Below are 70,445 nucleotides of genomic sequence, written 5' to 3'. Positions count from 1 at the left end.
TTATTGCTAAATACAAGGAGCAAGGATGAAGGTACAAGTTTTAGAGTTAAAGGAGAAAAGTATCAAGGACTCCTGGGCATGCTGGTGTTGCACAGAGAGCTGACTTGGTAAGGAAAAATTACCAATAATATGATGAAGGAATTACTGGAGAATGAAGAGGAAGACTGAGGTAAAGGGGAAACTGTAAGACCTACTAAAGCAGGACAACATTTCAGAGTGGCTGTCAAAATTCTCATTTACTTTTAATTTTGGCACTCTCCTATTTTCTTTTTTAAATTTAGTTACTGTAGCACAATACAGAAATTCTTCGTGATTAAGAAAACTGTTTAAGTATGCATAATTGTTTTGAAGATAATCTACTCAAATTACTTTCTTTTAATTAAATGTAGTAGTTACAGAGAAATCAAGTGGCCCTGCCCATGGTCACATGCATAGTGCCAGCCAGCTTGGATAGTGGTGATCAAGAGTGAACTTTTGATGCCAATCACACAGGGCTCTGTGGAGGTTTGAATCAACGCTTTTCTGCCATGTGAGAGATTGGTTTGATTACATCAGCTTACATTCTGCTGTTTTTAGGCTCCTAAATTTGTCTTTTGATGCGAGAAGTAAATTTGCAGTATATATGTCTTGTTAATGTGAGACAACCAGTGGAAATTGTTTCTCCAGGATTTTTTCATTCCCTTCACTGTCTCGTCTAACATTTATAACAAAAGTGTGTGCTCAGAGGTTTAAAAATGAGCATTCTTGTTAATTTAGAGTATCACATAGATGAATCTATTTGTACTGGCTTTGGCAGCATGAGATTAAACAAAAACTATGTCTCCTGAGGTGTTTTACATGGAGCTGTGTAAATCAAACTTCAGTGTAATTGTGAAGAAGATATGTTCCTGTAGATTAGATATATAGATGTGTGCAACGTGCCTGTAAAGCTAGCAGAACCTCTCTGCTCCTTTCAGTACTACAGACTGTGGCATGCTCTTTTGCAATTGCTCTGCAGCCACTATTCAGATCAGGTTGCTTCTCTCCCTGGCATGTTTTGGGCAAAAGTTCTTCCTTTACTGACTTTTCCTTTGATGCTTTGTCAGGTCTAATAGGGATTTTGTAAATGGAGATTCCTGGTACTGACACTAGAGGGAGAAAAGGAACAGAAATGACAGGACATGACTAGTGGGCCCTGCAGGATGTTGAAGGATGTACAGTGCTTTATTTCTTAAAATGTAAACTCACTTATATTAGAGGAAATTATTAATAGTTTGTAGAAAGGAAATAATGATCAAATGACAAATGTTAGCGTGTCAGGGATATTCCTCTTCTCATTTTCTTTCGCTGAGTTGCTTTATCTCTTTTTGTTGCAAAAGCCAAAGTTTGTAAAGCAATCCTCGTTTTTTGATTTCTAGGCCTGAGTGTGGATCGTCCTTGTGCCCGAGCAGTAAAGGTTGACTGCCCTTATCCACTGTCACAGGTTACATCCAGAAATAATGTAGTGTGGGCCCTGAGTGAGCAGCGGGCCCTGCTGTACCGGGAGGGAGTGCGCAGCTTCTGTCCTGAGGGAGAGCAGTGGAAGAGTGATATTGTCAGGTAATGGCACTGTGGTGGGACATTTCTGCTTTTATTAAGTACTGCTTCATGCCATAATGACTTTGAGCTCACCAGTTATTTGAGGGTTTGTTGTTTTTTTTTTTTTTCCCCTGAGGTTAAATCTCAGAATTTTCTTGGTCATCCAGTCACAGATTTTTATAAATACTTTGTGTGGTTGATATTTAGCTTTGTAGTTGATCCTGTGCTCGCAGTAGTTGTTTTGTGCTCAAGTTAAAAGCCCTGAGTCTCTAATGCTGGCTTTGAGAATCTAGAATGTAGTCTCTCTTGTGACATCAGCCTGAAGCAAGTATAGGAGGAAATTCCAGTTCTTGTCGTCATATGATTTTATCTACTGGATATTCTATTGTGAAGCTTTAACTTGTCTTACCTCACAGCCTGGTATTTTGGCCCTTGAAAAGTCTAAGAAACTACTCAGTATCTTGTTCAAACCTGAAATTCGCATGCACTTTAATTGGTTTATTTAATGACAAAGCTGCTTGACCTACACCTTAGCTACATTTAGTGTTCTTGGGGTTTGTATTAAAATTGCAGAAAGCAGTCAGTATTTGTTCTTAAATTGTTGAGAAAGGTTATCTGAAAGAACTAGCATTGTTTGCTACCTTTTCAGTGTCTGATACGATCACCTGTTGAATTTCTGAGCTTGAAAATTGTTTACTTATGCAGAAAACTTGCAGTCCTAAATTCAGTGTTTATCTTTGCCATATAGTTAGGTTAAGTTTTCTATTTATGGTCCCTGAACTGCTAGTATTGTTCTCAGAATAGGTCAAGGAAGTTGGAGGAGACACATTTATGAGGCTGTTTTATCAAAAACTCAAAGAACACAGCTCTTGATTACTTAAAATAGGTTTTGTTTAGTTTTATTGTTATGTATCCAAGTTTCAAATCTTTAGTAATCTTTGAAAGACTTATTTTTTTTATTGTTGAATGTTTTTTACTTATACAAACTAATGAAATATAAATTACTGAATAACCGTGAAAATTTGATATCAAATGTGTTTTTTAGCTTGGCCCCACTGAGTTCAATCATTTTAAACTGCTATTAGCATTGTAAGAGCTTCCTTAAAATACCATAAACATAATTTGAAGTAAGGTTTTTAATTTTTTTGCTTGTTTGCATTTCCAGTGAAATGCAAGCTTTGGAACCAGTGTGCATAACCCTTGGAGATCAGCAGACATTATGGGCTTTGGATATCCATGGCAATCTCTGGTTCAGAACTGGTATAGTTTCAAAGAAACCACAAGGAGATGATAACCATTGGTGGCAAGTAGGCATTTTTTTATTTTGCTTTCAGTTTAGTCTTTTAGCTTGGGTTTATTATTTGTGTTGTTTTCCCACAAGATCGAAGATAAAAATTAATTGCTCGATATATTACAGCACTCTTTATTCAGTATATTAAAACTGCAGTGTGGCTATGGCTGAAATCCCTTTTCATGTCTGCCATAAAGGGTGGGGGGGAAAACCATCCCATGGTCATCCAGAGCAGCATCACAGGAGTTTTCAAGAACAGAAGAAATGCTCTGCCAGGTCATATCAATGGTGACTGTAGCCTGGTACCTTTACAGTGGCAGTAGAACATGCTGTTGAGGCAGAGCATCACATCTGGCTGCTGAATGCAGCCTCTTCTCTTGTCTTCCAGTGCCCATCCTTTTCCTTAGCTGAGTAAAATAAATAATAAGTAACTGTGCAAAAAAAATGTGTTACACATTTTTCCATTCAGTTGAGGTTTCTTTGAACCGTGTGGAGCTGTTTGCCTCAGTCACAGCTCATGTGGGTAAAAACAACTCAGTTACTGCAAGTGCTGTCTGGTTTTGATTTAGAATTCCTGACTCTGGTTTCTCCAGATTTTCTTGTTTTCCCCAGAGACAGGAGTGGGGAAGAAGAGGGTACAAAAATTGTTATACAGAAAATCTGTTTGTCTACATGCCTACCTAAGTTAAAAGAATTTCAGTTTATGTGCATATATAATCTCTTCTTGCATGTGGGCATCATGAGTAGCTTGGCTTTGAGGTTATTGGCAAACTGGTTCTCTTTTTGTGCTCTTAGGCATTTCCTTCCTTACTAAGAGTATCCCAAAGTGTTGCCAACCTAGTTGTCCATGGCCGAACTTGGGCAATTGCTTACTTAGACCACCTCCTTCATTATGAATTAAAATGTCCATGAGGTTGTTGTAAAGGAGTATTGCATACAAGTTTTTGTGATGTGGTTTGAATTGCTACACTGCTCAAATTTCTCTCTTCCTTTGGGAAATTGAAAATTCACCTCTTGGTTTGCAGAGTTCAACATGTTTTTAGAGGCAGAGAAGAGGTGATGTCCTAAAAAGAAGGGCTTTTATAAATGCAGAATTCTAAATGGATTGTTGGGTAGGAGGGAGTTGTAAGCTGATGCTTAATATTGATTGTGGTTTATTAGCGAGACACTTATTCAAAATGTACCTTTTTTATTTTTCCCCTCCTGCACTTTGAAGCTTTCTAAACTCTTGGTAGATTTCCTGTCCATAAAGAACCCACACCAAAAAACCAGCTTCTGGTAAAAGATTGTGCAGTTCAGCCAAAAGCTTAATTAATTATCAAGAGCACTTTTTTTTTCCCCCAGGTGAGCATCACTGATTACGTAGTGTTTGACCAGTGCAGCCTGTTCCAGACAATAATCCAGGCAACTCATACAGTGGCAACAGCAGCTCAGGCACCTGTGGAGAAGGTGGCTGATAAGCTTCGAATGGCATTTTGGTCACAGCAGCTTCAGTGTCAGCCCAGCCTCCTCGGAGTTAATGGCAGTGGAGTCTGGATCTCTTCAGGCAAAAATGAATTCCATGTAGCAAAGGGAAACTTAATAGGTTGGTGTGTTTTTACATCTAATATTTTTAAGTTAAGAAAATTAGGAGGAAATAACTAACTACAGCACCACAAAAATTACCCATGGCAAGTCAGGGCAGCTTTAACAAACATGCTTAAAAATTAAATTAAATGATTCATTAGCATTTAGTCTTAAATACTTTCTCATTTAAAGGGAAATATTTTTTGTGGAAAAGTCGTTGTCAGCTGGTGAGCTGTGCACAGGTAACTCCTTTTAACACCTACATTTCTCTGCGCTGAGAAGTCTCTTCTCTGGGATGAGAAGGCAATCTTAAGCTTAAGTTTTATTTAGCACAATGGAATCTGGTTCACCATCAGTGTGACTATGCAAAGCAGTAATGTTATGGTTTTTCAGTGCTAGTAGAGGAATTGCTTTATTTTTCTTGCTTTATTTCTCAAAATAGAATTTTGATTTGGTACATTTCTTCATCCAGGTAAATGCTGACAATAGGCCTAGGACATTGTTTAATCTCATGACCAAATTAGTCCCCTGTTGAAGACAACTAATCTTGTCCTTGATCCTTTTCTGCATTCCCAGTTTTCTCTCTGTGTGTGTACATATGTATACATATGTGTCAGGGGGACACATATGTTCCCCCTCCCCTCAACAGTTTCTTAGAAGATTTACACAGAAAATCTTGTCTAAATGATATTTAATAATTGATCGCAATAGAATTTCTTTCAAACTGTAACATTTTAAGTAACAACAAATTTTAAGAGAAAATTAAGTTTCATATTAATGCCGCCCTGTCCTTCCTTTCAAGGCACTTATTGGAATAATATTGTGCCTCGTGGTACTGCTTCTGCCACAAAGTGGATTTTTGTGTTGGCTTCCACAGCTTCATCTAAAGAAGGTTAGTGAATCAACAGTGCAGGCATATAATATCTGATTTTTAAATAGAGTGGAATTGATGGTGTAAGTAATTAAATGTCCTTGAATTACTTCAAATTTTGGGTGTCTCTTCTATATGCAGGGATCTAAAGTATTTGAAGTAGGGTGAAAATATGTCTGTAAAACTACTGGAGATTAAAATAACATATTATTCACTCTCACCTTTCGTGTGGAGTGGCATCCAACAGAGAAATGGGCAGTTCTTTAAGAGCAGTAACTCCCTAAATTGCCGATGCATGAATCACCAGAATTTGTAATAGGAAATCTTGGAGCACGCTCTGCTGGAATGCCTGTACTAACCGAGTGTTTCCCCTGTCAGTACAGTTATTGCAGCAAAATTGCACATTTCATCAGTAAAACTGAGACCAGGGAATTGAACTTCTAGTTACAATAGTTAGCAATTCCATTATCTAAGTACACTGGCTTTATTGGCAAAAATATATGATTTAGAGCTGCAAAAGAATACTTTGTATTCAAAGGCTATTATCAAGGATAAGAGCAAAAGAATAAAGGGAGGTGATAGTGCATTGTTACGTGTGTCTTTTCTCTGTTAGTTTCTTCAAATGAAACACTTCTCCAAATGAGATCACTTAGTACTTGATTTGAGAAATAGAGTATTTAAGTGCCTAAATGAGGGCTTAGGATGTGTATTTTTACTTCAAAGTCTTACCTTATGAACATAGCCAAGAAGCTTTCGTTTTGCCTTCGAATGCACTGATCATTTTTTTCAGAAAAAAGTAAATGTGTAAGTTTTTCTCAGAGTGGATTAGGAATTATTTTAGTAACAGAAATGTCCTTTCCATAGGAAGCTTTCTGTGGTTGTGCCAAAGCAACAAGGATCTGTTTTGTGTCAGTGATCAGAATCCTCAGTTTCGTCCTTCTACAGTCCAGCTGCCACCGGAGGCCGAGATGGTGCACTACTCTGCCTGCCAGGATGCCATTTGGGGTTTGGATAGTCTTGGGCAGATATTTATCAGAACACTTTCATCCAGCTGCCCAACAGGGATGCATTGGACAAAACTGGATCTCACCCAACTAGGTATGACTTTTTTATTGAGTAGAATATCTCTTAACCCGTAGCATACTGTCAATGTTTTCCGTAAGTATCCTTCAGTGTACTGATATAGGATATAATATTTACTGGATCAAATAGTAACTTACAATAATGGGCCTCACGGCAGAGGACTGTAAAATATCTGGAACAGCTGTGGCTTTCAAACAGTGTTCTGTTTAGCCTTTTCCTGTGGACATCATGTTTACTGTTTGCAAGATAATTTGCAGTTGGTCAGTCTGAGATGGCTCAGCCTGACACGGTGCTGTGCAGGTTTACCAGCAGCTTAACTAGTCTGACTCTTGTTCTGCAGTGTAACCATAATCACCTGGTCTCAGGCAGTTCCATACACAAAGCCCTGAATGTTGTGATTAAAAACAGGCTTTTAACAGTGCCAAAAAATCTGCATTAGGATCCTGTCAAGGAAAAATTATGCTCCGAGAGTTGCATCATCCATGAGTGATAGAGCTGATAACACCCATGTTCAGGTTTATACTGATCTAATAATTCAGCATAATGCTTAGAACATGGTGCTGGTTAACTGCTCTTTTCATTTGCTTAGGTGGTTGACCATGTTTTGATCATTAGAATATACTCCCACTTTGGAGTTTGGCTCTGGGGTAATCAGGTTACTTGTCAACTTCATCAGCAGTATTCCAATCAGATTTATTTCTGTGCTAGTCTGACTTAAAACATTCCTATCTCCATGCTAACCTGCGTTCCTGTTTCAAGTGAAGATAAAAGAAATTGAGACTATGCACCATTCTCACACCATTTTAAAAATAATTCACCTGTTTTACAATTTTTCTATTTTTAATGGCAATGTTAATGACTGGTCTGAGAATAGACAAGCAGTTTTAACTTCAGGGATGAAGAAAGGCAGACATAGCTGGCACACTTTAAGCCTCATGTACAATTTTGGTGTACAATTTGTAATACTTCATGGAAAACTTTTTAAAATGTGTATTCTAAAATTAATTTGTTTGTCAGTTGCACACCAGGTTTTTTAGACCTGATGAATTCATCATCAGCCTGGAGAAGAGGAGGCTCAGGAGAGACCTCATCACTCTCTACAACTCCCTGAAAGGAGGTTGTAGCCAGGTGGGGGTTGGTCTCTTTTCCCAGGCAGCTCTCAGCAAGACAAGAGGTCTTAAGCTGTGCCAGGGGAGGTTTAGGTTGGATATTAGGAAGAAATTCTTTACAGAGAGGGTAATCAGGCATTGGAATGGGGTGCCCAGGGAAGTGGTGGATTCTCTGTCCCTGGAAGTTTTTAAGATGAGACTGGATGTGGCACTTAGTGCCATGGCCTGGTAACCATGGGAGTGTTGGATCAAGGGTTGGACTTGATGGTCTCGGAGGTCCCTTCCAACCCAGCTGATTCTGTGATTCTGTGACATGAATTGGTTCCAAATGACTCACCATACCATAGTTTAAACACTGTTTGATGCCTTTTACCTTCACTGACTTACAGGATCGATTTGTTGACTGTCCTTCTCATATTCCGTAATACAGTTTGAAAGTTTTTTCACTAACCACTGCTTTCCAGCAATTCAGACAGTAACTATTTAACAGAAATAATAAATAACTTCTTGCTATTGTCTGAAAATCTCAAAAGAATTAATAAAGGAAATCAGCACAATCGGAGTTGGTGGACTGTAATATCTGACCTGTGAACTTCAGCAGTTCAGAATTTCAACCTTTACATTCAGGTGTTCTTGTCAGCTCTGTGGCACATGGTGGTGGTATAGCAGAGATCTGGGTCAGGAAATACTTCAAATACTCCACTTTACCTGTCACTTGTGGGTTAATACTGAAATGTGAAAATGTTTTAGGGATTTTTCCTCCTGTTAATTGCAACTGGAGATCAGTGCTGACAAGTGCGTATCCATGGCTATAATACAAGAGCTTTTATTTGCTCTAATGGGGCTGAGGAGATTGGAGAACTATTGTTATTTTTCAGGTGTATATTTAAGTTTACTCCTGAAACATTAGGGCTGTAACTGGAGGGGCATGAGGAAGTGGGAGCAACTTGCTGAAAAATGCAATTCAGAATTCTGTGAAGTGATAGGGTTGCCAGCATTAAGGTTGAAATATTCATATTATGTTGGTAGTATCATCCTCTTACCTTTACACTATGTACTGGGAGTAGTACCTAGTAAATTATTTTGATTAGAGTTCCACTACTGCTATCTAAATACAGTAGAATGACCTTTAGGTTTTAACAATAAACAATGCCTTTGAATCCCGCTACTTGCTCTAAACAGGAGATGATTGTGGTTAGCATGACCTTCTCCTAAGATCCAAACAGTAAGAGGGAGGAGGGAGGGACCCCAAAATATTTACATAAGGGTGGCTTTTTTGAATATCAAATTGTCCTGTAGACGTAAATAATATCAGCTGTGCCGAGTAGGTGATATGTGATTCCACGTGTGAGTGCTCTGATGTTTGTCTGGATCAGAACACTTCAACAGCTGAGGTATCATATGATGAAGCCATTACTTCGAGTCATATGTTATGTTAGAAGGAATAATAAGGTTTAAAGTAAGATTTGGACTTTGTAGCTGAACGTCAAGCCCCTCCCTGCAAAAAGAAGTTGTTATAGGTATTCTTATCCCAAGCAGTAGAGGTTTTTTGTGTATAGTTTTGTCATTTTGTTTTTAATGTGAAGCTGTATGATTAAAGGAAATTTTGGGATGAGAATAATTAATTCATATTCCTATGATTCAGAGAGTTAAATAATTTTGGTTAATGAGATCTGCTTACTATTAGAGATAATTTAAAAATGAGTCTGTGTTGTCCTGTTGTTTCCTACTCTTTCCCTCAGCAAGCCTTAACGACAGCGAATACTGCCTTTTGCAGAAGTAAATGCTTTGAACTTGCACTCTGTGGGATAAAATTGCACCCCATTCTTTTAGGAATGCTGTGCCTGATGCATTTTACAAGGGTTTGTTGCCAGACTTCACATACCTGAAGAGTGAACTGTTACCAAGAATGGGATATCCCAAGCAGCACTGGCATGTTCAGTTAACCAGCAAGGCCTATTTTTAGAGCCTTTAGTTTGGAGTCTGACCAGAGCATTCCTTCTGTAGTGGGTCTGTACTGATGGGTCCCTTGTTCTTTGGAACATGTTTTCTGTTACTTAGCATTGTATTGTCCAACAGGGGGAGAAAAAAAGAAATAAAATGTTAGTTATATTACATCACATGGCTATTTTAAAATGAATGTGAAAGAGTTTCAGTAGACAGTTTAACTAGGAGTTCTTTTAGTCTAAAATATCAGGCATACTTCTCTACTGTCCTTGCAGGTATCTAGACTAAACCCAATCCACAGACCACCCCAAAATTCCAAAACACACTTATTTGGCAGCTTTTTTTTCGTGGTGCTGACTTACACAGGGTTAAAATACCGCTGCACTTGTGATATGACTGTAATAAATACGTACACTGGTGAATATAAATCCGTTTGAAAATGAGTTCCTTTATTTACAGATGTGACACTGGTATGTTAACACTGAAATGCATAATCCACGTGCTCTCATATTTTTGAAGTGCTGGCATTAGGGAATGTTCTTTGCTGAACGTGTATTAGCGGATCAACACCTCTAAAAGTCTACAAGCCCGGCCAGCCACAGAGAAGAGTTCATGTTAGGTCATGTGAAAGTTTGTCTAGGCACTGATAACATTTGTCACGGAATGGTTCCCTGCTTGAATTTGGTTATTTTAATAGCATATTTTTCGTGTGCTTTAGAAATTGCAGTATCCTGTGACTAAAACATTTATTTTAAGATTTAGAAGAGAAATTTCTCAGATATATACTGCCTATTAGCTTTATTCATTGCATCCAGTGATTTTTTTTTTTGTTTTTTGGTCTCATAACTTGTATTAACTTTTAATCATTTTTATGTGACTGTGTTTAAAGCTAGTTTAATACAATGAAGTCCAAATAAAAGTTCTCATTATTAGCTGAATTTGAAGGGATAATGCCAGGTTGTTAATACTCTCTTTGTTATTAGGTGCTGTAAAGCTGATCAGCTTGACCTGTGGAAATCAGCATGTTTGGGCCTGTGACACCAATGGTGGCATTTATTTCCGTGTAGGAACTCAACCTCTTAACCCAAGTTTGATGCTTCCTGCGTGGATAATGATTGAGCCACCTATACAGGTAAAATGTTGATTGTAACCTGGTGGTTGATTGTAACTGTTGTAACCTGGTGATTTAGGTCTATGCTAAACAATAAAACAATATTTTTAACACTCAGGGAAAATAGTAGGGACACAGGTTTTTGTTTTCCTTTCCTAATGAAAATTTACTCTTCTTGTAGCACGCAGAAGCTTTATAGGCACATGGCAGAGTGCAGGATTGAGCTACATCCTGAGCACCTGCTGTGTGCTAAGCAAGGGGCTGGATGGGCAAGCAGCACAGAGCACAGGGTGAGGGAAGGCTCTGCTCAAGTGGCGTGGTGCTGAAGTGCCTGCCTCCCTCTTCCTTTATCCTCACCCTTGTGAGTCTGGGATGCTTGCTAGAGTGCTGTGGGAAAGGCGGCACAGCAGGTGACACTTGTTGGGCTGTACAGGGTTTGCCAGGAGTGAGGGTCTGGCTGTGGTTTCCTGTGGACCTGAGGGAATGGCCTGAAGTTGTGTCAAGGGAGGTTTAGGGTAGATATTAGGAAAAGGTTCTTCACTCAGAGGGTGGTTGGGCACTGGAACAGGCTCCCCGAAGCAGTGGTCGTGGCACCAAGCCTGACAGAGTTCAAGAAGCATTTGAACTACACTAGTATTCAGGCACATGGTGGTACTCTTGGGGATGGTCCCGTGCAGGGCCAGGAGTTGGACTTGATGATCCTTGTGGGTCCATTCAAACTCAGCATGGTCTGTGATTCTGTGAATTTAGGGACTTGCCTTACCATGCAGTCATTTCTAAGTATACGGTACAAATGCAGCTCTTCTCCCTTGTTCCCGAAATGGGCAAAGTTTGGTCCTTTGAAAGGATACAGAGTGGAAAGAAGCCTCCTAAAGTACCCTGGGAGTATATTTTCTGAATATAGAAAACAGACATAATCTGTTTCTCCAGTGCCTGTTGTTTGCTTTCTGGTTGCTTGTTTGTTTTTTTTTAATCTCTCCTTAAACATCACTGCTTGCTTTCGTTTCTGCTGTAATAATTTGCAAGTTAATCTATAAGATGAGAATAATTTCTGTGTCTGTGAGTTGGGACTGCCTAATGGAGCTGACCTTTGACTGCTGATTTCATTCTTTGCCCTTGGCATGAAAATGCTTGAACTGAACTCTCTGTGATCTCGCAGAGTAGCGGTGGATGTGTTTGCCTACTTGATTTACATTTTATGATGTTACATCATTTCTTTTAAAGATTTTGAAATGTGTGGTACTTTTGAAAGGACATGTTAAGAAATTCAAGTAAATCTGGGGCAGTGGAGTTGCAGTAGTTTATTTGGGTTTTATAGTTTGCTTTTTAGTTCTGCTTGTCTCTCATCAGCCAGTTGCTGGCTTCTGTGTATCTTAGGGTATAACAGCAAAGAGGGGCAGTGGAACAGCGAAATGAAACTGCAGATCTGCATCCCATCAATTAGCACAGCACTGGTTGGATGACTAATCCTATACTGGGAATGTTATCCCAGAGAAATGGTACCTTATTTTGCAGGATAGCAGAGCAGACTGAGAAATAGTTGCCAATATCTCTTGCAAAAAGGACTTGGTTACACTGCTCATTCTTTGTGTGCTGCAAGTGGGTCTTTTTCATGTAATCTATAAGAGGCATGTTTTCCCTGCTAACAAGGGATGGGGCAGCAGGAAGAGGAGACTGAATGTATCAGTGATGACATCTCCCATGAAGGTAGTATTCTTAAAAAGAGGGGAGAAAACATTACATTCCACTTTAATTTTCTGTCTCTTGGTAAACTCAGTTTAACTTGTGTAGTGTCTTCTTACCAAAGGTCTATCCAGGAAAATGGCCCAAAAAGCTGTTTCTCTATGCTGATACTATTTTCTCTGTCGTAAGTAATTCTCTGCTCCTCAACTGAAGTAGGTTAAACTGCTCAATGCAAAGGTGTTTACAACAGTTGGCATTTGCTGTGGCTCATGATTTGGCAGTGACTTTCTTATGTAGAAAGTGGACAAGGTTGAAAATCAAATTATTTGCTATTATCTTATCAAGAAAGCTGGATGATGTTGGCTTCCAAAAATTATAACCTTCTGATACCCAGAGCAGTGTCATTCTCTTTCCTGACATGGCAAATTTAATGAGTCAGTATGAAAGGGCAAAAATTCAAACATTGCTTGTAGAAAAGATGAAAACTCGTGGGTTGTGTGCTTGTTTTGAGACAATTCCAGCATGTTAAAACAAGTCATTAAAGGAGCAGCCATTCATGCTTTTACAGAGGCTTAATGCAAAATAAGAAAATATGTGAACTTTTAAAATATTTCCAAATGCTAGCTTAGTGTTTGGATAACAAATATAACATGATGTCTGAAAAGTGAACTGTTCAGTGAACAGTATTTGCTTATTAGGAGCAAATTACTTACTGTTATCTGTCCCTTAATTGACTTTGACATAGTTCATGCTGCCTCTCTCTTCAGAACAGCAGAAATACTGTAAGAAGTATCTGTGAACAATTCAGCCATTTTCTGTTTGAAGAAGGAAATCAAAATTGCCTTTCACTTTCTTTAAGTACAGGAGCACTCTCAAATAACGTAATTTGAAACCAGCTATGGATATTTCATTCCCCAGTAAATGTCAGAGCCAATATGACTTGCCTATCCCAGATCTCATGACTCATGAGCAGTTTGTGAGCAGCTGCAGACTCTGCTTTTATGGTGTCACTTCTCCTTAAAGGAGTGCTGCAGTTGCATAGCATCTGTCTTTTAACAGCTTCACAAAGGTATTCAGAGACTGTAATTTTGATGAAATTTTGCTCATGGTAAAATGAGTGAATATAATTTAAGTTCAGTCTTTGGCTCTGTGATGCTGTATTTTTTCTTAAATCTAGACTAAACCCATTCTCCTTTGTTACTCTTCCCTCTGTACCTCTCCACTGCAGTATCTCTTGAGATGAAAAATAACATTGTATGTTCTCTGCCCTCCCTCTTTATTTTATCGGGTATTTCAGAAGTGGTTGATAACATTGTTAGAGTATCTTGAGCAGTAGTAGGTTATATATAGATGTTTTCTGTGCTTCATCAATTCTGTTCTGCAATCTTAAAAGTCAAAATGATGATGTAGTTTAGCAGCTTTTTGGAAGCTGCTTCAAGGACATTGACAAAACTAATCAAAATGGTTTGATGAAATTATTTTGGACCAGAAAATAGAAAGTGTTCTTCATTCAGTTGTTAATATACAGCATAAAACTATGATCTACTGTAGCATGTCTTAATATAGATTACATTTAATTTTTTAAAAAAGAGAAGGAAATATAAATATTATTTAAGAAGATACTAATGGAGTATGTTTCTATATATGTGTGAACGTATATTTATTATGATTTAATGCTTTTCAGATTTCTGACCTAAAGGAACAATAATAAAAATAAAATGAAAAATTAGTATAGTCTATAAGACGACTTTAAGTGATTGTAGAGCAGAAGTTGATCAAAAGTTAAAAATCATTAAATTACTTTAAAAGGTCCCCAGAAGTTGAACTGCTTGAAAATAATTCTTTCTACATTTCGTCTTTGGTTTCTGGCACCTTCTGAAAAAGATGAGACAAAATCTGCTCTTGAGAAACACTTAAGTTCCTACAAGCACAACTTAACATACAAACTGTCCTTAAGAACCACCTTCTCAGATTTACAGTAAGAGATCTATCAGCTAAACAACTTTATTTGACAAGATTAAAGGAAAGATTAAAAAAATGATCATAATAAGTATTTTTAAGAAGTTACTAATCTATTGATTGTAAATAATTAGTCTTACTCTAAAAATATATTGAAACATTTTATTGTCATTTGCTTAACTGCTGCTCTGTTGTTCATTTGTAACTAAATTTCATAGAGAATAGGATTGAAAAAGCAATTTTATTAAATCAAGAGGTCTGTTTAAAAATCCATGTAGATTGTCTGAACTGTGGAGTACAAGGGGTTTATGTAAGGAAGTGTTTGCTATTTGACTACTGCATAAAGCTTTTTCCAGGGTCTCAGCAGACAAACACCACTTAACTTAGTTTGCCATAAAATTGTCACCTGCAGTATGTTCGTTTCAAGTTAGAAAAACTTTTGATTTACTACCATTCCCATAAGCAACTTGGTAATTGTCTCTTTATATTTTAAGCTTGATATCATAGGTAAGAGAAATTCTTATAGGTAGTAGAAGTTCTTGCTGACCTAGGAAGGGCTATTTTTTTCTCGTACACAGACTTCCAAAAAAAAATAAAAAATTAAGGCTGTTCATGCTTTCGCAGTTGTTCAAACACTATTAAAGCTAGCAAATAGTAGTTTAAAAATATCATTTGAAATTTAGGCAAATTATCTGTAATTTTGGGAAATCTGTACAGGATAGATTTAATTTCTTTTCAATACTTTACATTGAACATAGATTAAGAAAAGGTTAGGAGGTTGATTGTGTCTTATGGGTAAGTGGTGACTTGTTAGAAATTGTTGCATGATCTTGTTTTGTTTCCTCTCTTTAAATAAAATTCTGCTTATTACAGAACACTTAATGGGGACTTGGGGACTTTCTTCCTCTGCCATCTGCCTTGCTTTTGCATTTTTCAGTGAGATTTCTATTATTATGAAGTCCTGTTCTGTGTTAAGTGGTACTTAGAGGAGGAAGTGATGAGCACTTCTCAGGATCAGATTTTGCCATTAAGCTGAAATGGAGGAAGGGTTTGTTTGAAATGATCCTCAGGGCTTGGATATTTGGAGGGGAAGGGATTTTTCTGTTGAAGATGCTTCATAACTCTTACTCAGAATCATCCATGCTACTTTTGAACTCACTTGCCGTGGAAATCTCTGTTCTTTCTAAGGCATACTCCATATGACTGTTCTTTCAAAGTCTGATTGTTTTCCCTAGCACAGACTGGCTTGCATTACCCACCTATGGCACAGACATCTTTTTGAGTTGCTACGAGATCTGCTCTGGAGTGCTCAGATGAGATTCAGACGAAGTGTCTTTTATTAGATCCAGTCTGCCTGGGTTGGAGAAAGAATACACTCATTAAACCTTCTGGTTATCTCTAGACCAGACTAACTAGTCTGTTGTTCCATATATCTTTACTCACATGAGGCCTCTGAAGACATTAACAGGGAGAAGATTTTCCTGGAGGACTGCACTTTTCAAGATGATATAGAGTAAAACCGTTTGACAGTAGTAAAAGCATCTGTCTCGAGGTGGATTGCAAATAAATATAGGAGATCAAAGCTCCTGCAGCTTTGTATTTTGTTTAGCTCATTTAAGATGCCATATTGTTTAAGTTCAAGTCTGTGCTATTCTTCACAGGCATGCCTTTCTTAAGTAACTGTAAGTAAAAGGTGCTTTTAGAGGCTGAAAAAGTGCAGTTCCAGCATTTGTACTGAAGTTGCCTCGTGCCGATTCCGTTGCTGAGTTTAGTGCTTATTATCTTCCTTTTTGTTGCTGGTTAAGAAAACTGCTGTCGCTATATTTCACTGTATTTTGCTACTTTGGAGTTTTAGCCTTCTGATACTTGTTTTAAGGCATTGCTATCACCACATTCAGAGACGTGTGCGTGTAGCCTGTCCTATTAGATAGCAGTTGTTATCAGCACCAGAAGCTTCGGATGCCAAAAAGTGCACGAACTGAGGTACACCCAGAAAACTGAGCAGGCAATCCTTCTGTGTCCTTCTGAAGTGTGATCTCAAGGTGTTGTGTTTGCTTTTTGACAAGACTGGCTGACACTGAAAACAACAATTGTCAGAACGAGAACCTTCAGTTTTCATACTTCCATTTGTTCAGCACTGGAAACATCCTCACACCTGCACTCTTCCAACGTGCCTGTATTTTGGTTAGCTAAAAGAGAATTATATATTTAATTATTTTTCAGAGAGAGGAAGAAACACATTTAACGTTCAGTTGGGCAAATAAAGTAACTACAATTATCATTGAGTTTTGAGAGTTTTCAGTGTTATTCTATTTAAAAATAAAATTGCCATCATGTAAAAATGCATGGGTAAAGGGTATATACCGTGATTTAGCAAGCATATACCTTGGTTGCACAGAGCAAGGAGACACCCTGGGATATCTGCTGGAAGCATCAGACCCTTTGACCTTGAGTTAGGAGCTTGAAGGCCCCTCCCCATGGTGTATTATTGTCTCCCTGTTTTATGATGATGCTGTAAGCAGACAACCTCTGACAACCTCTCTTTGCAGACCAGCCCAGCAATCCGCCCTCCTCCAGGGAGTTGGAGAGCTGGGTTGTGATGCCTTTCCTGCCCCAATGACCCTTCCTAGAGATCTGCCAAATAGTCTGGTCTCTGGGAAGTCCCCGTCTGCTGATCCCAAATCCAATGAATCTAAGAACTAGGCAAAGCAGAGGAGATTGATCTATATATAGTCTCGTAAATGGATCATCTATCTGGGAGGCAGTGACGTGGGTTCTGATCCCTGACCCCTGGAGTACTATTGTTTTTTATTCCAGTAGTTATTTAAATGAATTGTAACACGTGAAGTTTATTCATCTGTTCGTAAACCAGAGCAGTAGTGAAATGGGGATTTCTGTCACTGTCAGAGGTGTGTGGTGTTTTCATCACAAACTTATTAAGGAACGTGAACAAACAAAAAGCAAAATGGCAGAAAAAGCAACAGATCAATAACTGGTTAAAACTGCCTTAGCAAAGCAGAGCTGAGGCTGAAGTTAAAATAAATGCTTTGCTTTCCTTGGTAAAGTATTTAAGTTTTAAACAATAAAGAGGTGCACTTTACTGGCTTAGCCACCCATAGAGGGTGTTTCACTGGTGCTCCTTAGGTGTGTTTATAAAAAAAGTAAAAGTTACTCAGAGCTTTGCTTGCACAAGGTTTTTATTACCTAGTGCTAAATTATAGAAATAAATAAATTATTAGAAATACCTGTACTGGGAATTACAGGCAGCTTATCTCCTACACTACAGTTTATAGTCTTAGTTATAAGACTGTGACTAGAAGACAAGTGGGCAAAGCTGACTAGATCTGTAGTTTGTACAATCTTTAATGTGGTTGCATGAAATTTTAATTATTTTTTTAATTGCTTGTAAGGAACAGTTGTACTAAATATTTTAAACGTATTTTATGGTTCTGTTGAGCTTTATCATGTTGAATAGTTGCATTGGTTTGGTTTGATCTTTTCCATGATTTGATGCCGTATGTTGTTGTCTTTCCCATGTTTGTTCATGAAAAAATGCAGAAATAAAAAATTTAGAGATAACAGAGGGCAGAGGTCAAGGAATTTACTCTTCAGCTTTGCTTTTTCCTCCTGATTGAGCTAGCCATAGATAGCACAATAGATATCTCCTTAATTGGAGATACCCAAATAAGGCCTTTGTCCCTTTATTCACTAAAGGCAGAAAGTGGGGGAAAGGGTGATGTTGGTTTTTCTGAGGCTTCTGAGGAAAATAATGCTCCATTTTTTCAGACAGTAAATAATAATGTTTTTCTGACAGTTTAATGCCAGCATTACTGAAGAACACGTGGCATTGAGGGAAGACCAAACATAGATTGATCTTTCCTGCTCCTGTATATTGCCTTGAACTTCTCTGCAGAGAAAAAAGCAGCACTTAATTTAGCAAGCTAATGCTGAAAGTGCTTTACAACCTTCATTCAAGTAGACCTCAGATAATAATATAGAAATAGGCATATATTAAGGGAGGGCCTCTCTAAGTTAAATTCTTTGTTTGTTATTCATGTTAATAGGGTCTTGATGCTGTTAGTCATGAAAATAGTCAGATTAGTGTGATACACACATAAGGCTCAACAGTGTGAGAAGTATCTCTGATGTGACCTTCTTATGGCCTGGGCTGGACCAGGTGAAGGCAAGGAGGACATTTGTGTTGCATGTAGCCACCAACTCATTCTAAAAAGGATTGGGCTTGGACAGATCGATAATGTTTTGTTTAGTCTTCCTTATCCTGGATATTTGCAGCAGAACAGAGATAGTGGAGGTTGTCTGGTACATGGACTCTCTGCTCCTGAAAAGTGACGTGGAAAATGTTCTGGTGCTTTTTTGTGTATGTTTGTCTTTTCTTCCTTGACAAGGAAGTTGAACCATTGGGATTTGGGTTCAGCTGTGATCAGTAAGACAAAACTTCTGGGTAGGATGTCAGGGGACGTGGGAGGGGGAGTGTGTTAGTTTTTACTTTGGATTTTGTGCGATACTATTTTTCAAATGAAATCCTTACACCGAGCCTTGTCTCTCTGTGGTTTGCAGAAACACAGGAAATTATTTGCACAGAATTATAAAGCTAATGGACAACTTGATAAATATGTTTAGCGTAGACACTGTTTCTTGATATCATTTAAGAATTTGCCGGTTAAGTGATTCCTTTTAGTTTACTTCATTTTATCAACATTGTTTTCTTATGAGATGTGTGGGTACTAGCAAGTTCTTTTTTGTTGCTTTTATTTGTAGCAGACAACAAAGATATTCACAGCTCTTAGTATGTAGTTTTAGTGTTGAAAAGTACATAGTTGGCAATATATGTGTTGCAGTCCATGGTTGTGATGGGAAATCCTTCATATCAAAAGACAGAGAGCGACTGGGGTGTTTGTAGCCAATGCACAAGACCAGAGGGCAGGTGGATCTGTCTTTTCTTCTTGGCTAAAACAGTCAGACTCTTGAGATTTTTAGAGTTTAGAAATTTTTGGCACCCGAAGTAAAAGGAAAGCAATGTTCCACCATTTTTTATCACATAACACTGGATCCATTAATGATCCATAACATGATGATCTCTCTCAGCGTTGAGTATTGTGGATAAATGTGGATAAAAGCAGAGTTTTGTGTGTCAGTATTAGAGGAGGATAGCTGAGAGATTGGTGTGAGGCTCTTTAAAATTCCAGATTCTTCAATAAATTACAAATAGAACATGTTTTACAGTCAAGGTATATCAATCTCATGGATCCTGTTGGAAGTTAAACCAGCTGAGAAAAGGCTATGCTAAGATAATTTATTAATCTTCATGGTTATCAACCTCAGGAATGTTATCAGCAGATTTATGAATTTGCACAGATCTCTCTCTTTACTGCTATGAGAGAACTGCATTTAACCTTTAAGTGCAGCTGTAGAGACTTTCTTGTTACATAGGTTATAAAACACTTAAAGCATGCTTATGGTAATTCAAACTTAGTGAAACTAGCGGATATCTGAGATAATGTCAGCATGATTGTTCCAAAAAATGGCACATTATGTCAAGAAAATGTTAAATTAATTTTATCCACCTTACTATGTTAGCCATGAGAACACCTTTTTGGTGTAGATGGTGGCTTTCTGGGTAAGAAAAACCAAAACAACAGAGGTCAGATCTCTGCAACAGGCTCTAAGAATTGCCTGTACTTGTTTCCAATGTCTTGTCCCTGGTTTGTGCCAAAAGCTGGTGTACATAATAATGATGGCAGTATCTGTCCTGTCCGTTCTGCCCTTCATTGGCTGTTTCACAGCAGAAAGCGCTGCGGGGGGTGGAGGTGAATTGGCTGAATCTCTCACAGTGAGAGTAACAGGATTGTTTTATTGGTGCAAGTTTATCAGGAAGAGCTAAGTAGCCTGAAGAAGGAAGAGAAGCTGGAGGTGAAATACCCAGAGAGTTCACTTAGGGAAGCAAAGAATGAGAAGAATTTTTGGCCAAGCTTGTAGACACATTACTTTGAATTTCATGATTGCCATTTGTTTCTTAGATGTGTTGGTGCTGCAGAATAGGGGAGAAGTAATTTCTCTAAGTATATTTGAGCCTGCAGTGGTATCAGAAGCAACCTAGTTGAGATTCATGCAGCTCCTTTCATGGCACTCCTTTGGGGTGTTTTGTCTGCTTTTCTTAGCCTCCACAGCCTGTAAACCTGTAGTAATACACAGACTTAGGTACTAGGTATAAGCACTCAGTAAGTCATTTTGGATGGAAATACTCCTCCAGTTCTTTCTCAGAGAATTCTTTTCTAGACAAATGACAGAGGAAGAGAACAGTGGGATCCTGACATAGGACAGTGGAGGGCAAAGTGCACAAATCCCAACAGTTCAGCAGCAAAAGTCACACTAAGCTGTTGGGTACAATTTGTGAAGGCCCCTGGTTGGAACATGAAGTGTACTGCAGGGCATAGGCAATTCATGGTATGGAGGAGATGGGGCAGAAAATCCTAAATCTGAGGAAGGAGGTGATTGTTAGAAGAACATGGTAAGGAGAAGGAGATAAGTGGATTTGAAAATATAAAATAAAATTTGAAAAAAAATATAAAAGGCAAAGGTCTCCTGGTAGTGCAGTGCTTCAGCCTGCATAAGGTAATAACTGCACAACTTCCTTACTAGAAAACATGGGACTGCAAAAGCAGAAATATGGAGAGGCATGTGATGCAGCTGAAAGCAGCATAGAAGTGAGGCACCACTCCATGGCAGTGGTGTGGGGAAGTGAGCAGGGAGAAATAGAGAGTGAGAGCCAAAGTAGCTGTAGAAAGAAGCAGAGAAGAAATGGAGGGGAGAAACAGAAACAGGTCCAGGACTAAGGAGCACTTCCAGTGAAAGGGCAGAAAGCCCAGAGGGGAAAATTGTGTGGTGTTTTGGAGGGTTTTGGTTTTACTGTGATTTGGGTTTGAATATGTTTGGAGGTTTTTGGTGTGGTTTGTTGTTTTGGGGTTTTTAGTTTAATACCAGTTTGAAAGTAGCCAGACAGCTATGTATTCTATGTAGTTAGTGCTTTTCAAGACAATTAGTGGCTTTACTTGTAAGTGTTCAAACTGCAGCCACTGTAAATTTACCGTGAGCAGAGGTAAACAATTGATCAAGCCTCTACAGCCTGAAGCTTCCAATGGAGGGCAAATACCTAATGAGAACAAAAACATGAGAAGATAGTCTGTTGAAGGCCTTAAAACCTGAATAGACAGGATTGATTTGGTGATGCAAGTCAAACTTGGTTATACCTAGGTCAGACACATGTCAGCACCAGAATTTTAAAAGCAAAACCAAAGCAGATAACTGTGTGTACACAGAAGGCCCATCTGGGACTGGGTTGTGTCCTTATATATATATATATACACACACATACATGCAGATTATGCTTCTGTATTCCTAGGATTGTACATGCAAATTGCTGTTTGCTCTTCTGCTTATCACAGTGGAAATTCACCTTTTGCCTGTGAGGCTAAAGCAGGGAATTCAGTGTTGTTTTGTGAGGAGATGTGTTTCAGGGCATCTTAGTGTCTTCTGCAGTGCCTTTATTAGGCTGATGTGGAGAAAAAGTTTTTTGTTTGTTTTTGTCTGTGTTTTATTTGAAGAACATGTTTTGCAGGATATTTGCAAACATCCAAACCTGTTGGCTGATATATTTTGCTACAAAATCACCATCGTTTTGATGTCAGTGACACTGATTTTGAACAGTAGTTGAGGCAAATCTCCGTAGAAGCAGATGGAGTAAGGACGTGCCTGGGAGCAGAATGGGAAGTGTGTTTCACTTGTATTTGCCAACAGGTAGTGTTGTGGATCCTCTCCTGCAGGTGTGGCTGCTCCAGTGCTGCAGTGGTCTGCAGCGAGTTCCATGGTTGTATTCCTATAGAATGGAGTACAGGGAAGAAGACAGATCACCATTTCATTGCAAAGAGGAACCATTTAGACTGTAACAAATTGTACTGCTTGTATATGCTTAGAAATAAAGTGCAAAGTTAGTTATGTTAGGAAACCTTCAGGAAGGTAGGAGGAAAACACTCTACTTTGTGCATTTCATTGGAAGAGTTCCCTCCAACTTTCAATTGAAACATATTTGATTGGAACAGCAGTGGGTAAGCAAATATTAACATTATTAGACTTGAATACTGAACATTGAATATCATTATCAGTAATTGAGTGACATTCATTCATATTCCTTTCTATTTAGAAAGGGATTGACTTCTTGGAAAATTAATAATCTTGTACAGTAACATATACAATATCAGTTAGATTGCTCCCTGTCTTTAGTATCTGGTCAATATTTTACTGTGGATGTGTACTTTTGTGAAGAACAAGTGATACAATAGTACAAAGATGCAGTAGTTCAAAGTTTAAATACTGTGCTTAATTTTTATAGCCAGTAGGAATCAACTTGGTCAGCATTCATTCAAGTCCAAATGATCAGATGTTGTGGGCAATTGATAGCAAATGGAATGTCCATGTGCGAGTTGGAATTACAGATGAAATGCCTGTAGGCACTGACTGGGAACATGTACCAGGTAAAAATTAACGCATCAGTTCCTTGTTGTTTCTGCCATTTTCTCAGGTTTTGTTGTGTTTAGATTTTTTTCTTGTTACTTTTTAAATTGAATAGTAATGCTTAAATAAAATATTTTTTCTGGCAGTCAAGTGTTTGATAAGGGTTATCTTTTAAAGAGAACCTTGGTTTTACTTAAAAACGCTAAGTAGTTAACTGGGAGAAGGTCAATGGCTTTTAGGCTGCTGCCACTGAATTAATAAGTGGTACAATTCCCTTTCAAATAGAACTAAAGCAGAATTCCTAAGCAGTAGGAAACTATTTTGCCATGGAAAGTTTTGTATTTAAATGTGGTATCACACGGGGTTACTATGTAGATGTGGGTAACAAAAACCTAATGCTATTTTGCACATCTCTCTACTAATCCTGAATGCTGGATGTGTTGTGGATTAGGTAGTTACACTTTTGCCTTGCCTGTAAACAAAACTGAATTTTAGGTGTTTCTTTCTAAATAACTGTGTGTTGACGCTGTCTGCTTTTTAAAGATTTGTCACTGCATAAACACATGGCACTTAGTCGCAGAGTACTTGTGAAGAGGCGAAGAAAAAGTCCACAATATCTGTAATAGTCACCATTTTTAGACAAGATTGTAACCGTTGGATTATTCCCCATGTGATAGTAACATACAGTGGAGGCTCCAAAGGTCCTCTAACTGGATGTTGCTTGTGGCTGTGGCCACATAATAAAATGTATCCACAGTGTGGCCAATAGATACAGAATACATACTCTGCAATTAAAAAGCTTTTTTGGTCACCAGTGCTTCATATAAGAGTATATAAAACTATTACGGTCTTGACGTCTGCTCTTAGTGAATTTTTCTGCAAGTATATTTAGTACCCAGGAAAGGCTGTGATTTTTTCCCTCTTTGTGTCCAAATCTCTGTAGGTTTGCAGGCTTGCCAGCTGGCCATAAGTACAAGGACCGTTTGGGCACGGTGTCCCAATGGAGATGTAGCTCGTCGGTACGGCATTACTGACAAGAATCCTGCAGGAGACTACTGGAAGAAGATTCCTGGGAATGTCTCACGCTTAACAGGCAAGTTGGTTCTGCGTGAGAGTCTGTCCAAAACATTGTGATGTCTGCTTTGACTTCTCCCTGATGGTGCTCGGGCTGGACCATATGCAGGGAGAGCTGCATGCTCTGTGAGAGCTTCACCGAGGGTGCTTTTATCACATTAGTAAAAACCTTCTCTGTGTATAATTAGGAAAACAGATACAAATATTTATTTAATGTTTATAATTGGAACCTGCTGCCTTAATTAAAAGATGGATAATTTCTGCTTTGCAGTGACCCCTCTAGATGATCTGTGGGCAATCAGTACTTCAGGATCCCTGCTCCAGCGCCTCACTAAGACCTTTAGCCATTCCCATAGTTTGCAGAAAAATAATGACACTTCTGTTCTGCTTCACCCTGATGATTTTGAAGATGAATGGGAAGTGATATGAAGTCTCTCAAGCTCGTGAAGCAGTGAAAAAAACAGGACAGAATTTCTGTGATGTATGTACAGAATATTGGATCTAAAAGCCACTCATATTGGACCTGTGATATTAGCACTTTTGTATTGAAAAACTGACCTGTTAAATAGCCCCCAAGCTGTGAGTTCTGATGTTTGTTACATTATCTTTTGGGAGACTCTTTAGATGTGGCATACTGCAATTGTTATACTGTATTACTGTAGAAGCTCCTTTGGAAATATAACCCTTAAGTTAATCTTACTAGCAGTGGAAGTGACTACTTCACAACAGCATGCACACTAATGTACTGATTTTGAGAAGGAATTCTGTTGCATTAAATATTTCTCTACAGCAGAAACACTAAGCATTTCTCAATTTCTTCTTGTACTTGGAACTCCAAACTGATGGGATTGCTCTCTGACTGTTGTACATACATTTAGAATTATTTTTCCTTGCAGCATGGAAGAAAATATGGTGAAGTATTTCTTAGTAAGATTTGAGAACATCATGATTACACAGTATTGGTGTTGAAATTAACTTAGTTTGATCCATTTCCACATGAATATTTACAAGGCTATACTAACTTTCCATTTCTTGAAATTTTGTTCATAATTTGGCTTCATTCACAAGGGAGAAGTTTGGATTACACCTGATATCAGGGGGACTTCCACCCATTTCCATAGCCATCAGGAAGCTGACAGATTTTTGGGGGTAAGTCCAAGTCTGGAATAAGAAGAGGTCGCTTCTTGGGTTTGTAGTACAAAGCAGGAATGTAAAGGCAGCTTTCATAATTCCTGTTGTGCTGTATTTGTGCCTCCAGCCAGTGCTTTAACATTTGGACTCATATTGTTTTGAGTACCAAACTTAGATGTATTAAGAGAAAAAGTGGTAATAGATAGAATTACCTATATATCCCGTTAAAAATTGTGATATTGTGAGAAAATACTTAACAATATTCTGATTTTTAGCTATGTTAGCTAAATTTTGAAGTGTCTTATATTTAACAGAGGTTGCAGCAGGAGTATGTGATGAACTGGGAAGTAACTTAAGTTAATAATTGCAGTTTATTTTTCTTTATACTAAATCTTCTTTGAAAGATACCTCATCTTTTTTAAGCAATAGAACTATAGATGAGAGAACATGAGTTCACTATGTAGGCAGAGGAGTTATTTTGTGTTTGTTCTAAGCTTATAAATCATCAGAATGTTTTAAGCAGCTGTTAACCAATACTGTAAAAGAGCCAGCTTCAGAAAAGGCCAAGAGTTGTCAAGTGGGGATGTTTCTGTTTTGAGAACTTAATACACACGGAAAAGGATGTGTTTTCTTTTGAACCTCTGTTCTCTTTCAGAACAGTTCATGCGTGTACTGCACTAAACTTGGAACAAACATGGTGCAAGGTGAGAATGTGAATCAGTGGAGAGAGAACCAAGTTATGTCACCTTTTTTTTAGTAGCACTTGTGATATTGGCTGTGAGTTCTCAGCCTGATCTCAGTCTTACAGGGAGGACAGATTTGTTTCCCTTTTACAGATGATATGTTCGCTTCTTTCTTGTTCATCTGTATACAGAGATTACCCCACAGGGTTTTTTTAGCCTGTCTGGCAGTGGATGGTAATGGAATCAGCTTGTGAAGTAACCCAGTATGTTTTATGCAAGCATAGCTTGGTGTCTTGAGGACCCTAAAGAAGCTGAAATTCAGCTTAAAAGTATCTTGTGGCAGCTCCTGAGTCAATCACTTTGGAGAAAGGACACGAGTACTTCTCTGTGCCCTGCCAAGCACCGGATGCTCAAATACAATGGCATTATTTAATAGTGACACTTTTGTATTACATTTTTCAAAGTCATCTTAGTAATGGTTTGAGCTTGCTAGTTGTTTATTTACTGTATAATACTGTTCCTTGCTATGGTCATTAATATTAAATTGATGTCAAGAGCTCTTATCAGATTACTTTTTAGGATAGCTTAAATAAAATTAGGATGGATTTTTTTACTTTTATTTCTGTATTTAGGTTTTTGGTTTTGTTTGTGCTTTGAGACAAGTGCAATAAACTAGATTTTTAAGAAATAAATTACTGTGGTAAGAGTCATCTGTTGTATGATTCACAAGAGAGTTCTCTGTGTCTGGAAACTGTCTTGTGAAAGACAGGCATGCTTATGAAATCCCTCCCCTAATGGTACCCCAGACAATATGGTAATGACAGTGTAAGGACCTGGATACTGTAAAGTTTATTTCATATATTTTTTTAATTATGACAGGCATGTCAAACCAGCAAAATGGTCATCTTTCAAGGAAAGAAAATTAAGCACTTCTCATATTTGAATATTAAGCTTGTTGCCTCCATATTAAGATGGTTTTTCTGTAATAGAAGTAAACAAATTTCTTTCCTTACATGCTGAACAAAAATTGCATGTTAAATATCTTAGCTTTCAGTGAAAAATATGCATGTGCAGTCCCAGCTAGAAACTGTTCAAGCAGAAAATGGGTGATTGTACCACGTGCTGTAACTGCACCCTTCCTTGAATTTTACATTATCTGAGACTTCCTGTGTTTCTGGCCTTTAACTGGAATGCAGCTGGGCCTTACAAGAGAGCACCTTGGCTTCACTTCCCAGAGGAGAGAACTGTTTCCTGATAGTCAGGACCTGGGTAACTTCACACAAGAAAACATAGCAATGATTAATGAGGCTTCTNAACACACTTCCAGCCCCAGGAATCCTGTTCAGATTCAAATGGCAATGTCCTTGCTAATTATCATAGCTTTTATCTTGACAGACTGGTTCAGCTGCTTCTCTGACTCCTACAGGGAACTGGTAGTCTCCTTACAGCACCAGCTCGTGTCTATTATGCAGGAGTGATCCTTATGTCACAGCTTAAGGAAAATGGCTGTGATGAGTTGTTGTGAAACAGCCATCTTAGATATATAAGAAACTCTTGATTTTTCTTTGTCTCACAGCAATAAAAATGAATAGGATCATGTTAAAGGGTACAAAGAAAATCTTTTGCTAACAAGTGTCAAAGAAAATGCATTAATGGCTTCAGTAAGATAGTTGAAGTGTTGTTATGAAACACTGCTACCACTAAAAAAAATTATATTGAACACTTAGATCATTGTCTAAATATAGCTTTAAGTATACAGCTACAAAGATTCACATTTCTGTGGCCTTTGTACCTGTTCAAAGAGTGTCTGATGCAATGAACAAGCATTCCCCCTTCTTCTCCACACACTTGTGAACATCAGAAAGTTTGAATTCCATAACTCCACTATGTTACTTTCCAATAGATGAGTCCTGTCAAGTATTTTGAAGGCGCTTGTGGGTTATTTTAGACTAGTGTGGCATTCTGGCTTATATTTTTGCTTTTCTTTTAAAAGTCTCTTAAATGAGTGAGCTGTTGCTAGTTGTTTCTGCTGGAGTTCTGGGTAGATTTCAAGGAACAGCCTTGAGACAGCTTTTCAGTAAATGCTGTTCTGAGTGTAGAGGCTTGAAATTCAAGTGCTTGTATGCCTATGGCTGGGCCTGGGAAGTTAGCAATTAGTAAAACATAGTGTGTGAAGATATGGAGATCGCATTACCTCGGTGTAAATGCTCTGGTCTTCAGTTTTTACATTTACCAGCCCTGTCCAGATTCCATCCCTCCTGTCAGAAGCAGAGAGATAAGATCTGGATTGAGGATTTCTAGCAGTAAAATATGAGATGCAAGCTTTTATTCCTTTTGCAGCCTTCCTGAAAGTTGCGTGTTGGAAACAGTATTATGGTGGCAAGTAGCTAGCAAAGAAAGCTGATGTATCCAAACAAAGTAGATCACCCTGATTGTTTAATAATAAGTTATTGCAGTTAAATAACTACAACAGTAGTTAACCACTCTCACATCAGCAGGACAGAAGAGAGCTTGTAATATAGAGGACTAAATTTTAATTACTGGAAAGCGAAAGTTGAGTTGCAGTCATTATCTTTTGTGAATTACTACAACCAAAGCTCCACTGATAAGGATTAAAATATCTGGATGAATGAAATTATCTCCTTAGTCTGCTGAATAGCAATATCTAGGTTTATCAGCTATGCATTTCTCATCACTTGAATGGGTTCAATGCAGGAAATGTTTTAGAATATACTGTGGCTGGTATCATACTGGAAGCTGTGTGAAATTACCACGATGATTCCTTTGGTTTTTTGAGTCTACCTGACTTGAAATCTATTTAAATACATCTATCAAAGTTGTTATATTAGCCATAAAGTTAAAATCCTGCTTGATGCTAGTGGAGGAAAAGAGTATAGAAAAAGTAAAGATCTGTTGAATCTTTATGTTTTTACAGATGGTGGACTTTTTATATACATATATATATGCACATATATAAAAGATTTGATTTTTGTTCTCTAAAAGCTAATACAGTGATTATAAAATACCAAAAAATACTAAATCTTCCAAACTGAAAAATGCCCTTTCCGTCTTGGCTCTCAGAAATTACTTTAAAATATAGTGATTTTTATAGTCTGTGATTCTCTGATAGAGGCACTGAATAGTGCACAACTGAATAGCACTGAGTGGAGCTGCAGTTATGAATTAATCTTTCAAACATTATTCACTATTTCTGATATGGAAGAAACCAGTGTCTTATTTTTCTGTTTTAATATACTTTTTCTCATAGCCTCAGCTGAGATACACTTAGAGCAGATAAAGGAAGGAGACTTCAATTTACAACACTTGTGTTTTGAATTTCATATCCAGATAAAATATACCTAAGGATGTGTATGGAATTGTGTTGACGTCCTGTACTTACTGTCTTGAGTTTGCACAAGTTGACTGTGTCTTTTATTTGTATTCAGTGGACCTGCTGTCTAATCAGTGTGGTGAGCCTTGGCTGGGAGCTCTCTGCTGTTTAGGGGTGTGCACAAGTATCTTGTGTATGGAATGGAGAAGTGGCACAGGTGTTATGTCTGTTAAAGCATGAAATGAGAATACTCAAGAGATGACTCCTTGCTGAGGCTGCTGTGTTTTGCCTAACTAGAGGCTGGATGAATTTTGCTAAGCTCTGCTGGGTCAGGTGAAAGATCAAGCTAACTAGAACTCTCCCAGAAAAAAATAAAAGCCTGGGAGGAAAGTTCCAGGGAAGCCCCCAGCAGACTGCCTGGCACGTGTGCCTGGCTACAGAGCAGGGGGATATGTACAGAAGAGAATGAATTTGCTTGAGCTGCAGAGGAAAAACTGCAACTACCAGCAAGAAACCCCACAATCCCCGGTTGTTCTAGGGAACAGACCGGCCAGCTGATCATGGGAAGTGCAAAGTAAGTAGGGTAATTGCTAGAATGACTGAGATTTTACTTGCTCAGCTCCCACGCTTGTCTTGCTAAATCCGTTTTGTGCCTCAGCAGATGGGCTTTAGTCTGTTCCCTCCATGAGCCGCACCCAGCGCTCCAAACTGGGAATAAAAACATGCTAAGTGGTGGATCTGCACTTTGTTCCGTGGTGCTGTGGTGCAAGTCAATCCTTTTAAGTTAAGGAGAACATGGTAAATGATCAGTGGAACACTTTGAAATAACATGTTTAGCACTGTTGATTCATTTTATAATTGCTGTACCATTAATGCTGACCTTGTTAAAATCGATGCCATAGGTACTTGTGTGGGAGATCTGTCGGGCTACAGGTCTAATTAGCTGGTTACTTAAAGTACTGTCAACATGGGGTCTGTTTAAAACAACAACAAAAAAATCTGAAATACGTGTTTGTCTGTACTAGGAGTGGATACATTGGGAAACTGAGTCTTGTTGCTTTCAGGGCCTGCTAGCTGCTTTTCATACTGTTATTTGCTTAGTGGAGAGATCTTTCTCCTGCCCTTCCATGCACAATTACATGTTTACATGGCACCCGTACGGAGCATTCCTGGTCGGAAAACAGGAGAGTGTAGAGGCAGTTCTGAGCACCTGCTTTCCTTCCTCCCCATCTTCTAATTGCCATAGGACAGGAGTTGAGGTCCAGGGAGGTAGTGAAGCATCTCTTCTTACTTTAATTTTTGTTTAAATAAAAAACCAAAGGTTAAACCATCAGGTTTTTGTATCCAACCTTGTCCACAGTCCTTTGCAGCATGTTTTTCACCATTCCTGGCTGCTTGCAATATAGTAGCTTCTTAAACCCGATTTTAATAGAAGACTTTCAAGACAGAAGGTGACAGATGGTTGGTTGGGTATTTTCTTTTTTTAATGGGCGAGATGAGTTTTCAAGGCATACTGAGCAAGGTGAGCTCAGCTTTCACTTAAAAGGCCATGCTTCATTCAATCCCTGAGTTTCGCAATCAGACAGCCAGTGATTTCTCAAAGCCAGTTTTAGAAGCAGGTTGGCATCTATCTTGCTGTCACCTTCAGAGACCTAAAGAATAATATTGTCTCTGCAGAACTGTGCTGCCAAGAGCCCAGATTTCAGTGTGTTTGTTCTGGGCAAATTGGACAGGCTCGGCGCCTACATAGGATTCCCTGCCTGGTGAGTTTTGCCAGCTTCCGTGGTGAATAATAAGAATCTTTTGCAGATCTTGGCAAATACGTGGTTTCTTAGATCTGTCTCTAAGGATTCTTGCTTTGGGTCTGGAGTTCCCTACTGCAGATCCTAAAGTGAGCCAAGGTGGAACACGTCAGTGTAACAGATACATAAATCTCATCCTTGATCAGTTATTACATGTGAAACCTTGTTTATGCTCTCTCCATGATGAATTTCACCAAATCTCATGCAGTTTTTCATTTAAAAAGTTAAAGAAGTTATCATTGAGGGGAGAAGCACAGCCCTTATTGTATCTACCATCTACAATTTTTTTAGGACATTAATGAGTGACGATGATTTTCAGCTTGAAATGGGTATTTTGAAATCCAGTGTGTAACGGACCCAAGAATTAGGCCCCTCACCCAGATAATTTGCCTATTATTGTCCTATTTACATTCTGCATTCAAGATTCTTACCTTTCATTATTGATCTCTGTTAGTTTTACAGTTACTAACTTGTACAGAGTGAGCAGATGTAAAATAGCAATTCCCCAGATTCTGGAGTGCGTTGTCCTGGGTCACCACTAAAACTTCAGATTTTCCTGCACTTTTTCCATCAAGCTTTTAATAAAAAGCACTGCAGAAGTTGTACACTTCTGTAAACAAATGTGGCCCGGTTGTCAGTTCTTGATGGAGCATCTTTGAGAATCACTGCTCCATAAACACTGCTGCAGTGGGAATATGTACATAGTTTTCCCAAAAAGAATAAATAACCTGACAGCTATTGAAAATGAGTTTACTTTTGTTTATTAATACTGGTATAATTGATGTCTTAGCTTGTATTTGGCTGTTTTCCCAATAGCAGAGTTACAGTATCTGAATTCAGTTGTCATGTTAAGCTCAGGAAGAACCGGTCCCAGTTATAACCGTACTGTGGTGACTAGGGGAGAAAAACATTTTTTTTTTTTTTACTGTTTTGAAAAATTATTTTGTGAAAACACAGCCAGGCAAGTAGGGAATATTGGAACTCTTGTCTTTCGTATTTAGTCCTATATGTATCCATGGCAAAGCTTTCATTACAATGGATCCTGGATATGGCTTCAGGAATATTATTAGTAGGATCTAACACTTTGCCATATGACATCCCTGGAGGCAACTCTGCTTCTCTTCAGCAAATATGGGATGGTTTTGGAAGCCATCCCAAGTGAGTGATTTTACAAAATAAATGCATCTACTTGCTATGATGGGATAGCCAGGTACTGAGTGTCTTTCTTCTTTGGTAATGACTCATAAAATTTTAACATGGATGACACTTGGGGAAGGAAACATGTTTTTTTCCTCTCTTTATCCCAGTGTCTCTGCTGTGGTTCACATAAGGGATATCTTTGGAAGCAGTTCTGTGCCACTGGTTGGGAAACAGGAGCTTATCTTTTCAAAAGATAGTCGAGTCACGGGGAGCCTGTGTTGTTGGTTTTGTGTAATGTTTGCAGTTTTGGTCCTGGTTTGGGGTGAAGCTCTTCTGCATCATGTAGAGCTAATGTAGTTTTGTTTCCCTCTGATATTGATGTGTTCACATCTAGGTTACTAAAAACAGCTGGAAGCACCTAAATTTCATAAAAGATGTTCTGAGAAAACCAGTATGAGCAGAGATAATGCTCCCCCTTGGAGAAGGGGATGAAAGTGGAAGAGCCTTTAAAGAATACCTGCCTTAGTCCGTGGTTGCTCAGGAGAGCAGAGGTAAGATGATGGTTTCAGGGATCACTGAAGAGAATAATTCTGATCTATGGAAGAAGAATGAGGAAACAAGAATCAGGCTTAATGGCAGGAAACATTTCCTTATAATAAGACTTAGTAAGTTGTGCTGTTGTCAGGAAATGGTGGCAGTTCCATTCCATGAAGCCTTTCAGATTGGACAAAGGGAACAATCCCTGTAAAGAGAAAGGGATGAGAACATCTATTTATCAGAGCCATTTAATGTTTTGTTGCTTTGCTTGATTCTTTTATGTAGGTGATAACACCTTGTTTTCACTTTAAGTACTCTTAGGTCCTTTTGTGTTCTGCTTGGTAGATCTAAATGGCACTAGCCATTAGGAATCTTGAAGGTGAAGAAAATGTGCATCTTTCTTTGATGTCATTTACACCAAATCACAGAATATTCTGAGTTGGAAGGGACCCATAAGGATCATCGAGTCCAACTCTTGAGTGAGTGGCCCATACAGTCACTTGGTGCTGTGAACACTCAGCATTTCTGCACATCAGTCCTCCAGCAGTTCTCATATCCTTGAGAACATTCAGGGCTCATTGACGGCCTGTGTGAAAACAGGGCACTTTATTGTGGAGGAGGCACGAAAGCAACGCAATCAGCTGGCTAATAACACGTGTAACATCACCTGTAATACCTGTAACATAAAGGGGTTGGTTTGTTTCTTTTTATTTTCAGAATCAGTATGTCAAGAGCATAAATAAGAGAGATTAATTTGACCACTGATGATTTGGCATTACAACAGTATGGAAGATTTGTAAAAGGAAAATGGTTAGACTTGTGTAGTAAATCCATTTTTGTCAAGCTCTAGGTGCTGGTTCCAGTAGTCTTTCTCCACAGAAGTGATCCATCCACAAGTGGATGCTTACATACAGTCTTTGATTTCAACAGGCCTGAGCTGTGTGATGTAACCCTTTTACTTATTACCTGGTAATCTTCTCCAAAACCAGCCATCTTATGTATTTCTCCCTGTTTTCTTGTGGTGGCAGCACTTTCCAAGGGGATGATCAGGAGTAAATTTGTTTTTACCTTAAGGCAGATTAAGACAGAGAGGAGGCAAACAAAAAACAGGAGTAAAAGCTTTGCTGCTGACAGACTGACTGTGGTCAGGCAGTTCCCAAAAGCTGCTCAGAAAGGAGCAAACCTGAGTGGTGAGCAGGGTGGGGTGACCCTCGCTGACCAGTTCAGCAGAGTGTCACACTTGGAGCTACAGTGAGGATGTGGGATTTGGAGCAGCATGATGATCAGGGCAAGTACATCCTACAGTGATAGAAAAGTAAGCAACAAACCAATAAAGAGTTATATTTTCCCATAATTCCATAACGATTTATGTTGCAGAGGCTGGGGATCTAGGAAGGCAGGCAGAAATGCCACGAGTGTGGTGTTAGTTTCATGTTGTGATACTTCAAAGAATACAGGTTCCCCGTAGGCTCAGAGCTCAAGACTTGCTGTCACAAGGCGTGCCAGTTCTTTGCTAGCTGAGCTAAAAGTCATGGGCTCAGATAGCCAAATTGGATTTTTTAATTCCCAGACACCAGCTAGAGAGGTAGGACACACGTCATTCTGCCACACCGTATTTAATGTCTAGGTCATTGAGGCCACTTGTGGTCAACATGGTATTAAAACAGCATGTTTGTTATGTGTCCTGTCTGGAAGGGTGTCTCCTACAGGGTCAGCTGCATCAGTGTCAGGTTTGGATCTGAGTAAAGCTTAAGTGTAGCCTAATTAATGAATAGGGCCTGGTAAGGTCACAGTCCAAAGCAGGGATTTGGTTGCATAAAATTCTATGCTTTTGTTTCAACAGGGAGTCTACACAAGATTTGTTTGGTATCTGAGCAACCAGTTTCTAAAGCATCAAATCCCAAAAAGGAGGCAGGAAAGACTTCTTTTGATTCTGGAACAAAAGACTTCTGAATACCCTCCAAACCAAGCTCTGTGTCCTTGGTTTGGTACAGTACAGTGCCACTTCCCATGCATGAACTGCAAATGCTGAAAAGGTGAATAGATACAGATCCAGACTAACAGCTGGGACTTGTTACCTCCCAGAGTGAGTGCTCAGTGCTGCTTAGCACCCTCTGAAAGGCACAGCATTTGCTAAGCAGAGCTTTTCTTTCTGAATTGGAGGTGGGCAGAACCGGGCTCTGTGTCACTTCTTCCCTCTTCTGCTTGACTCTAGCTTGGAAAATTACTCTTTCACTATCAGGGCTGGCAAAGCAACTCACTTCCCCTTTTTTCTCCTCCCCTCATTCAGCTGAAGTGGAAAGAGGATGGGAACACATCAGAGTCCTGCTCTTTGAGCAGAACGTTGTGGTTCTCATTCTAGCCCCAGGGGACTTAGCTGCATAGCAGAGAGAAACACCTGCCTGGTACCAGCAAAAATGCTGCTTGCACGTGCAGCATGGACCATTGCAGGACAATGTCTGCTGCTAGTTGGCTTGTGTTGTGAGTGCCTGTGAGACTTGAGGATTTAAAGGCCACTGCAGGGCCATATTGAGCCAGAGACCTCTGGTGATAAGAATATTTGCTGATATTACTGATAAGAATATTTACTGATGTTACTGATAAGAATATTTGCTGATGTTACACAGAAAAAGCTCGAGCTCAGAAGCTGAGATTTAACTGCTCTGTGTCTCTCTAAATTGGAAAGGGGGAGTAGATGTGATTTGAGTTGGTTGTTAATCATGTGGGCATTGGTGCAGTACCACAGGCACATCGTTACTAGGCATATCTAAGCCCTTACGTAAGCACAGCTGATACCGTGTGGTACCAAAGAATTAGGACCTCAGGTTCTCGCATTATTCATGATAAAAGTGTTGTGGTGCTTGGCCCCACTGTCTGCCTGGCCATGCTGTCTTCCCAAACCCCCAGCTGCTTCCTACTGTGTGCTTCCACAGAGGCCTGATCTCACTGGGGAGCTGGGACTTACCCAGTCCCTTCAGCAGTGAAGGATAGATTGGATGCTTTTTGCCCATTACCATGCTGGTAGTGTGCTTTCCCTGCATCCTAAGACCAGGGGGATAGAAGGGGTCAGTGGCAGACAGGAGTCTTTGGACAGGCTGTGCTGGTAGAGAGGACTTTATTCCTGAGAGAAAGAATGGAGGGTGGAGTGCCTCCCAACCCTCAGGAAGAATCATAGTCTCATAGAGACCAGACTGACTGGAGCAAAGGATTATGAGGAGATATACCTTGAGTCTTTCACCTAGAGCACGATGGCTGATGGGATGGTAGGCTTGCTGACCTATCGTGAAGGTTGGGATGAAGTTGCTGGGTGTGAACTGGCCATCTCTGGCTGGCATGTTGTACAGAGCTCCAACACCACAGCCAGCGTTCTCCATACTGAAGGCAGCCTGGGTGATATGTAGCTGGCATTTCACTTCGAAGGAAATTGTCTGGTTTTATACTTCAAAATATTCTACCTGATGAGTGACTCAGTGAGTGACTCACCTGGTCTGCCCTTCCAGCAGCTCACAGTTGTCACAGGACGTGTTTTTCTGCCAGGGCGTTTGTGGTCTAACCACAGCCCTGGTGCTGCTACTGGCAGGGAAAATGAGGTGGCAGCAAAGCTGAGTCAAACCTTGGGCATCTGAAGGAGGAGGCAAACCCAAGGGAGTGCCAAGCCCTTCCCAATGGCGTGTGAGTGTTTTTCCCATTGCTAGTGCTGGGAGCTCTGCAGTGACTCTGTGGCCCTGCGGTGCTCTCAGCAGTTTTCGGAGGCTCAGGGTCCCCAGGGTCCCAGCCCCACTCCTGCTGGGCAAGGCTGCAGATGTGTTACACAGAGTGATGTGCCCATCTCCTCACAGAAGCAGTGGGCAAGCAGTCACTTCGGTCACCTTCATTACTGGTTTGGGACTTCTATCCAGCCTGCCTTTGACCACAGCCCTGACCGAGCATGTCATTAACAAGAAACTGAAATCAGTTTGAGTCTGCATCCCTCTTTCTTGTCACTTTGAGTCACTAACCATCATTAGCTTTCCTTATTGCAGGAGCTGGAGAGAGCAGGAGAGCATTAGCAGATGGTTTTGGAGGAAAGCATGTTCAAAAACTCAGCTCCTCAAGGGACTTCATTCTCTCTCTTACTGTGAATTAGAAATTACTTATCCATTTAGGCTTTGCTCTAAAACGCTGCTGCAAACATTGTCAGGGAAATGACATCACATGAAAAACAGGAGTGTGATGTAGTATGTGTTTACTACAATTTACTTGCCCTATTAAAAAGAAAAACGCTAGTGATTATAAAATAAAGCCTGAATATTAAGAGCATGATAGCAAAAAACCACCCCTTACATCAAAACAGTAATTACCACTGGGGCTGGAACAAAGGAGCAGAGGGACAATTTTGGGCAAAGGAGCTTTGCTGGCTGAGAGAGAAGATGGGGCTGCCCAGTCTTCCAAACAGAGTCAGGGTCTGTGGACACTGCCTGATTACTGGTGGGAGCACAGGCAGTTGGCCCTCAGAGCCATGAGGCTGTGGGAGAGGAGCCGTGGTGCTCATGGCGAAGGGTGCAGGAATCAGTGAGCCAAGTAGCAGGGAGGGCGCTGCCCTTGGAGCTGGAAGCTGCTCCCTGTCCTGGCTGAGGCATGCAGCCAAGTGCTTTCTGCCTGGAAGTCTCTTTCTCCTCCCTTGGCCTCCTTCCACTGCTTTCCACAGGGGACCCTAAGGGAAGAACTTGGCTGGCCCCAATGCCTTGTTCATCTCCCTCTTCATATCCACGGAGCTTATTGCCGTTGTGTTTGCTTTAGTTGGGGAGCCCAGAGAAGGGGAGACTGGCCCATCGTCTCCCTTCACATCCCAGGTCTGCAGGTATCTTGCTGTGGCTCCGAATGGGTTGCATCAGGCCTGAACTGGGGAACTGGGCTTTTCAGGCCTAATATCCTTTCCTGAAGGAGAAGTGTTGATTTGCACTGTTCCCCATTAGATTTGTAGTACAGGGAAAATAACTTTACAATGGCTGGTGTGACTGGAGCTCACCCACGGTCCTGACTTACTGGCTCAGACTTGCTGAAACCTTGCTCGCAGAGCTGAAGTCCAGGTGTGGGACAGCTCAAAGTCCTTCTCTGCCTTCCCTGCTTCTTTGAATTGGGTCTCTGCCTCTCTCCTTGCTGACTCAGATCCAGTTTGGTCCATTCTTGCATTTGCATTAGGAAATTAATAATTTCTCCTACAGAATAAAGAGGAAGGGTTGATGGCAGGGGATGTTTTGGGGTTTAGGGACAGATGAGATTGAGGTTAGCTGGATGGGACCTTTGCTTGGCTCAGCCACAAGTTCCGCAAAGAGCCTTGGATGCTTCACAGTTTAAAAATCTATAAAATAGGGTTGAATTTAAAGTAGATGTTGTCAGTCAGTCATGTGATAAGCCCAACATGGGAACTGCTGGCCTGCATCATACACAATTGAGATTAGATGACTGGACTCTTCTGGCTATAGCAATAATTCCTAATCATAATGAGTTCCTCTTTGTTTGAGGATTCTAAAGATTTGCTTTGTTGATTTATGTGTTTTTTTTTTTTTTTCATTTATCGACTAAACCACTGGGCAAAGAGATACCAGTGATTTCAGAGGTCATCAGGGCAAGTGGGGACAACCTTTCTACCCCAGCTAAACTTGGATCCATTTCTTGTAGAAGCAGTGAGGATCTCTGATTCTTTTTTGCAAACTATATTTCTGTTTTCTGCTATGACTGCTGAGTTAGGTTTTGTGAGGGAGCTCGGCTCCTTCTGCTCTTCTGCTACACATGCAAATATACCCGCATGGTGGAAAGAGCAGGAGTAAATCAGTGCCAGCAGCAGCCTTGCAGCACCATAGATGTGATTCTTGTGCATGATAATAGAGGACAGTTTGATGTGGTCTGAGCGAGTCATAAGCAGAGCTTCTTTTTCACATGTTGTAGGCGGAGGAGGAAAGACTGCTGAAGCCAGGCTGGGAATTAATAGTGGTGTAGCCTCAGACAGGTGCTGACACCAAGCAGTGATGGGAATACTGCCACCAACTTAGGTGTTGTGAAAGTAGGTTTGCAAGGATTTACAGTGTTCTTTAAATATTGAGCATATGGCACGGGTGCCTCGTTTGCCCAGACGGGATGATGCAATGCACAATGATCTGCTGATGTCAATAGATTTCTTATATTGCAAGTCAAAAACCCGTATGGCTTGAACACCAGACATAGGACAAATAGGTATTAGGAAACAAACCTGGAACGCTGGCCCGTTTCTGCTATCTATCTTTCCGTGCCTCTGTGCCAGATCTTGCTATTTTGAACTTTATTTTCAAGCCAGCCTATAATTGCAGCCTTACCTATGGCCAAGGCCTCTTCTCCTGGCAGGCCTTGCACTTGGTTTCCTCCTTCATTTTCTCCTTTACTTAATGCCTGCCTCAGTTTGCAAGGCTTGTCTGCAAGGAGTCTGTTCATTAACAGCCCCATTTCTTTCCCTGTGAAGCTGTTATGAAACCCTCACCTGTTTGCAGCAGATATTCTTTGTATGGTCCTGAGTGTGAAGCTCATGTTAGGCTTGATATTCCATAACTGTGCATATTTGTGAAGCAAGTGATTTTTCAGGTGTGCTTAGTATTGGCATCTTCTGCCAAAATTAAGCACTGCCCACCTCTGGCAATGCTCATACCAGGCTGTGACCATGGCAAGGACAAGGATCCAGCTTGTATGGCAGGACAGTATATCAGAGACAAATGTTATAGTAAGGGATTTTTTAGACTGCTTAAACCACCTAGTTTTGTGTTTACATAAGTTTGAATTCTTTAACTACTTAATATTTTAGGTAAAAGAAGACTTAAAAATCACAAATCCATCTTTTAAATGAGTTACTCAAAATTACAGTAGACTTCATCTCCTTCAGCAGACTCTAGACAGGCTAAACTTTGGGAGCGGCAGAGAGGAGTCAATTGCAGAGTCAAAATTAAAAGTAACTCAGTACTTCCTCTCTTCCCCTGCTTTCTGAATGAAAATGTTTCAGGCCTTTTTTACCTGTCACAGCAAATAAAACCACTTTGTACTAAAAGGTGGGTCGTATATGAATATTTTGGTTTTAAAGTGCTTGAGCAACCCATGGGAAATATTTATTAGATTTCATCACTGATGATAGAAAGTAGTTTTCATAATGGAAAGCAGTTTTTTAGAGGACTGGCTGTAACTAAGCTTTTAAGGAATGCTGGCTCCGTATACTGCATTACATGCTTTTGAAAGCTTTTCCTACAGATGAGTGATTTGCCTTGTGTGACTACATTAACCTATGCAGGTAAGACAGAACTTACCTTGCAGGGAAGACTTTTAAGTATATCTCCTTACCCCTGTGCTCTCATGGTGTTAGGACTTGGTGAATCTCCTTTCCCACACCCTCGTGGCCCAGCTCCTTGGCTCTAGCGCCACAGTCCTCTTCTGCAGTGACATAATCCCTGTCTACATTTGCTTTATTAAGCTTGTCAGTGGTGGTGCAACTGGCACTAATTGGCACTTTTGTTGGTAGCCTTCTCCAAGAGATGGAAAACTGAACAGGCTGTGGAGCCTGCACTCCACTGTGCTCCAAAGGTGGCAGAGGACAGAGACATGCTGGCAGGTCAGTGAAGAAAGCTGATGCTGCTATTGCTTGATGTATAAACAAAGGGCTTCTGTTTCCAAAGCCAAGAAGCCTCAGCCTTTTTCCAAGCTGTGACTCTGTCTGAAAAACAAGCCTGGACCCAGTTGGGTGAGTGATCCGTGTAGTCACCAGTGCAGTTTGCCCACAGTTCCTCTCAGCCCCTCCAGATGAAGCATCGCAGACAATCAGCGAGCCACACGCAGTGAGCTCCGTCTGTGATCTCCAGCAGAGCGAACCCCGGTGTGGGCTCAGCACTAAGTCTGACTTCTGTCCCAGAATAACAGGAAGGGCACAGCAGTTAGCTGGCTTTGGACCCATCACAAACATGTGGAGGGGATCTGTTTTGTTTGTTGAAATGAATTCCCCCAGGGCCGGTGGGAGGGCCATAGGGAATCACAGGGCAGCCTTTACCTCGAATTCATGTGTTGTTAAGGGCTCATTTTAAGGTGCAGGATGTCCCGCCCAGCCTGTCATGCTGTTCCAATGTGTAATTACCCTCACAGCTTGGGAGCAGGAGCATCTTCCAGCACTCAGTTCAACTAACCAACTCCCCACTGCTGAATTGCATTATGTCTCTGTCAGCAAAGCTGATAAACATTTCCTCCCACCCCCAGCTCTGTCTCTTCCCCCACCTCACAACACTTTGCCATGTGCAAGTTAGACCTGACTGCTTTACTACTTGTCTGTAAGTGGCTGAGGGATTAATTCTTTAGATTTCTGTCTTTTTATAATCCACAAGATAGCTGAAGAGAACAGTTAGAATTGTTCCATGCTTTCCAGCAAGGGACCTGAATTTCCCATGATAATTAGTTTAAGCATGTATCAGCTTGGTTTCTTGGGAAAAAAAGGAACATTTGCTCTTCTAGGAAACATTTTCAGTGCCCTTACTCTAAGAATAGCAATCTTCTTTCTGTTTCTTCTCAAATTTCAGAAGTATGGCTTATCTTTTATTGTGCTGCAGTATGGAGATTATTTTAGATTAAATACCACTATGTTCTGCTGAAGGATGAACAGCTTATAGTGCCTCATTCTGTGGTTTTCTTTTTTTTTTTTTTTGCCTTAACCAAAATTAATTCACAAATAAAGACATGTGTGCCTTGAACACGGCCTCTTCTCTCTGAGCGCATCAGTTCCTTGATGACCCCAGAGGGAACAGCAGTGCTGAAATAGTTCAAGTAGCAAACAACTCCTTGGCTATGAATTTAAGCACTGAAACAAAACCCTCCAGTTTCAATGACAACTTCCAAGAACAGAGCCAAAGCTCCAGCGCTGTGGCCTAGGAGATTGCTATCAATGCAGTGCCGGTGGAGCAGGCACAGCTCCCTACAAAGCACGCAGGGACAGTGCCAGTTCTACAGGGACTGCCTGGAATGCTGTAAAGGTTGCAAAGCAAAGAACTGAAGCTGTACCCTTTGCTTGGTCAAAACAGAAGTATTGGAAGCAGGACATTACCCTTAAAGGGCTTTTTGATCTGGAGCAGCTCTGAGGTTTTTGGGTTTTTTTTGTACCTTGGAGCATCTTAGAAGGGATAGCTGGGGGAAGGTTGGATATCTAAGCTACTCCTCTGGTACCCAGAGTAGACATGAAGACTGCTGCAGCGCTGACAGCTGAAGCTAAGCCTGCTGGGGAGTGGCAGTGGAGGGACCAGAATCCACAATCCATCCAAAAAGCCATGCTCCAGAGTCCTGGGCCCTTGCCATACCTCCTTAAATCCCTCTGGGAATAGCAGAGAGCAGGCACAAGCAGGTTGGCCCTCCTGCTGTGTGTTACCCTCTTCACCCTGCAGCAAACACAGAGGGGCTCCAGGGTCCAGCCCTGCCAGGGCAGGAGCAATTTTGGCCAGAGCACTGTGTGTACTCCAGGTCTTCACTGCCTGACAACAAGCACCTTGGTCCTCCAAGAGGAATAGAGAGAACTTTAGAAGGAAGCCAACTGTTATTTATGCATATTTTAAAATATATTTTGTTCACACGCACATCTCTGGCAGGCTTGTTTAGGGAAGTTGTAACAGTATCTGGCATCTCTTTGGTCTTGTGTACAAGATGAGGAAGTTTTCATCTGTGCCTTTAAAAAAACCCCGCATCTCTGCCAAGATGTATTAGGAGAGCTGTAAAAAAGGAGTCATCCTGTTCCAGGACGGCGAGGCTTATGTAACAGGGAAATCCTAACAAAAAGATACTCCCCCACCCTGCACACGCTCTTCCAAGGCACATGCCACTCCAGGGTTTTCAGTTGCTTGATTTGTATTTTGATCACATCTGCCACTGGTTTATTCAGATGTATTTACAAATATGTTCTTCCACATACCCTCATTTGTACATGCTATAGAACATCTTTATAAAATGCAGCATGGCCCTCACCTCACTACAAGGGTCTTTAAATAAAATATACTGTAAAGTGCCAGATATAATTCTTTTAAAAATACAGTTCTCATTAAAACAGATACTTGGCCACTGCATTAGCAGCTTTGTATACTGATACACTTTTAGCACAAGTCTATTTCTGTCAGGTGAGCGGGAGGCTCTCATACCGCCCCTCTAGCTCTCCAGTTTCAAGTCCAAAGGCTTTAGAAAATGAGGCAGAGGCAGATTGTCCAGAGCCTCTGGGAAATGCTCAGGTGAAATGGTCCTGATCAAGACACGCATGGCTCCGACAAACAGTGATGGGGGAGCTAAGCCCACCAGGCACTGGAACTTGTTCTCCCCCAGGAGGTCCTGCCACTGCTGCCGGTTGTCCAACAGTTGCTGTTTCATCGCAAACTGGAGGTCCTGAGGCACGAAGAGAAAGAGGCAGTCGAGGCAGAGGAGCTTGGCACGCATGTTTGCCGCCGGCATGTGGGAGATCTGCTGCAGCAGGGTGTCGACGGGGGTGTTCCCGGCGCTGTCCCGCAGGGAGGGCGATGCTCCGTGCCCGAGCAGCAGGAGCAGGCACTCGGGCCGCACCAGTTCGCAGGCCATGTGCAGGGCTGTCTTGCCGCCCTCCACGCGGCTGCAGCCTCGGCGGTCCAGGTGCCCGGCTCTGTCGCCCGGCGGGAAGGCTTGGATGGCCTTGAGGATTCGGAAGAGGATCCGGACGCGGTTGTAGCGGACGGCCATGGCCAGGTGCGGGGCCGACTGGCAGCAGCTGAAGCTTTGGCTGGGCACGGCCAGGGCGCTCTGGGGGAACTTAGTCAGCAGGTGCCGGGCGTAGGGCTGGTGGTCGTGTACCAGCGCGTACAGCAGCGCCTCCGAGGGCGAGTACACGCTCACCTTGCCCCCGTCCTCCCAGTGGAAGACCTCCATGGTCCGCATGTCCTCCAGGAACCAGACGGGCAGCAGGTCCCTCACCGCCTGGTAGAAGGCGAAGGAGGATTTCTTGCACTGCTTCTGGGACTGGGCGCCGCAGCCGCCGACCCACCGGACGCTCCAGGGCATGGCGGGCGGCCGGGCTCCGCCGGGGACTGCCTCCCACCATCGGCCCGGACCTGCGGGAGCGGACGGGCGGTCAGTACCGGGATGCTGACAGGATTCCCGGGGCTGCGGCAGGGGCTGACCGGCCCGCCCCCCAGCCGGCGCGGGGCACAGCGAGCCGCCGCGGCACCTCGGTGCAGGAGACACCCGTATCCCGGTGCACGGGACGCCCACGTCCCCGGCGCACGGGCACCCGGTACAGGGGAACGGCCTCCGCTCAGCGCACAGGACGCCCACGATCCTGGTGCACGGGAACCCGGTACGCGGAAACGGCCTCCCCGCGGCGCGCAGGACGCCCGTACGCCGGTGCGCTACGGAGAAACGGCCTCCCCCCGAGCGCACGGAGACCCCTCGCCCCTCCGTCCCCCCGCTCACCTCCCCGCCGGTCCCGCGGTGCCGCCCGTGCCGTGTCCGCCGCAGCGCAGGGGCGGGAGGCGGGAGCAGCGCGCGCCGCCGCGGGGCCCTTTTATGGCCCCCCCCGCGCGGGCGGTGAAGGTCGGTCAGGACCGGGGAACTGTCCGGCCGCCGCCGATTGGCCGCCGCCCCGGCGCCCCGCGCGCCCATTGGCTGCGCCGGGAGGACGGGGCCCGGCGCCGGCGCGCGCGTCACGCCAGGCAAAGTTCCAAGAAACTTGACTGAGGGCGCGGAGTCCCGGGGGGGCGGGGCGGGAATGCCGCGGGGCGGGGGCGGCGCTGCCGGGGCTGGGCTGGGGGGGGGAACGAAGGGGACTGGGGGCGTGGGGTTACGATGGCGTGGGGGTCCCGGGGTCTGGGGACATGGGGGCCCGGGAGCATGGGGGTCCTGGGGGCATGGAGTCGCGAGGGTCTGGGGACATGCGGTGCCAGGGATGTAGGGTCTCAGCAGGACGGGAGCCGTGGGCTCCTGAGGTCCCACAGGTATGGAGTGCAGTTGAATGGTGTCCTGGGGATATGGAGTCCTGGAGATAAGGGATGCAGAGAGCAGAGAGCACAGGATCCCGAGGTCATGGGCTCTTGACGTCCCAGAGACAGAGTGTAGATACATGGTGTCCTGGGGGGTATGGTGTTCTGGGAATATGGGTTTCTGGGGATAAGGGGTGCAGGGAGCAGAGAGCACAGGATCTTGGGGTCCTGGGCTCCTGAGGTCCCAGAGGTTTGGAGTCCAGGTACATGATGCATGGTGTCCTGGGGGTATAGGGTGCTGGGAATATGGGGTTCTGGGCATAAGGGATGAAGAGAGCAGAGAGCATAGGATCCCAGGGTCACAGGGTCCTAAGTCTGTGCCTGGGGCACACCAGGGCCTGGACACATGGGTCAAGGGCACGTGGCATCTGGGCCACAGTGAGACCTGTGCACAGGGGCTGTGGGACAGCTGGGCTCCTGGGCGTAGGAGGCTGCAGATGTGCAGTGCCTGGGCACATGGGTGCAGGGCAGGCGGTGTCACACACACCCCCCCATCCTGACAGGGCCCAGCCTGGCCTGTGCCAATCCCCGGGTTGTCCTGCCCACCCCTGTGGGTGGCTCTGGCGGGAGCCTGGCACTGGCACTGCCCTTCAGCCGGCGCACGTGTGCACACATGTGCTTGTTGCTAAACTTGTGCCTCTCATATGTCTCCCAGACATTTGCCTTGAAGGTTTTGGCTACAGAAGGGTAAAGAGATGGCCATGGTGTGGGGTGAGCTCAGCACTGCCTACAGCCCTGCGCCAGGGACTCCTCTTGGGCTCCTGCAGTCCCTTGGCCCTAGAATGTGTGTGTACAGGGAACAGCCACACATTGGGAAAGCAAGTGCCGGCATTACTGGGATCTGCTCTCTCATAAGGCCTCCTTACTTATAGCAAATCCTGGGATCTGCTCCACCCTTATTCCACAAGTGGGTTCAGAGCATTTCCCTCCTTCTCACTGTGTGTTTGACCCCAGTATCTGCCCTGCTTGCAGCCATTGTCTGCTCAGTCAGAAAGATCAGACTCTGCAGGTGGGCAATGCCAGTCACGGATGGGTTCGTGGCTGAGAGCTCTGGTTTCTCCATCTTTGGGGTTTCCCAACATTCCCCTCACCAGCACTGAGCTACTGCTGTTTGCTGCTGGAATGGGAGATACTTTCCATACGTCCCAGTACAACCTATGATCCCACACACTGTGAGGAGTCACCAGACATGGGCTGAAATGCCCCACTTCCCTGCAGCCCTCTCTGTGAAGCTGCTCGGGATGGCAGGGAGGGAGATCAGAGCTCCCAGCCCTCCCCTTGACCCCAGTGAGCACGAAGCTGGTGAGGAACAGCCGTCCCCTTTGTCGTGCCTCTTCTGAACCACCATTCAGCTGGGGAAACAATGCTTAAACTGTGCTTGGTTTGCTTTGTAACTTCTTCCCCGCCACCTGATGCTCACACCAAACCCCAGGGGTCCGCGTGAGGGGATGCAGGCAGGTGGGTGAGTCAGGCAGGATACTGTACACCAGTGTCGTGTTTAGAAACTCTTGGTGACTACATCTGAGGAAGGGAATAAAAGAAGGATAACATGAGCTGAGCTGCTTTGCCGGAGAGAATTACGTCCAGTGCTTGTCAGCGCGATTCGTCATCCGAGGATCCCCGTGGATCCACCACGGCTCCTGGCATCTTGGATGTCAGCCACGGCACGGAAAATCCTCTTTCACCGCTCATTTCCGATTCCAGGTGAAAACTCATTAAAGGCAGCCGCTTCACCACTCCCTGCTGTCACCAGGGCACTCACCTATCAGTCACGTCCTATCACTGCAGGCATGGGACAATTTGTACCAAAGTCCGGGATCAAGAGAAATGGTTTAAAAATAGATAATTCTACAGCCCTCCCTTTGTGTCTGTTGCAGCCCCACCTGCCTGTGCCTTGCCACCCATCGCTGATGGCAGCAGTACCCATCACCTCTCTGTGTGCCACCCGCTCTGGGAGATGGCCACGTGCAACCATGAAGCCCGTATCCTTTGCTCCTCGTTGCCAGGACATTGTCACTGATTTGGATGTCCGGTGTAGTGACCAGCCAAGTTACCCAGCGTTTTTACTCATCCTCCACACGTGCCTGGGCAAGCCAAATGGTATTGGAGCCCAAAGGCAGGGCATTAGCACAGTTGCAAAGCAAAATTGCCTTTTGTGTAGGAAAGTAATGTCTTTGGTTTGGAAGCGGGACTTTTTTTCACAGGCCAAACGCTCCTATAGAGGTGGAGGAAAGAGTTACAACCACAGGGTGCTTTGGGCCTAGCACTGGCTTAAAAATTGGCCAGAGTGTGCTGAGTCCTTGCAGCCTCACAGCTGGGTAACCCATAGGCTGACCCGTGTTTGCAAAATGTGTTTTTCACATGCATTTGTAGGAAAGGCAGCCTTTTTGTGGGCTACACTGGATTTTATTTGCCCCCAAAATTGTTTATAGAGTGCCCAGCACTAGTGATGAAACAAGAAAGGTTTTAATTTTGTGATATATATATTTTTTTTGTGCAGCCCCATGGGCATGATTTGTTTGTTTGAAGTCCAGCCTGGTTTTAATCACCTTGAATTAAGTAACTGATCTTACTACTGATCCGACTATGAGAGGGCTTATCACAGGTTCCTTGGCACATGACGAAGATTACTCTGTTGGTGCAACCCCTTCCGAGTAATGTGACGTGTCCTCTCAGAGCTATTTTTGTCTTCACCCTCATCTGGGACCTTGATCCTTTGGTTTCTCCAGCCATTGACCAGCTAAAATCCTCTTAATGCTACGGAAACCCCAACTACGTAATGGGACGACAGAAAAAGCTCTGCCATTTCTTGTTGCAGACGTCATTTGCTTCCTGAGGCTTTCATCAAATTGAGGGCAGGATCATATTGACTTAACGGGCATGATTGTGGGTGTAATTAAAAACCAAATGAAAAGAGGCAGTATCAGGGAGCACACTGAACATGGTTAATGTTTAGTGCTGGGTTTGAGCATGTGATGAAAATGTGAAGAGTACATCCCTTATCCTTGAACAGGGCTGAAGGATATGGGGTTTACTCCAGTCCTTGCAAGGATTCTGTGCATGAGTTTGACTCTGAATATTTACCAGTCTCCCCTCAAAGGTGGCAGACTCAGGACCAAAGGTCAGCAGAGTTAGGACAACAGCTCCAGACCCATGGTGGGCTGGAGCAGCAGAGCTGCCACTTTGCTTTAATCCTCTGGGGTCTTCGTCAACAAGTTAGAAAGAAATGCCTAATGTCCTGTTTAGCTAAAATTAAACATCTTCAAAGAGGAGTAGGGAATGAGGAGAGTTGGGGGTTTGGAGCAAGGGGCACTGGGCTGGAATATACACACTTTATGTCGCCCTCTTACTGCAGGTACATCACTGATCTCCAGTTTAATCTCTCTATGCCACCAGCATTTTGTCTGTAGAAGAGGTGCAGTAATGCTGCTTCAACTGTCCTGTTTTAACTGGTAAGTTCTTTAGGTCATGGATATTATGCAAGTATATTGTTTTGGTCCTTGAGGTCCTGGCTCTGTGTGGGGAACCCTCTGCTCTGCTGTGTTAGACTGGAGACCGAGGCTGGTCATCCTGCAGGGAGACACGGTGCAGAGCTGCTGGCAGTCACTAGACGGGATTTGTTCTCCTTTGATGAGGACAAGCCATGTGAGGAGGTGGATGGCAGCCCCAGGCACTCTATTCTGCTGTGATGAATAATAGCTGCTACTGACACCTCGTGGAAGCCTTACTCAAATATTTTCTCCAGAAACCTTTTGGTTTCGTTTCCCCTTCTGCTGCTGGTTCCCCGTCTGAGGAGCTGGCCCTTTGCTTCTGTCATCTCTGGAGCACGCAGCTGGGAAGGAGGCAGCAGGGACCTTGTCTACCTGCAGCACCAGGGATGGGAAGGAAGCCGAGGAAGGCTGCCCAGGGCTGTCCTTTCCCTCCTGAAAATGGTGATGAGTGAGGGCAGATCACCACAGATGTGTGTTGCACATCAGATGCAGAGAGGAGAGCACTCCCCTCCCAGGTTACAGACCTGGGTCTGTAACACCCACCATGCACATGCCTTTTGTGTGCCTGTTTGCCCATCTCCATTTTTCAGGGGAGCATATTGGGAAGCAGCTGTTACAAATCACTCTGTCCTTTCATTTCAGAATCTCGAATCACTTTGAAAGAGAGTGAAAAGTTTTCCTGGGAAGTGCAAAAATATTTTCATTTGAGAAACAAGACCACTGAAGAAGCTACAGAGTGTCAGTGGTAATCTGGGTTGGGGCATTGCTCCTGGCTCCTGTGCTGGAACCACCAGACAACATCACTCCATCCAGGGGAGGAGTCGTGGCCTTGAATCTCGCCCTGTTCTCACCACTCACCACCACACTGCCTTACTCAGCACCCACTTCTTCTTCCTCCTCAGTCTTCATTTGTATTACAGTCACTCTCTACTTGCTTGACTTTGTATGAATCACCATTTCACACTGAGCCTGAGTTGCCCATAACTTCAGCTGCTTTGCTTTCTCTGCTGCATTATAGGGTCAGCTCCATCCTGACCCATGGCATGAAAAAAGATCTGCTTTGGAAACAACAAAGTGAGCAAGTCTTGTTACTTTTGTTTCCTGGCTGCTGCTGAGTGAATTCCAAAAATATGCATCCCAAATGATATTTGGTGGCTGAGCACTGGAACAGGTTGCCCAGAGAGGTTAAGGAGTCTCCTTCCCTGGAGATATTAAAAGCTGTTTGGACACAATCCTGAGTAATGTGTTCCAGGAGACTCTGCTTGAGCAGGACTAGATGACCTCCACTGGTCCCTTCCAACCTTACCCATTTGTAATTCTTGGGAGCCCAAGTGATGCTCTGATACACTTTGTTTTGGAAAGGAAATGTCTCGACCAGCTCTGGAGGAAGTATATGGTGTGAGGGTTGACCACTGCCAAACATCAGTCCCAGCTAATGGGAGGCTGAATAAGCGGCTCAGTTGGTGTCACGGATTTTTTGAGGCTGTCATTGTCCACTTGATGGGACAACCCAGTTTTTAAGGCTTTGAAACTTATTTTTTATTCTGGTTCCTCAATAGAGAAAAGTGGTTTTGCAGAAGTGAGACGGACAGCAAGGTGATGAGATCTTTTAGCTGCAGCTGTCTCACAAGCCCTCAGGGATGCTCACAGGCTGTCATCAGTGTCCTCTTCACTTTGACTGGGTTCGTGGGCCACCCCTCATTAAGCCTTGATTTTGACACCTGTAATAAAAGAGCCACGTTCATCCTTTTGGAAACTTGGGGAAACCCCCAGAGCTGCAGCAGAGATTAAATTTCATCCCTCATGTTGCAGAGGGAAGCTGAAATGTGTAGTTGTCCCTTAAAAGACTGAAAAGTACCCTTTTGGGAGCCTTTCTGTTTCGTAAGCAAGTGTTCGAGAGGGGTCAGAGAGCTCCTGGCGCCTGTGAAGGATTTTGGCCTTCAGCTTGATGTTGGTTGTTAAAAATATTTTCCCAGATGTATTAATACAACCAGACTGGATTGCATCTGAGCTGAACATTGTGAGCCTCAGGCAGGACATAAATATAGAAGCAAAACAGCCTGACATAAGAGTCATCTGTCCTCTTGTACACAAGAAGTGAAGGGGAAAGAGAGGGAACTTATTCTGTTGCAATTTTTAGACACTTCCAGGAATTAGCCCAAGCCTCAGAGAGTGACTGCATGGGGGTCCTGGGGCACAGAAGCCCCCATGTATCCCTCTCAGCCCCTGGTGTACTATGTCACAGGACTGCACATTTAGCACATTTTTAACTCAGGGTTAGATTTGCCTAGACAAGGTCTGCAATCAGGAATGACTATTTGTGTGATGTGTTTGCCTAACAAGATTACCCTTATCATAATGATATAGCAACCTGGCCTTGGCAGAGCAAACCCCAAGGGCTCAGGGGGTCAAACCCTTGCCTCCATTGCCCCAAATATGCACAGCACAGCTTGTCTCTTATCATGCAATATCCAGTCCTGCTTCAGCTGGCATTCAGATTTTGGAAAGAGCAATTGTGCCATGTAATGCTGCCTGCTGACATCACACTTGGCATTTCTCTCTCTGCACCTGAAAAAAAAAAATCAATAATATTCAAAGGTTAGAAAAATGATGCAGTGGTTTACAGTTAGAGAATGGGTTGCCTTCCCCAGTGGAAATTGCTCTGAGCAGGTGCCTGATTGAATTCAGTGAGAATTTGTTGCCCTCTGGCTCCATAAGAAACAATGAGTTGCCTGCTTTTGAACTGTACATCTTAAAATCATTACAAAATCATCACAAAATCATCTGCTCATCCATAAAAGTGTACCTGTGATTATTAAAGTTTGCTAACTTAAAAGACTTGAGGGAGGTGCAGGATGAAAGCTCAGTTTTCCCACAGATAAGTAGGACAAAGGCTTTGCGCAGAGCCTGACCCCACTGATCTTATCCACCCAGGCTTATCCACTACAGTTTCTGGCCAGGCTGGGGACACCTCCTGGCTGTTGGTGTCATTTTAACCCCAGCACTTCTCAGGCCAGCTGACGTGAGCCTGTCCTTACCAGCTCCCAGGCTATTTGCAGAAGCAGAACCTGCCGCTCGCTATGTGTCGGTTCCAAAACAAGCAGGATCCTCTATTTATAATGTGCTATAATTGGCCTGAATGAAACCTGTGGTTCTTCAGGCTGCAGGGCCTCAGGACTGCTGATGCAGTGGCACCCTAATTCCAAGGGATGCTGCTGGGAATGCCAAATTGGCTCTGCATAAAGCCGAGGGATGTGTAGGTTCATAGTGTGAGCAGTACATTCACAGGCTTCTGGTTTCTGGAGCAGGCTGTACTCGTCAGAGCTATGTAGATCCCCTTCTCTAGATAAGATCTGGGGGGATGGAGCCTCTTTGGAGCAAAGCAGAGAGATATTTTTGTGCTGCAGTAGCTTCACTGTGTAAATGCTTGGGTTGCCACGGGGAGCATTACCTTTTTTTTCCCCAAGGCATTTATAGCTGGGATGTGAGCAGGGCTCTGCGACTCAGGAATTATCTATTCAACCATTGGGCCTAAAAGATTTGAGTTCACCTGTGATTAGTGTATATTTAATTCTGGTGGCGTGTGTGGCTGCTCAGATCCTGTTGTTCAGCATGGAACTGTTCTGACCTCGTAGCTTGTTACAGGACAAACTCCTGTCTAAGACAAAGAAAAGCAGCCACCTCACTTTTGTTTAGAGGCCAGTACATACAGTATAATGCTCACCCAAGGGTTGATTTGATCTGTCTTTACTGTATAAACTTCTCCACCGTTTGAATCATAAAACACAATAGATATAAGGCCAAGCAGAAGGATTAAAAAAAGAATTGGCTAATGCTTTGCGTGTCTTAGAGGACTTATTTTTATTCCCATTTGTTCATTCTCACTGCTCTTGGCTGCCGCTGGGGCTGTTGAAATAACAAACAGGGATGAAGAAAGAGGGCAGCTCTGCCGTGAGCTTCCTTCAGTGGGAAGCGGCTGCGGTGCAGCAGTTTAACAGCGACTGCAGCCTCCATAGCTTGGTGGCCTACATCCCAACAGGAAACCTGCCTTGTTTCTGTCAAAAAAGGGATTGGATTATCAGTCAAAAGCCTTTTTGATGCGAACTGGTGTTTAGAAAGAGTCTGTCTTTCCCTTTTGCTTTGTAAAAAAAGTAGTCAGAAGTCTTCTAGCGCTGCCTGCTGCTGCTCTGCTGCCAAGAAAACCTCCCGGGTCTGGTGATGAGGCCTCTGTAATATTTCCGGTTTCTCTGTAATTATTTTCTAATTAAGTTTTCAAATCCAAGTACAATCATGAGGTTAAACCATAGCGAGTTCACAGTAGGGTCTTTCCGTTTGCTTTTTCTTTTTCTAAATCAGTAGCTATCCCCTGCATGGAGGTGATAGATAATTATGTGCATATGAAGGTGCTCAGAATCAGGATAGCAATGCCTTTTACCTGCTGAATTCAGCACTAGCATCACTTTATGCAAATTTCTATTTGGAAGCATTGCTTTTGCAATTGTAATTGCCTGATCAGATTTGTCTATTAGTATGTCTACTCATGGCTTATTAAGTGGCTGGGGCATTAGGGTGCAGCTCCCCTTGACAGCATTTTCCTCTGCTCCTCCACATGCAATTTAGGGAAATGGGAGTAATGATGTTTCCAAGGTGTTGCCAGTGTTTTTTGATGCCTCCAGATCAGAAATCAGAAATAAAAACGGTCTAAAAAGATGATGTAAGGTAATGGGGAGATGAGATACATGACAAAAATAAGTCACGTGTAAATAGTGAAGCTGAGAAACACCCAAGCCCAGCTGCTAAGCACAGGACAAAGGTTGGCTTGCTCCCTGCCCCTACCTGAGCTGTGCAGGGGCCCCAGTGATCTCCTCCCCTTTGGCTCTGCTCCCTGGACCTCTCCTGTAGCCCTGCTTGGATACTGGGACCAGGACAGGCTCACTGGGCTCACCATCACCTTCCATCTCAGCAGCAGGGCTGCCCACAGTGGAGCAGCCACCACTGACCTGAACAGTGTGTTTGGAGGTTTTTTATTGCAGAAAAGTGTGAAGCACACTTGGACAAGGTTTTGGGCTCCTTCAGAGTTTTTTGCAGAGCTGCAGGTCTGGGCAGAGCTGGTGCCTGTGCTGGCCCTCCAGCCCACCTGTGTACCCCACACACACCAACGTGGTCCCTCTCGGGTGAGGGTTGTTTGGTGGCTTTGGGAGTGCTGATGTGTGGCAGCTCACTCGGAGATGGGTACAGCACCATCTCCTGAAACACCCAACCATGCAAGTGGGACTTTCACTCATGATAAGGAGCATTGCAGGAGACAGACAAAATACTCAGGCTCCCCTCTTCACATCCCTTCTCTGTTGCTGCCAGCCTTTAGCCCCACTCTTCTGCCCCAAAATCAGGGATAGGAGAATCCTGTGTCCCAGTTTACAGCCAGGTGTTTCAGCTTAAACTAGTGAGGAAAGTGGGTTGGGGCTAATATATCGGTGTGCTAGAGGAATGTAAGCCTTGGGAAAGGTAATGCCATTGAGTTGGGTTGGGTTGGGTTTTGTTTGGTTTGGTTTCTTAAGTGATGTCAGCATTTGAGATCCCTTAGACTTGTGTCTGGGTTAAACCCACAGGAAATGTAAGATTTTGTATCAGTTTACCCTGGAAATCTTACTGCTGTCTCCGAGGCTCAAGTGCTCCTGGAGGCAGCCTGCCCTTGCAATTCATGTGTTCTGTGAAGCAGAAAGAAAAATATACTGGCCAGGGTTCAAGCACCTTTCTTGGTTGTCTTGGTGATAAGTGCCTGATAAGAGTTCAAGGTCTTTGCTTGCTTGTGTAGAATAAAAGCAGCTTTTCTTAAGTTACGGCTGGCATCCATGGTCTCCCAGAGGGTGCTGATCAGTTGTTCCCAATGTCTGGGCTGTTCTTAGTGAGTAAGACAAGGTTGTGCTGTGTGAGTTTTAGTTTGTCCTACAACAGAGGTGACCCTACAGGTTTTCAGTCTCTGGCACACTGTAGTGGCTATGCCATGGCAAGCATTTGGGATAAGCTGACTGTGTCCTCTGGAGGGCTGGGGCTTTGTGGAAGGAGTGCAGGATGGTGGCACAAGCCGACTGCAGTTGGTAGCCCACTGCACTGGTCCCTGGAAGCAAGCCAAAGATAGCTGCTGTGTTAGCACCATCATTAGGTTTCGGAGTTGACAGCTTGTGGAGATGTAGAGGCAAGGTAAGCCTTCTTGGTGCTGCCACTTCCAGCTTTTGTTGTCTAGGGAAAAAGGGAATGGTTCTCTGATGCTTGGTTTGTGCTCTGAGAGACTAAGCATGTCTGAGGGCTAGGGTTTTTTTAGCAGGAGTGTGTGGATGGTGGTGTAGGGAGAGGTGAGGCGAGGTCAGAGCAGTGGGATGGAACATTCAGGCTTGCTCTCAGGGCTCCAGTGGGCTGAAGCAGATGTCAGAAGCTGAAGTCTTTGGGTCACCTGCAGCGGTGAGGATGGAGCTGCATCCCCTGCTGCCTCCAGCCCATGCTCTCATGAGGGTTCCCCAGCCCCGTCTGCCTGACGCCATGGGAAACTTCCCAAAGCTGGAGCCTCAACTGCCCTTGTTTCTGTACAGGCCGTTTAGTCATTTCCCACTTATAAACAAACATTTTAGAGACACTGCAGGAGCTGAGCCACTAAGAGGACAAAGCTCCATTGCTTTTAAAGTAGCTTGTTCATCAGCGAGTTTTATCATGCAGTGGCTCAGCCACTGATGAACTGAAATCACGCTCTGCTTGTGGTACAGGGAACAGGAAAATGTCCTTCTGGAGGCCAGTCTTTCAATCTTCAGCTTGAACATTTTAAGTATTGTAATTAGGGTGCCTTTTTTCTGAGATTTTTTTTTAAGGAAAAATTATTTTATTTTTCCTTTTCTTTTTTAGTGAGGCCTGGCTTTGTCTCACTGTCTTTCCACTGATGAGCCCATGCTGTCTTGAGACCTCTCCTTCCTTACACGCAGAGGTCTTCCTGGATTTCTCTGAGGACACTTGCATTGACAGCAACAGAGATCTGAAGTGTGGTGTTTGCTGCAAACTAAAGGCAAAAAATTCACCTCAGTCCTTGAAAAAGGAGGAATCTGCTCACCCATGTTTAACTGCTCTCTGGATTCTGCTCTTTTCTAACCTTCATTTCCACTTATATGACCTGCCCAGAGGTGTGGGCTCACATGTTACTCCTGCTGACCCGGGCAGGACATCGTGTGCCTGGTGCGCCGTCCCGCACTGACGTGGTTCTTGAAAACCCGATGTGACTGAGGGCATCCAGAGCTTGGGGGTGAGTTGTTGCCAGGTCTCCTGGAGCACTACCCAGCAGTGCTGGAAACAGCCTCGGGGATAAACACTCATGCAAATGATCAGGCAGACCCTTCCTCAAGGAGGGCCTCCCAAGACAATGTTTGTAGGGCTTAAAGTGGAAAATTGTTTCACCAAAAAAATTCCAGAGAGGGGGATAAGTAGTCAAAAAAACAGTGGGAATTTTTAAATAAAATTTTAAACAGCATAATGGACATTTTAATTGAGAGATTTATTCTTGTCTCATTAAAAAAAAACGGTCGAAACTGTTATTTACCTAAAAGCTGTATCACGAGGGGCGGAGGCTGCCAGCATGAGGCAGGCAGAGCTGTGGGGCTGAACCAGAGCTCCTAGGTACCACCTCTCCTGCTCTGCCCTCGGGCTGTGGGCTGGCACAGGCACAGAGCTCCTTCCTGCCCACCGGCAGCCTGATAAACACGGCTGGCTTGTGCTCACTGCTCAGCACAAGCTGGGTCAGGCACCTGATAAATCTAAGCCAAAAAACGGAAGAGCGCTGGGCTGCTGAGGATGGAGCTGCTGTCAATTTGTTTTTCTTGGCTCAGCAGTTTCCCCTGAGATCTCCATCAGCGAATCGATGCTCGGTGTTGTGCTGTCCTGTCTCAGGTCCTCATCCCAGGAAGTGGGTGTCCTCAGGCTGGCCCTGAGGGACGTGTGGCCTGCAACAGCCACCCAGAGCAGCAGCCTGGGGCTGGCTCAACACTGAGCTTAACTCCCGTCGGAGCTGCTGAGGTTCACTTCAGAGCTCAGTGTGTGCCAGGTGCTCTCTGAACTGAGACACCTACCTGGCTGCCGGTGTGAGGGGTGTGTCACTCTGTTACATAAACATTTTGGGTTCCTTCCAGGTTACTGCACTCCACTAGGAGCTAGAAAATAGCATTTTCTGCAGGACTACCCCTTCTGTAGCAACAGCCTGCTTCTGTTTCCATGAGGCAGATTCAGGTTTTCCAGTGACAATGGTCAGGCACAAAAATCACATGCTCTGACACGCAAACCAACAGTTTTTGCTGCCTTACCCCAAATGTCAGATTGTTTCGGTATTTTTTTTTTTTAATGATTTTTATCTTTACGGCTCTTCTCGCTAAGCTATTTAAAACTAGAAAAAACAAGAAGCTTGTTGTAATTAAATTGGGACCACAGTACAAATCACCAGGGCTCTTCCCACCCACGTTCCGGCCAAAGTTGACTTGCCGTGCCTGTTCCAACTTGCAGCAGCTGCGAATGTATCGGCAGCCGAAGGTTCCCCCCTGCAGCACAGTGACAGCTACTGCAGGTGCCCCGCGAGCTGGAGCTCATTTATCCATGTGGATTTTCATGTTAAAAAAAATGGGAAAAAAGAAGGCATCTTGCTCTGCTAAGATTCAGAGAAAATTCTACTGACTTTCAGTAGACGCAGATGGGGTTGTTAATGGCATGGAGGAATTGGCAATTATTGGCACTTCTTTGTGAGGCCCAACCTGGGGAGTTTCCCAGGGAGATGTGTTAGGCCACAGGTATTGGTATAACAAATACATCCACGGGTCAGCACCAGACAGCAGTTTTGCCCCTCAGCCATGATAAGACAGAAGAAAAAGGGGGCTAAAAGTTTAAACGGTTCAAGGGACAACTGAAAAAATTAATGGAGGAACTTGCTGAGGAATACTGAGGCAACACTACAGCCCAAGGATGCGCCTAAGAATGAAAGTGTTGGAGGTAGTGGGAGTTTTGGGGGAAACATTTTTATTGATTCTCTGTTCTTGTAGTACCCCCTCCTCTGGGTGCACCCAGGATGGATGGACCTTCACCCGATTCAGCCCCACAGCTCTTGTTCTCTTAAAGGCATCTGTGCCAGTACTTACCAAAGCATTTGGGCTTTCTGTTGCTGCAGACTCTAACCTAATTTAGGCAATTGTAGGTAAATGTACTACACAGAGGTCACAGATGAAATGCCCTTTCTAACTTTACCTGGTTAGATCCTTTTCTAAAGGAAAATTGAGCTCCTGAGAAATGTGCTGGCCTTGTTCATCATCTACACCAAAGTGTGCTCACTGCGTTCATCACCTACCCCAAGGTCTGCTGCCCACCTTGTGCATCACCTACACCAAGGGCATCTACCCGAGCATGTATTGACCTGCTCCATTTTAGGGACACAGTGGGGCTTGACCAGTAGTTGGCAGAGGCTCATAAAGCAGTAAAGCTTTGTTCATAAAGCTTTGTTCCCCTCTTACATGCACATACAGACCTCCTGAGCTTTAGCTGGCTGCTGGCACAGCCCTCAGCTTAGCACAGACTGTGTTTTCTCATGTGAAATTCAATAAATTCAGCATTTTCAGGACCTCGGCATAATCAGGGTTTTCAATCTTCTCCTTCATTGCCTTCTAATATACCCTCCTAACAATTAACTCTGTGTGTTGGGAGAATGCCAAATGCAGGGTAAAAGACTTCGTTTTTCTTTCCCATAATTAAATGTCGTGTTCGCTGCTGTCTCTCCCACTCGATTAAGTGTCCGTGTACGGTCTAAAATGCTCTTTGGTGAATTAGCATAAAGTCTGTGAGGATTTCAACCAACATTCTCCCTCCCGTTGCATCTGTGCAGCTCACAAAGAGCAGCATTGGCTGGCGCTGGGGGCTGTTCCCCCGTCCTTTTTCGGGGGGTCGGGCTCAGAGAGCGCTGTGAGGCTGCCTGCCCACCTCCCCTCACCCCCTGCCCGGAGCAGTCATGCCTGGATACAGAGCCTGTGACCCTCTGCACAGCGTTGTGGCTTTGCCTGGCTCGCTCCCACAGGAAGCTGCTTGGCTGTCAGAGGAAACAGCTTTTTACTGCAACTGTGTAAAAACCGCTTGCAAACCTCTCCCTGGTCTCCATCCGCGCTGCAGGCTAATTGGGGCAGCTAGCTGTTAGGAGCCCTTTTCTTTAATTACATCTAAAGATATACTGGAGAAACATTCCCCAAGAGAGACTCTGGCAACATCTGCAGCACTGCATGTGATGGCAAAAATATAGTAGGGTGTCACTGGACTAAAAGATGTGTGAGTTATGGGCTGGGAGGTGCAGTATCAGAACTTTCTACCAGTTCAGGGTGAGCTGGAAGCAAGATGATGGCTGCGGTCCGCAGCACAAGATAAGTAGCATGGTTGCCCTGCCTGGCAGCCCTGTCCTGGGGAATGGCTCATTCCTGCTTGGAGGGTTTCCCCAAAATACATTTCCTGGAGCTAGTGCACTTTTTGCCACATCCCCCAGGGCTAGTCTGTGCTACACAACTCCAGGTAGAGGGTGCTGGTAGGTACCAGGGCAGTGTGACATTCTCTAGGGGCATGCTCAACTTCTGCTCAACTTTTCAGCACAGCTCTGGCTCCTGCCGAGAGTCTGTCCTTGTCTCCTTTACATCCTGCAATGCTTAGCCCCACTCTTTACCCTTCAAAATGTTCCTGGAGCCTTTTTTCCCCCCCACTGTGCTCATTTGCTTAAAATCATAGAGTTGTTTAGGTTGGAAAAAGATCTTTAAGACCTTTAAGATCATCAACCCAGCACTGCCAAGTCCACCACTAAACCGTGTCCCTAGGAGCCACATCTACACATCTTTTTAATACCTTTAGGGACAGTGACTCCACCACTTCTCTGCGCAGCCTGTTTCAATGCCTGATCACCCTTTCAGTGAAGCAATTGTTCCTCATATGTAATCTAAACCTTCCCTGGCACAACTTGAGGGTGTTTCTTCCTGTCTTATTGTTGTTTCTTTAATTGTCATAAGTCTTTAATCTTCATAACTTCAGGTCTGTTATCAAATTCACAAGCAGTCTCTGATACAGGAAGATGGGTCATTATAAGCTGGAAGAAGACCTGGTAGTGAGAGGAACAGAGCTGGCAGATAAACTTGGAATGTGGTTATGAGTCCCAAGCCCTCCTTGCCCAGGGATGCCTCTGTTCCCTGAGGAGGGATCACACTGGGTGGGATCTCATACCACTGCTATTTCCCCAGCTCCTCCTGCAGCTCTCTCTATGTCCCTTGGATAAACAGCTGCAGAAAAGGAGCCTTTGTTTCCAGCAGTGTTGGGGGAATGGCTCGTGGTGGTACAGATAACCCTGCCTGCAGACAAGCTGAGAGGCTGCAGTACAACCGGGAGGGTACACAATGTATTATTCGCCAGCTGTTTCCTCTCCTTTCAAGACCTTTTTTATAAAACCAGGGGCTGGAAGTGATGCATGTGAGATGTGCAATCAACCACACAGAAAGAGTTTGAGCTTTTGTCTTGCTGGGTACTCAGACCATCCCGGTCACGAGGAACTGGTTTGTGCAAATCTGTGTCTGGACCTCCATGGTGTTTGACCGCAGGTGGCCCATAAATGTGTTTTCTTTGCACTCTGGCTGCCTGCTGAAGACCTGAAAATCTGATTTTCAGTAGTGCCAGGTACCTGCAGCTTTGACAGACGGTAGCAGGAACGATGCTTTAAATATATGGAGAGGCCCCATGACTGGGGTCTTGGGGCTTTCTGCTCGGGCCCCTGGGTGTTCACAGCCTCCCCTTTGCATGGCCCAGTCCCTAAGGAGGGGATAGCGGCAGCCCCTGACTCCTTGGGCTGCAGATAAAGATGTTCTCACCTGCACTGGTGAGGTGCTACAGAGAAAAGCCCATGAGAAAAAAATACAGGTCCCCGTGTCCGAGTCCAGCACTGAGGAAAAACAATTGCCAAAGATGTGAATAAAAAGCATTCTTTTTTTTTCCTTCAATCTAGCTATTCAAATGGCCATGAAAAATATGTCTGTTCTTTTCTTTTATAACCTCTTACAAGCTCTCAATTTTAGCATCCACTCCCCAGAGCCCATAAAATAAATGGGTAGCAACACCATAAAAATGAACAAAATCCAAATCCGTAGCCAGTTCAAATTCTGTCTCATTAAATGCATATTAAGAAAAATGCCTCATCTTACATAAATATGTAATTGTTTATAAATCTGTAACTAATTTAAGCTATTTGAAACAGTCCTATAGTAGAATGACCCAGAAATGGAACAGGGTGCCAATAGATCATGCTAAAAGACAAGAACAGATTAAATGGGAAATACCTCTATTTTAATGTATTTGAAATTTTTTTCCCTAGAAAACCCATGTTAAAGAAAAAGGTAAATTTTTTTTTCATTTATTTCATCTATTTGGCTTTAAATAATATTTCCCCTCTAGATGCTCAGCACTCTGCCATACCCAGTAACTGAGGACTTAACCCAGGGATCATCTGGCCAGGCACCTTCTTCTCCAGCCTGCCAGTTTCTAGCAGTGGGTACCCAACCTGCTTTCTACCAACACCTTCACCTCTGCAGAGCAACAGCAGAGTCCTGAGAGAGGTTATTGAGAAAGGATAGTATCCTCTTGCACTGCCTCTCCTGTTTGCATAACAGCTATCTCAGGGCTGGAAAACAGTCTTTTGTGCCTGCAGCTTCAAGGGGAATCCATGGCTGGGTGAATAGAGGAGTAGACATAAAAAGATATGGACAAAGACATTACATTTCTGTTCTTTGTGCTGAATATTGATGCACAGTGCTTCCCAGTCTCCCAGGTCACATGTTGACAAGGTCTAGGCATCAAGCTGAGACTGGTCCAGCCATTCCCCAATCCCAGCCAGGTGCTATTCCAAGAAAAGAAGAGCAAGGTTAAGTTCTGGATCCTCCTTCGGCATTGTCCCAGGACAGAACCATCCTTCACGGGTACACTCCTGCTCCGAAGTGTACCTTTGCCATGAAACCAGAGGGTGGCTCCAGGCTTTCCCTCAGTCTGTCAGGGAAGAGAGGAAAAGGGACTCAGTCTCCCAAGAGAAGGTGGAAACAGCTGAGCTGATAAGAAGACAACCCAGCCCTGCCCTAGCTGTGCTGGAGATCCAGCACCAATTCCCTCTGCAAGTGCATTGGTGGGGAGTTAAAATGTTGCTTTCCCTTTTGTGGAAACTGAGCCGGCCCCAGAGTGGGGGTGAGCTTTTGCTGCTGCTGCTGGTGGGTGCACGATGACAACCCACATGACTACGTTCCCAGCAGTGGGTATAGCGAAGTGCTGCCAGATGATGACACCTCACACGGTCTCAGGGATGCTTTTAGATTCATCTATGAATAACTCCCTGTGTTTTCATTTCTGGAAACATAAATACGTATCCCCAAATGCTCCTGATTGTCACACGCCTCATCAGCCTGGAAGCTGGTAAATTGGTGACTGATTTCAAGTCTGTCCAACATAAGGCTCTGTGATTGATCAGCATGGCCGGAGCCGTCCTCATCTCACTCCTATGCCAAAATCCTAGGAGCGTGTGCTCATCACAGTGACAGGCTGGGAACAAGCTGAGGAGGAAAGCTGCAAGAGCTGGGTCAGTCCTGGAGCAGGCTGGCATAACTTCAGCTGATTTGAATGTGAATTATACCCATTTAGGCCAGGCCTGGAATTTGCCCCTGGCATGGGCTGGCTCTCTGCAGTTTCACTAAATCCAGTTGTTTGTGCCCCAAAATGCTGTCTGTGGGAAAAGAGCTGAGCAAAAGCAGATAGTGGTGCCACCCTGGGCTGTGGTTTTGCCTAGGAGAAATGTGACTAATATGAGCAATTCTTTCATCTTGTGATCTAACTTGGATTTTAACTTTTTTTAAAAATTTCAGTAATGAATACATGTATGGGATGCAGACACATAAACTCTCATCCATGATCACACTCTCTAAATACTGGCTGATTCAAGTATAAGTGTTTTGTTTCTGGATTTAAACTTCCTTCAGATTTAGTACTTTTGGAGTGGACATTTTGTCATGCTGAGATGCTCAGTGCAGATATTGGATTTGATCTGGTTGCTGCCAGTTTCTTGGGTGATTTGGGATCTGGGCTTTGTCACGTAATTCTGCCTCTGACATCAAAAGTCTCTTTGGGCTCTGGACTATCTGAGCTGCTGGTTTTGGGGTATGAGGATGTGTTGGTAGGGCTCCCTCACAGACAGGAGATCAGCATTTCCACTTCCCCAAAGGGTTACTTTGTAGCATATTTTAGCTGTTGGGTGACTAAATTAGTGTTCCACTTAGTGGCAGCATAGGAGGGATATCAGTGATCCCACTGATGGGAACACACATGCACATGTGCGTTAAAGACCAAGTACAGTGTAATGTCTATCAAGAAGATATTTGCAGGTGACAAATCTGCTGAGACCAGAACCCCCCCAAACCATCCACTGCAGGTGGGACCACGTCCCTGTGCCCAGCACTGCCTCTCCACCCACTGGCACCACGAAAATCACCCAGGGTGAGCTGCCGCCTCCAGCCAGCTCATCGTGGATCTGCCAACTTCAAATATCACCCTGGGCCATTATCTGTTAGAAATGCAGCTCTTCCTGGGATCAAAGAAAGCAACGACATTGAAAAAAGACTCATCAGAGCTTTGACTTCACGTCCCCTGCTGGGGCAGGACAGCCACCCACAGGAGCAGCGGAGGACACAGCCATGCCCTGCAAAGGTCATGCTTCACTCCAGGTGGAAATGGCACTTTAAGGCACTCTCCAACCTCTTTTAAAAGTCTTAATAATTTTAAGTCCCACATTTGGCTAAGGTAAAACAAATCACAATTCTAGTCACTCACATGAGAGTTATTTTAGGATAAAGAGCAGCGGCATTTGCAGTCTGGTGAGACACTCCTTGCAAGTATTAATTTGGTCTTGTTGCTGGGGGGACTTTCTGGAGAAAGGAGTGTTAAGAAGAGGGAAAAAAAAAGCAGAGAAGGAAACTGGAAAGCAAAGGTCTTGTCTCTGCTGTCTGGAGATGATCTTCACCAATGGTGGTGAAGTGTCCTTTTCTAGACCTCTGTACTTGGGCAGAGATGTGGAAGGAACAGCAGTTTTGGCCCTAAAAATGCAGAAGTAGGAGGTGATATTTTGCTTTCCTGCTGCTCACAGGGAGTCACCCAAAAGCCTACTGCAGTGGAGAGCAAAATGTGGCCACAGTGATCCAATGCTTATCGAGCTGGGGAGGACCTGAAGTCAACTAATTTGGTAACAGCCTTTTTGTGTAGTGTAATCCCACGTTGGTCCTTAAAATACTAAATCAAGAGTGAAATCGAGATTTTTCTCACCGCTGAATTTAGTTTGGCCTTTCCAAATGGGATAATACAGTGGAATGCCACATTTATTGGAGCTGATATATTTCATCCCATTTGATTTCCTAGTTTGTCTTGAGTGGCTGAGGACTTTCCCATAGAATAGCTTCATGCTCTGCAGACTGCTCAGAGCAGGTCATATTAACAAACTGTGGATAGTGCTTCAGAGACCATCTCAGAAACAAGAGGCTGTGCCTCCAACCCAGACTGCAAGCCTCTGGGCTGTCCAACATCAGGCTTCCTTATTCCAGCACTGGTTTTCCCAGCAGGACCCAGGCTGTATGAAACAAGCTATCAGTGAGATTACTGCATGGCTGGGCTCTGCTTCTATGGGACAAGATACTCCATTGAAGAACCAGTGTAAGTTGCAGGGCAGAGCATGCACTGTGCTGAACTGGGCGGCACTGGTTTGGAGGCTACTGGTACACGGGGAACAGCGGGAGGTGGTGTATCCTAATATTCAGTTCCCTATGTGCAAAGGCTGTCACAGGACGTGTGACTCATACTTCATGGGCCTGCAACTGCTTTTGTTAATGTTGCTGGCCCAAGTGGCCTGGGAAAGGGTGATCAGGAGAGATCCCATGGCGGACAGTCCAAGCACAGCCTCCTCTGCCACTGTAGTGGGATTGGAAGCAGTTCCCAGGGAAGGGCAGTGGGCTCAGGGGCCATGGCTGCCCTTGCCTGCCTCTGCCTGACCCAGTCCAGGAGGCATCCTTTCCCTGAGGTGGGAGAAAGGCACATGTGCATTGCAAGAAGTTTTTTGGGAATCCTTTGCCACTGGGTTTGCCATCCGGTTTGCCATCCATTAGGGTTTGCCATCCATTAGGGTTTGCCATCCATTGCCCCTGTTTTCCACCAGCTGTGTGCGGGACGGCCTTGGCAGCAACAAGGACTTCCCAGGCTGTTCCTTAGGACCAGTCTGACAGAGGCATCCTGCGTGCAGTGTTGTGAAATCCAATCTGGTTTGGTTTTTTTCTCTGTGACACAGATCTCACTTTACCTGCCTGTTTCCTGCCCACCAGCAGCGCGAGGAGCCAGATATGTCTTACACTGAGCCCTTGCTTGAAGTCAGAGAAGTTTCCACAGCTTTCAGTCACAGATCCGAGTGTGCTGATGACTGACTACAGCTTGCAAGGACCACTCCATGCACACTGTCTTCTCTGTCCATTGTGAAACAGAGAGGTGTGACAGAGAGATGACAAACTGAATGAATCAGCAGACACTGTGTTTTCAGTTGTTTACATTCAATAGACCAAATCTTCAGGGCTGAATTTTTCTCTTTCAGTTCCCCTTGGGTGCTTAAATTATACACAACACTTTGCAAATATAGATTTCCACCTTGCGTGTAAAAACAACGAGATTAATAGTTTTAGTACAGATGGCTCTTGTAATACTGTTCTGATTCTAAATATTAAAGGATACTTTTAGAACCCCAGGTCCTCATTCATGGTATTAGAGTCAAACCTTAGCTTTCATTTTATGTTAAATTCTATTCCAGCTCTCAATTTCCAGCTTATAATTTTGCCCCAGAAAGGCTTAGGAAAATGAAAAAAATGAAAAACACTCTCAAATAAATTGCTTTTGAGATTATTGGTGATTTTTACATTAGATCATTTGAGCCTGGTGTTATCTCCAAGTTCTGGAATCACAGCTAAATAATGTCAAAAAAAAAAAAGGGTATTCGAGATAAGGTCCCTTTTAAACAAATAGTATGTGAGGAGCTGACCAATGCTAAAACCTCTTGAAAAAAACCCCGTGACACAACCCAGTGTGTGAGTGCAACCCAGCATGGTTTCTGCCTGGTTCCACAGGATGCTGGTTGGGCAACAATCCTGACCCACACCCAGGCCCAGGCCCTGGCCCAGACCCAGACCCAGACTCACTTCCAACCCCTTGTACACCATCACTGCCCACATACCTGCAGAAAGCCCCTGGGCTGATAAACCCCTCACCAGGTAGGTGGTTAAAACATTCATTTAAACATCAACCCCCTGCCCAACAATCTACAACTCCTACAGATTGGCCTTCAAGTGAATGCAGTTAGCTAAATGCTGGATATAGAGGGCACCTAGAAACTGGGGGGTTTGGACCAAGAATCCCAGAGAGGAGTTGCTGCCTTGGGGTATTGATCTTTGCTGGTATGTTTGGTAGTGGTGTAGCAGTTCTGGGATTTGGGTTGGAGGCAAGCTTGTTTTGTTAATCTTTCTGCTGGGGGCTGAGCAGTGCCTGCAGGGAGCTTTCCTTCTGCCCTGAGAGATGAAGGTGGGCTTGTACCTCCCTGGAGGTTGTAAGAGCTGGGCTGGAGGCCAATGAGGTTTATTTGTGTTTTAGAGGATGGAGAAGCAGAGCCTATGCAATGAACAAGGGTTGGAGAGCTCTGTTCCTTGGGGGGCATCTCCCAGAGGTTCCTCACAATAACTAGTTAGTGCTTTCAGGATATTGTTGCTGTGCTGGCTTCTAGTCTCCCTGGACAAAGTAATTATTACTCTCTGAAGTAGAACCTTGCTTCTTCAGATGTGTCACTTTTAGGCTGACTTGTGGCTGTCTGGCCCTTCCAACAGCAACTGAACATTAACAGCTGAAGGCTGAACAGTAATATGCTTAGTGTAATAAGATCAATTATTTTAAATGCCTGATTAAGAGCCCTAGGGACCAGAACGCTCCCTCTGCAGGGGACCAGTGAGCGCCCTGGCACCAGTGGGTGAGGTTTCCCCTCCTCCAGCAGCTATCTATTGTATGCCTCACTCCCATGTCTAGCCTGCTTTTAGGTGTAAACAGGCATTTTGTTCTGTTCCTACCACCCTTCACTCCTGGCGCAGTTTGCATCAGGGACTCCTCTGATGTGGGTTTCTGCCCTTTGATCTGGGTGGCCACGGCTGAGTTGCTTCATCCTGGATGGGAAACAGGGGGTGTGTGAGGGCACTGGAAATATGGGGCTCTGGGACACAGACCTTTGCACCTGAGCAGCTGTGTTCACACAGGGAGCAGTGCTACAAAGCACCCACACATGGCAAAATTAGCCTTAAACATACTGGTGCTGCATGCAAAGCGCTCCAGAAAGGGAGAACTGGCTCAGAGCAAGGTGGGAAGGAACGTGTTTCTTGCTCTAGCAGCTCAGCCTTCACATTGCAAGACAAAATATAAATTTAATATTGATGCTCAAGTATATTCTACTAGATGTCTTTGACTATCTAGTATCATATACTAGAGACTCACACCAGAAATTTAGGAGAGAATTGAGTCTGAATATTAAACCAGCAATTCTCCAGAGGGAAGTTTTCTCAACTTGTCTGATTCTCTAAGGAGATGGTATTCCCAAAGAACTAATTTTGTAACTAATGATCAGATGAAATAAGGCTCTATCTGAGGTTTAGAAGACCTAACTTGGCACTAGTTGAATGCATATGGAATTTGTCATTAGTAATAATGAAAAAATTGTGTGAGACTTTTTCATTGCACATGCATTTTTTTCATTGAAAATGCACTTGGAACTAAAACCACTTTTCCTCTCAATCTGTGAGGTGAGTAGGTGATTACACCCTCTGAAACCTGTATCAAATGGGATGTTCTACCTTTTTATAGCGTTTTCCTTTTATTTGAAGACCTTTTACAGAAGCCCACGGAAGTTGTCATGACGTGAGAGGCAGAAAAGTTGCCAAATGTCTTGGAAACACAGGCAGCTACTTCTGGGAAAGTGGATAGCTAAGGGCTAACAGGAAAGCAACTGCTTGATTCCAAATTTAGATTCAATGTCCCAAATAACATAAATCTGCTGAATTCCTGCTCTGTCTATTCAGGCCTCTTAAAAATCTTGCACTTGAGATGTTGTGTCTTAGGACATTTGAAGGTAAATTCTCTTCCCGTTTGGCATTAGCAGAAGGGCTGAGCAGATCACAGATTCTTTATTCTTTATTATTAGCATGTGTTGCAAAAAATACTAATTTTTCAACTTGCTCTGCCCTGGGTGGTGGAGGAACATGCAGAGCACAGCAGCTTTTACCTGGATTAGGTGAAGGAGTTGGAAAGAGAGGGCTGGGGGAGGAAGAGGTGCTGCTGGGGAGAGGTTGGTGCTTTTCCTCCTAGGGATGGACTTTCCTGAGTGGGAGAAGGTGCTCTGCCTGCCCCCTCACTCAGCAAGAGCAGATGACCTGTTTCAGCAGTGTGGAACATCATGGGATTGAAATGAGCCATGATGAGTGTTTGTTGGGTGATGGCTGGGAGAATCTGGGTGGATGTGTGAGAAAGGGATAGGAGTAAAACTGGGACAAGATCAGGAAAGAGAAATATTGGACTGATAGTGTAAATGGGCCTGTGTCTGAGAGGCACATGAAATGTTCTGTAGAGCCTAACAGTATATCCAAAACTGGGCATCAGCTGCATCCCACTGCCCAGCTGAAAAAGGTTGTTCTCTTCAGTCCAGTGTCTTGCACAGCATCTGCTCCCAGTTTTTAGGGGAAAACTGAGTGCTACTTGCCTCCACAGTTCTGTCAGCAGAGACGGCTGGGCTGTTAATCCACTGACCCAGGCTTGGAGGAAAAGCACCCTTTGTTCACTGACCCCTTTCTTTCCTGCCCAATCTTGGATATACTGTGCACATGGTCTTCACATCTGAGCAAAGGCTGTAAGGAGTTCAGAAGGAGAAGTCAAACCCAAAAAGCAGCTACAGACACCACGTGCCCAACCCTCCTTGAGTATTGTGGCATAGGAACACCTGAAACTGCTTCATGGGGAGGTGTCGGCTAACTGGGAGGGGTATGAACCTTCCTAATTGAGGTAGATGAGATGGAGGAGACTTTGCTGCCCTTTGCATGTGGGTCGCTGCCTTCGTGCCCTGGTGGGATGCAGTGATCTGATCCGTATCCTGGCCAGGTGACACTCCCAGGAGACATGAGGATCTGCATGCTCCAGGCCCACAGGCCTTCCCTCACCAGTGGCTGGTGATGCCCAGAATCACTCCAGAAAGAGTGTGGAGGATGGGAGTGTGGATGTGCCCTTACGGGAGTGGGGGTTGGAAGTGTCCAAAGGGAACATCAGCCCTGGGAGGCTCTGGTCTGCATCTGAGCCCAGAAGAGCTTCCCCTCAGCAAATGCTGGATCCAGCTGGATGAGTTGGTGCAGTTGTGGTGGCAGCTGTCCAGCCCTGCAAACCACAAAGCAACAGAAACTTTAAACAGAAGTTGCTGAACAGCACTTGGGGAGGGGCTGCAGAAGTCCCAAAGTACTCTGGTTGGACCATCTCTCCAAGGACATCTGGGACAGTATCCTGATATCCCAGGGCACTGATGTGGCTGTTGGCATCCTGGGGTGGGTGAAACCTTTCAGGGAGCAAAGGGTGAGGATTGTCTGCTGACCTGTAAACAAAAATAGCCATATTTCTTTTACCTTTAGCTATTTTTAGGTGGAAGACTGGCTTGAAAGTCAAATTCTCCTGTCATTTGTGCTGGTTTTCCACCAAGCCCTGTCAAGAGTCTGACTTGTTCCTTGGAGCTAAGCCAATGAGCATGCCAGGTCTTGCACTGATCCTCCCTAACTGGATTTGGAGTCAAGTTGCCAAAGAAAATCAACCCCTTGGGAAGGCAGGCAGCTTTCATAGTGGTTGGTGATGCCTCTTGGCTTTTTGTGTCTTCCCTGTGGCTCTGCTGTGAGGGAGCAGGTAAGAATTCATCCTGAAATCACTGCTGGGAAAAGGGGCTGCTCCACCCTCCCCCAAGCTTTGGGGGTGCCTATGTCTCAGGACTGAACTGTGGCTTAAGGGCCTGTTTGTCACTGACTGGGCCAACAGCTCCCAGCTGTGCTGCCATTCCTTTGGAAGTGATGGACTACTGTCCTCATAGTTCACAAGTCCTGCGAGACCTTTGAAGTTTTGTTCTAAGGGAGGATAACTGATCTCTCTTTTCTCACTGGATGCCAGTGTGGGAGCAATGCAGAGAGAGCCTGCTGGGAGCCTGGAGCAGCTTGGAGCCATCACTTTGTTCCCATCACTCTGAACCCACCACCTCGGGTGAAGAGTTGGAGTGCTTCCCTCTCAAAAAGCACCTGCATTTTAGAGCACCACAGAGGAGCAGGTGCTTTGCTCTGGTGTTTCTTATTGTGTGGCCACCGTTTCCCTTTGCTTCGGGGCTTCCATCCCCCCCTGCGGCTCCGCGCTGGGATCGCTGCTTGTTGGATCCTGTTGTTTTCGGAGAGCGGCTCCGCACGAGAGGGAGGAGCTTGGCTGGGAGCAGCTCTGCTGGGTTTGGATTTTCTTTTTTTCTTCCCCCCCCCCGCCTTAATTTTCCCAGTCATTGTCACCGCTGCTGACGGCTTTTTGTAGATCCAGCTCCACTAGAGGGCAATGTGATCTGGCGTGGGAAAGGCAACGAGCCGGCCGGGGAATGGCACAAGCGCACCTATGGAGAGGATGGTGGTGGGCGATTGTAGGCACTGGTCTGGCGTGGGGCTGAGCCAAGGGTTCGGCTTATCCCTGAGTGGGACCCCGGTGCTGTGTGAGAGCATCTCCTGTGTCGCTGCCAACAGTGCAGAGACAGGACAGAACCCGACGGTCCACGAATATCTCGGAAAAGGCGGGGGAAAAGCCCCAAGTACTGCTGAGCACTGCTGAAACGGCAAAGCAAAGGCGTGGGTGGGGGGACGGATGACATGCACAAGTACATGTTCCTGCTGCAAGCAGAGGAGCCTGCTCTGGACACATCTTTCTCCTCCCTGGAGATGTCAAGGATGATTGCTCTGTGCTTTGAGCACTGTCCAGTGTGGTGGGAGGTGACAGTGCATGTCACAAGTTGTCTGTTCTCTTGCCTTCCCCGGGGTAGGGGGAGGTGGGTGTTTTCATAGGGTTTGGGGGGATTGTATTTTATTCAAAATATTGAAGGTAAAAGAGAGGGTCACCTTCCTTCTCTGGTCTGGATGAGTAAGGTTTGTTACAACAACACATCACTCTGTTTTGAGACAGTATATGATGAAGTGTGGCTTCTCTGGGACACAGAAAGTTGTGAAAACTGAGTTTCATTGTGTTGTGAGTTTTGTTTGTTTGTTTGTTTGTTTGTTTTGGTTTTGGTTTTTGTGTGTGGTTTTTTTGTTTGTTTGTTTGTTTTAATTTTTGCTTTTTTTAAGGGTGTGGGGGTTACCTGAT

General features: G+C 43.8%; 3 protein-coding genes across 6 annotated transcripts in view; 2 read left to right on the top strand and 1 right to left on the bottom strand.

Annotated features, from left to right (window-relative positions):
* The window catches only part of TECPR2 (tectonin beta-propeller repeat containing 2), a 43,839-nt gene extending 17,559 nt beyond the window's left edge, over positions 1-26,280 (top strand). For 2 of the 4 annotated variants that reach the window (XM_017807437.1, XM_017807436.1), the window contains 9 exons: positions 1,398-1,578; positions 2,723-2,864; positions 4,193-4,433; positions 5,217-5,306; positions 6,150-6,383; positions 10,408-10,556; positions 22,585-22,726; positions 23,650-23,799; positions 24,052-26,280. In XM_017807437.1, coding sequence (XP_017662926.1) covers positions 1,398-1,578; positions 2,723-2,864; positions 4,193-4,433; positions 5,217-5,306; positions 6,150-6,383; positions 10,408-10,556; positions 22,585-22,726; positions 23,650-23,799; positions 24,052-24,209 — 1,487 coding nt within the window. In that variant the 3' untranslated portion in view covers positions 24,210-26,280. The remainder of the gene's footprint in view (positions 1-1,397; positions 1,579-2,722; positions 2,865-4,192; positions 4,434-5,216; positions 5,307-6,149; positions 6,384-10,407; positions 10,557-22,584; positions 22,727-23,649; positions 23,800-24,051) is intronic. The other 2 variants (XR_001873573.1, XR_001873574.1) reach the window with 2 other exon arrangements.
* A 15,686-nt stretch (positions 26,281-41,966) lies between these two features.
* ANKRD9 (ankyrin repeat domain 9) lies at positions 41,967-43,904 on the bottom strand. Its single transcript, XM_017807439.1, has 2 exons — positions 43,856-43,904; positions 41,967-43,494 (listed from the first exon to the last, which is right to left on the bottom strand). The coding sequence occupies exon 2, from the start codon at positions 43,442-43,444 to the stop codon at positions 42,569-42,571; it is 876 nt and encodes a 291-aa protein (XP_017662928.1). The 5' UTR covers positions 43,445-43,494; positions 43,856-43,904; the 3' UTR covers positions 41,967-42,568.
* A 1,215-nt stretch (positions 43,905-45,119) lies between these two features.
* On the top strand, positions 45,120-55,361 carry LOC108493735. The gene is made up of 4 exons (XM_017807440.1): positions 45,120-45,328; positions 46,299-46,521; positions 47,777-47,873; positions 54,807-55,361. The coding sequence occupies exons 2-4, from the start codon at positions 46,332-46,334 to the stop codon at positions 55,147-55,149; spliced, it is 630 nt and encodes a 209-aa protein (XP_017662929.1). The 5' UTR covers positions 45,120-45,328; positions 46,299-46,331; the 3' UTR covers positions 55,150-55,361.
* Positions 55,362-70,445: the final 15,084 nt, after the last annotated feature.

This window comes from Lepidothrix coronata, unplaced genomic scaffold (assembly GCF_001604755.1).
Source record: "Lepidothrix coronata isolate B3197 unplaced genomic scaffold, Lepidothrix_coronata-1.0 Scaffold19, whole genome shotgun sequence".
In the NCBI taxonomy this organism is placed as follows: Eukaryota; Metazoa; Chordata; class Aves; order Passeriformes; family Pipridae; genus Lepidothrix; species Lepidothrix coronata.
The sequence above is the reverse complement of the archived record's forward strand: the minus strand, read 5'-3'. Positions and strand labels throughout refer to the sequence as shown.

Bases quoted from the DNA above. Each gene is read 5' to 3' on its own strand.
- ANKRD9 (XM_017807439.1), bottom strand. From the start codon at position 43,444: ATGCCCTGGAGCGTCCGGTGGGTCGGCGGCTGCGGCGCCCAGTCCCAG.
- LOC108493735 (XM_017807440.1), top strand. From the start codon at position 46,332: ATGGCAGCAGTACCCATCACCTCTCTGTGTGCCACCCGCTCTGGGAGA. The intron at 46,522-47,776 runs GTATTGGAGCCC...CTCTTACTGCAG, and splicing joins GTGCCTGGGCAAGCCAAATG to GTACATCACTGATCTCCAGT. The intron at 47,874-54,806 runs GTAAGTTCTTTA...TTTCTTTTTTAG, and splicing joins CAACTGTCCTGTTTTAACTG to TGAGGCCTGGCTTTGTCTCA.